We start from the raw sequence: 72,089 nt of genomic DNA, 5'->3' as shown, positions 1-72,089 counted from the left end.
TTGTCTTGATACATAATGTTTGGCACTTCAGTGGAAGGAAGTACTATTGCTACTTCCCGAGTGTCAAAATACTTCCTGCCATTCAAAAATGTCTTTCTCTCTCTCTCTCTCTCTCTGTTCGTCCCCTCCCCCCATCCCCCCCCCCCACCACTTTGCAGTGGGAGAAGCTTGACATGTCAGTGGCCGAGAAACGGAAGATCATCTGCTCCGTGTCTTTTCACATCATCGCCGTCACGTGTGTGATCTGGGCCCTCTACGTGCTGATAGACCGCACCTCCACGGAGATCCACCAGGACGGCATGGAGTGGCCATTCTGGACCAAGCTGGTCGTCGTAGCCGTTGGCTTCACAGGTGGGGCATGGCAAGCTTAGAAATGGCAGAATGTAATGTGTTGAGAATTACTGAACTAAAAGTTGTTTTCTTGCCATTCCAATCAATGTGCTGCTGCAGATATGATGGTCTTGAGTTTGCATCTATCCAGTCTGTCAAGATCATTGGTATTGAGTGTATGGATAGAATATGACGGGACAAACGGACCAATCAGAAATCTTGACTTGATATATAATGTTTGGATCTTGGGGTCAGACGGCAATATTAATGTTGTGTCACTGTTTGCACATGTACACTCCAATATTCTATTAATTAATAATCAGCCTGCATTATACAGTTGAATTGCAACATTGTGCATGATGGTATTTTAACAATGTCTGCTAGGTTTCATCATTTTCCAAATATTCTTTACAGCTTCTCTGTTTTGCTTACATTTGTGTCATACAGTGGAAAAAAACTTAGTGTGTACCACAAGTGGCAAGAAGTATCATACATTTAGATAGTCCTCAACTATAGATCATGATTTTTGCCTAGATTTTGACAAGGGTTTCATTTTTGGTCCAAGATATAAGAGTACTTTGTAAAACATAAAAATATGATTATCATGCAGGGAGAGCATATTCTGCAAAAAGAGGTGATTGAACTGCAAAAAACAATTGTTGAAGAGCACATCCCTTTACATTCTTGCACAATATGTACATATTAGAAGTAATCTACAGTTAAACTCGCCTAAGTCGACATCGCATATGTCGAATAATCGCGCAAGTCGATAATTTTAAAAAGTCCCGATTTTTCCCCATTGACTTACGTGTATTAATTCCCTCATAAGTCGAATTTTTTAAGTCGAATACTCGCTTAAGTCGATGAAATTCCAAGAGCACTTTCACGGAAAAACCATTGAATTCACTGTGCCTAAGTCGAATAAGATTTTATTGTGTAATAAATCACTGTCAAAATCACGAGACGCCAGTTTTTGTTTACATACAGTATATACCAAAAGAAACTGCGTAAATAAACATTAACGTTTCGTTAACGCAAGCGGTTTCACCTGAATCGTTAGTAACGCAAACTAACGATCGGGAAAATTAACGTTTGTAGCAACGATGAGTAACGATCCCTAGCGCAAATTAACGATGTTTCGTTAACATTAACGATAGGTAACGCAAGAACTCACGCGAGATTTTGGTTTTGTAACGAGACCTGGTGAAAGGACGACGTAGCCCCTGCCGAGTGTAGCGATGTATGCCTTATATTTAGCGGAGTCTTTTCGCGAATCGAATCACGATTTCGCGAATGGTTAATTTGCGACCGGGGTTACCAAAAACGCACGCCGGGCCACCAAAAAAGCCGAATGTTTGCCTTCAGTTTTGGAAATGAAGCGGTAACAATCGGCTCCATAAGATGCTGAATAAAATAATGTCAGATGTTTGCTCTTATAATTTTGGAAATGAATAACGGTAATATTCGATTCCGTATAATACAAAAGAAATGTCGGATGTTTGCTTATACTTTTGGAAATGAATAATGGTGAGATTCAGTTCCGTACGGTGCTGAAATTGATGTCAGAGATTTGATTTTGCGTTCGGAAATGAATAAGGATAAAAAAAGTATCCGGAAGATGCTGAAATAAATGTCGAATATTTGCTTTGACGTTCGGATATGAAAAATAATGATATTCAACTCCATACGATGATAAAATAAATGCCGGATGTTTACTTTTACGTTCGAAAGTAAATAACATTAACATTCAGCTCCGGAAGATGCTTAAGTAAATGTCGAATTATCCCTTTGACGTTCGGAAATGAATAACAATAATAATCAACTTCGTACGACGATGAGATAAATGTCGGGTGTTTGCTTTTACTTTCGAAAGTAAATAGCAATAACATTCGGCTTCAGAAGATGCTAAAATAAATGTCAGATGATTGTTTTTACGTTCGGAAGTGAATAGCAGTAATATTCTTCTCCATACGATGCTAAATAACTGTCGGATGTTTGCTTTTAAATTTCAAAATGAATAACAGTAACATTTAGCTGCATTTGATGGTAAAGTTAATGTTTGATATTTGCTTTAACGTTCGGAAATGAATAACAATAGTATTCAACTCCGTCCGATGATAAAATGAATGTCTTATGTTTGCTTTTATGTTCGAAAGTAAATAGCAATAACATTCAGCTCTGGAAGATGCTAAAATGAATGTTGAATGTTTGCTTTGGCGTTCGGAAATGAATTACAATAGTATTCAACTCCGTACGATGATGAAATAAATGCCGAATGTTCGCTTTTACGTTCGAAAGTAAATAGCATGTAACCTTCGACTCCTGATGATGCCAAAATAAATGTCAGATGATTCATTTCACTTTCAGAAGTGGACAGCAGTAATATTCGGCTCCTTACCATCATAAAATAAATGTCGGGTGTTTGCTTTTGAATTTGGAGATCGAATAACGGTAATATTCTGCTCCGTACGATGCTAAAATAAGTAACAGATTGTTTCTTTTACTCTCTAAAAAAGATCGAGTGAAAATATTCACTCTTGACGGAGTGAATAACAGAAAAGAGTGAATTTAGAGTGAAATTGGAGTGAATTCTGAGTGAAAATTTTCATTTTCACTCGTTTTCGAGTGACCTCAGGGATCACTCCAAAATCTTCGATTGATCCCTGAGGTCACTCCAAAATGAGTGAAAATGAACATTTCCACTCAAAATTCACTCCAATTTCACTCTAAATTCACTCTTTTTTGTACTCACTCTTTCAAGAGTGAATATTTTCACTCGATCTTTTTTAGAGAGTACATTTGGAAATGATTAACGGTATCAATCGGCTCATTTAGATGATGAAACAAAAATGCGGATGTTTGCTTTCACGTTCGGAAATGAATAAGGATGATATTCAGCTCCGTAAGATCCTAGAATGAATGTCGGTTGCTTGTTTTTACATTTGAAAATGATTAACGGCAACATTCGGCTCCGGAAGGTTTTAAAATACTTGTAAATGGTGGATGATTGCTTTTACAATCAGAAATAAATAACGGTAACTTTCGGACCGAACGTAGGACCGATTTAGTTTTGCTTGTTGTTTTTGTTTGTTTTTGTTTTTTTTTCGGGCCACCAAAAAATAAAAATCAATCATTTTGGGGCCACCAAAATAAAAGTTAGTGTGGAGCTCTGGCCTGCATCAATGTGGATAAGGTGTCTTGCTGAAGGGAAAATATCGGGCACACCGCTCCAGCTCTCGGCTCCAGAGTAGACAACAATACGTCATGTACATTATATATATGTACGTGTGGTGTAACTTTAAGTCGATTTTTTTCGACTTACGTACAAGTCGAAACTCGCCTAAGTCGATGCGTTTTGCTCAGTCCCGAGAAGATCGACTTATGCGAGTTTAACTGTATTCACTTTTTCCCAAAATCAGTTTTTTTTTTTTTTTTTCACAGCAGTATTGCAGCGATCCAAAAATATATTATATTTTTCTCTGTAGAATGCTAAAAAAAGAAAAAAATTAAGTAGAGCCTATTACAAGCCTATTACATCAATTTTATTATTTTTGGCCAAAGTAGGATTGTAATGACGTTCTTAGCTCGTTGTGTGCCATGGTGCAAAACCAATGTGTAACACATTATTCTGAGACAGCAGCATAGTCATGCTTTAGGAAAACATTTTGTTTTTCTAATGTATGTAGCACTTACAGATTTTTGTAACTATCGACATGTAATGAACAAAGTTGCAAAGAAACTGCCAAGCTTTGCGTAGATGGAAATTGGGTGAAAAATCTGTGATTGTTTGTCTTTTAAATATCCAGTAGCTACATTATTGTAGAGCCATGACATTTGCTCACAAAACAGTGACAGAAACATAGAATTTACTGGCAAATCCACCAGGGAATACTGCTTCATGCTGTATAAGTGGATATTTTCGCGCAACTAATTTTTCATGCTCGGTCAGGTAAGAAAAGTTTCACATGTTATTAATTCCGTGAAATCAAGACATCAACTACTTATTTTTCGCGCTAGTTTCTACTTGCATGAAATGCCTGAAAATTTCAACACTGCAAAAATTTCCACTTTAAAAAAATAGTCAATGACCACATAAAATGCAAGCTACATGTTACAGGATTAGAATCGCGAGAAGCACTTTCAGTTTACTGTGGCATTTGGCGATTTATCAATCGGTTTGGGCCGATTGTGCGTTTGAGCAAAATATGCAAATTTGGCACGCCGTCGACTGAGTCGGGCATGCGAATGGGGCACATAAAGAGTTAAGGAGCAGAAACATATGAGAATACTATTCTGTCAACTGAACTTTTAGTATCAAAGTGTCACTTTGAAGTTAAAATTGTGCATGACTGCTAAACCGAATGGATCGTGAATGTTGTGTACTAACAAACTGGTTGGCTGACATACTCTAGTGTTACGTATGCCTTTTTGCATAGGTTTTGCTGTCATAAACACAAGGTTACTCTTAGTTTGGTTGCATAGCTTTAAAAAAGTAATAATGATCCAGAATGATATGTTGATAGCATATCAGCTAGTGAAAAATGATAAACAAACTTGGATTTAAGCATTGAAATCGGGTATGACAGGTAAAGTTTGATTGAAAGCTCATGAATAGGTTCTGAGAAGCAAAGCTGCTTTAATTCCGAACATGATTTGTATTCAGAATGGTATAATGAATACAATAACAGACGTGACATAATGTTTCTCTCTTCCATTGTCAAACATGTCAATCCTGCAGGTGGCTTGGTCTTCATGTACGTCCAGTGCAAGGTGTATGTCCAGCTATGGCGGAGGCTCAAGGCCTACAATAGGGTCATCTACGTCCAGAACTGTCCTCCTGAGATGAGAACCAAGGCCAAGGAGCAGAACAGCCTTCAGGAGCCTCCCAAGCCTCAGATGGACATTATCAATTGATTGAGGCTATCTCTTGGGCCCTACTGAGAATGGTAATGGGTCTAATTCGCAGGAGGAATTCTAGACCTCAATTAATTATGTCTAATGGGACTCAGATAATTCAACTCACATCTGAATGGTGCATTGATATGTTAATTCTCTGTTCAGTTTTTCATAAAGTACTTTGATAGATATGGAGTAATAGACCGAACTTCTGACATTCCGAGGCTGATGGGTAATTATCTTGGAGGTAGCCACAATTCCTCTCATCATGGCTAGCACATATTTTTTTTTTTTTATTCATTCTGAGGGAAGAACAAGAGGTTTCTTCATCTATTTTTTTAAATCTGTTTCTTGCCTCCATTTTTTTTATTTCCTCCATGTTTTAAGATTTGCATGCATGCAAGTTATGTTTTGCTGTCCATGATGCTCATGACTTTACAAAGACATGCCATTTCATGCAGTATTGCTTTGTGAGGATTGACATTTACATTTAAGCTTGAAGTATAATGATAACAATGATGATGATGATAATGATGATGATAATAATAATAATGATGATGATAATGATAATAATAATAATAATAATAATAATAATAATGATGATAATAATAATTATAATAATAATAATAATAATAATAATAATAATAATAATAATAATAATGATAATAATAATAATAATAATAATAATAATAGTAATAATAATAATAATAATAATAATGATAATGATAATAATAATAATAATAATAATAATAATAATAATAATAATAATAATAATAATAATAATAATAATGATAGAAATTATGTGCATGGTAACATGTCCTATGTTCTTTAGTTTGTAATCTTATCCTTCAAAGTGAATGTGATGTGTCAGACATATTAACTTTGTTACAGTATTGCTTTCGCATATTCTTTGCCCCTAGTTTCTACTCAAAGATTTCTCATAATGTTTTCTCTGCAAAATACACATTGTATGCCTTTCATAATTAGTTTGCCGACAGACAGGCGTAGTGCTCCATAAGTTCAATAGTGTGGCATGCAACTTAACCAGTTTATTTCAATATATTGGCTGACTCAGAACAAACAGAGGAAGGAAAGCAGTGTAAATCATTGGACATGGAACATGCTCACCTCACTACAGTCATCCCTTATCTCATGTATGAACAAATATAGTAAGCAATCACTTTTATTTTTATTAATGGATTAGTTTTATAATGCAATTGCGATGTATTTCAACTGAAAAAAAAAAAATTATGGCGGGGGGAGGAGTGTGTGTTTTCCTGGTCATTCACAAAGTCCAGGACGTGGAATCTGGATTATCAACTCTGCTGCCCCACTATTAACCTTCTGTATCTACCCCATTTCCTATCTATCTCTCTCTCCCTTGACCCCTATAAGTGCAGTGCTTACCACTCAATTCAAACTCGGTAGTCCTACCAGCCATGATATTTATAACACCTTGTGAAACCAACCTCTTCATGAGGTCGTATCTAAATCATGGCAATTATTCTGTGAGACATTCATTAATGAAATATTTTTGAAAAGATTATTTTATGTTCTTTTTCATAAATAAAGTGTATGGTGACAAAGAGGCAATGATATAGGCACCTTAGCCAAAGTAGATTTTGACCACCCTGAATGAGATATGAAATAGAGATTTTGAGAACATCATAGTTTTGTGATTATTACAGGATGTATTAAATGGTCTAAAGAAATACTGGTTGGTGATCGGTCAAAATGCAGTCATGTGACTAAAGCAGTGAAGATCAAATTTGTTATATCATGAGTGATGATGTCACATCAGGCAATATAATTTCAGAACTTGACTGGCTGCTGAAGGAGTTTGAATGGAATGATTTTCATTCATGTAGACCATATGATATTTTAAACACATATTGCCTTGTCTTATCATTGCATTATAACACTTGATAGTACCTTGGAGGTTATAGTTTCCCCTTGAGAGCATGTTTCTCCTAAGCGCTACGTGCTGCAGAGAAAACACAACTCCCGTGGGGCTGTCAAGCGTTAATGGAAAACAAGGAATATTCGTGTGCATTTTAATTTTGCGAATTTCGCGAGAGCAAAGATTCGCGAAATTAAAATGCATGCGAAAGTTCTCGTCCACACTATGTGCATTGAATGTTAGAGGCAACTCACGAAAATTTAATGCCGTGAAAAGGGCCGTCAGCTCCAACTTGTGAAACTTTAATTTTTACACCTCTAAAAAGGCAATATCTGTATTGTATTACTTGCATCAAATCTCTCCATTATGATACATTTTGTATGCTCCCTTTAGCTTCCCTTTAAAAACATCCCACCAGTTGCTCAACCCCAGGGTTACAACAGGATATGGGAAAAGCTCAGGATACAGGTTGATAAGTGGGATCGGAACATTCGTTTTCGTGCTTCTTGTAGAGTAGTTGTTGATATTAGTTGCAGACTCATCTCAAACTGCAAATCAATGTCCGTACTAAGTTTTGAATAGAAGTCTTTTCTACTTTGGACATCACATAGGAGGTTTTCCTTCATCAAACATACTTACACCTCTTGTATCTCTGCCATCAATCTTGGACATAGAGATATCAACAGCTCCGGTAAAAATTCTTGCCTGCGTTATAAACTACGACAGGTTGTCGTTGTACCATCTACATCAATGTGGTACCTAGTATTTATTCACATCTTTCATTAGGGTTGAAAACCCATCAAGTCACCGTGGAATTCCATCACATTTTCATCGTTAAACTGGCCTCCCTTTGATGGAAGAGGATTTTAGCGGTCCTGAGATATCAGTCATTACAAGATGAAGCCTGTACCAGAAACTAATCAGTCTTAATGGATTTGATTTTGCCAAATATGGCATTGGTAATGCCGACTGATATGGAAATACCACTGCTAAATCTAAAATAGATTTCTCATCCTCTAAGGACCGTGATTGTGAATTTATGTGTAAAAATAAGGTAAATGTGTGTTATTTAAAAGTCCTTTCAAGGATCACATGCACATGGTGTTACCGCAAACTTCTCTTTCTCCTATATAAAGGTAAATGTACGGTGAGAATATTTCCTCCGTATTATCAAATTCTTAATTGAGCAAAATGTAAATTGTGGGTACACTTAAGTGCAAAATGTGTGTGTGGATGGTCCAGACAATTTTTGTTCCATTCTGTCATTTACTCCATCAGTCCGCCCATTAAAAAGGAATCGAGTTCAGATTGTTTCATCAGTCCCCAATAGATCTTATTCATGCAGATAAAGTGTCCTTTATTTTATCTTCTTTTTTTTTTTTCATTCGACAGGCTGTAAATGGTCTGGTAACCAGATCTGCAATCTTACCTGTACCCAGCAGCATATGTTTGTTGGAAAATCACACCACAAACCCATCACACTCTTTAATTGTGCTGAAATCCCAGACTGCTGGATTGATTGAGCGCATGCCAAATTGTGAGCCGTGTGCAGCAGCGCTGCCGGCTTACATTGGCCATGACATTCTTACCTGCTTTCCTGCTTGAAAAAGTTGAGTCAGGAAAGTTTGTCGGAGTGATATCCCATGTTTATGGTGAGAAAACCTAAATCATAGATATTAATACATGTAGTATTTCAGTCTTTCTCTTCACACTGAAACTTTCACATAAAAATTCACGGTGGTTAAAATCTGCAGCCTCCCCCCCCCCCCCCCATGCATAGGCTGGTAAATCTTTTATCCTATCGAGGGTATATTTTGTGAAAAGATAGTTACAGTGATACACTTTGCAGACATATAAGGATTGGTGGTTTGTCTGACATGGAAATTTGTTTCTATGGTCATCCACAGGAACTATGAGGAAGAAATTCAAGGGAGAAATCTATACCTGCTTTAGGGTTCCATTAACATGAAAGGGAAGCTTAGGTTTGCTTCCGATGTGTCGTCTTCTGAGCAGTCTGCTAGCAATTCATCTCCTTTGAATCCCTTCTGGAGGCTATATTGGCGAAGACATTTGAGATCTTGCCTTTGCCTTTCTCAAAACCTGATATGTGAGTCAGTGCTCCATGGGTCTGTTTCATGAAAGTCTTATATATGAGAGATTCTTTGCTTATAAGACACACTTATGAGAGACTTCGTGAAATGGATTTTACTCTTCTTTGTAAGTGTCACATAGCTACATATAAGCGACCTTGGCATTTTGATATTTATGAGAAAAAAAACTTTTATGTGATGACTTTCTTGAAATGGACCCAGGTATGATTGCACTACCAGGAATTACTCGTGTAGTCCCTTACTTCAAATCCATCCACCATATGAGTACTTCGATCAGAATACGAGTCATCTTGTGGGTGTTTCAATATTTTGAATACAAATCTCTCTAAAAAACGTAAGAATGAAGACATGATAGGTTATGTTACAAACTATACTAGTAATAGGTGACTTACAAGTCAAAACACAAAGAGTCACAAATCTCAAATGATGCACAAGTAAAATTCATGATGGTGGCTTAAAAGAGAGTGATTTTTCATGGGGAGAGGGTGATGGGCATGGGGGGGGGGGAGGGGAGATGTTTATGTAAAGACTTCAAAATGAAAAACATATTTGTTGAGTCAATTTACAATTATTATTTCACATTTGTTTATTGTTTGTTTGTTTTCAATCACAAGAAAATAGTGAGCTCTATTCTCTCAAGAATTTTTCACTTTGGGTGTGGTCATGGTGTAGGTGTGGAGGAGCAAAAGCAGGGTAATTTTCTGCCAGGGAATTTAATATCTCTAAATTATTTTTTTCTCCTCTTTTTTTCACCTTTCATTTGTGTTTTTTATTTGTTTTTGCTGGAAGAAGAGAGGTAGAGAGAGAGGATGAACAATTTTAATGTAACATTAGACTAAGATCACAATGACATAACAGCAGCTGGTGAAAATGCACTGCATGCATTTGACTATTTGAATATATATAATACACTATAAATACAAGATGAATTACTGAAAGAATAATTTAACTCATATTACAATATGACAGAGTCGTTATTTGCAACTGAACCTTTCTAAATTGTAATCACTGCCAATGTGCTTTGTTGAGGTGGAGTTTATGGCAAATTTTTAAGTGCAATAGAAAAATGAATCGCATCTTAAAGCTTATTCAGTGAATGGAAAAGAATTTTTTTTGGACATCTCCTGAATAGCAGATCAGTATGTTTTTATGTGGTTCTAAACAGTCACTCTAGAATAATGTATGTGGCTCTGTAAAGTAGAATTTATGTTGCTATGTATGCAACTCAGATTTTCTTGCCATAATTATTTTGATTATTAGATATTGAGTTATATTGGAATGTTTGCTGTTAATGCATCAATATTTATCATGATCTTAAGGATTATCATGATCTTAAGGATTATCATGATCTTAAGGATTATCATATGCATCGAACTGCCAGATAAAAGTTATAGCTTATAAATGAATTTATGATGAGAAATACTATTACATTTAGTGTTCTTGTATGATATCAATGCTTACCTACTTTGTGGAAGACCTGATATTAATGTAGAATGATTCTTTTACTTAAATAATGGGATTTCTATGTACAATTTTTTTGAGACTTCTATGCAAATGACAACTTCAAAAGAGAAAGATTTTGAACATCATGGCATGAAGTATAAACCTCACCCTGTTTCTTTTTTTTTTTTTTTTTGGAAAATGTTGTTTAGAGAAAGTCCATGCCGTAAAGGGACTGTACAGTACTGGTTGAGGTGGGGATTCATGTTTTGAACATTCCTAAGTGAGATAATGAAAAGCCTCTTATGAAATATGAAAGAGCATGTAATTTTAAGATGGATTCAATGTTTATTTGATGAAAATTGGTTTTCAAATGGCTGAGATATCAAAAAAAGTGCTAATAATAAAAGGCGACATGCCACAACTTTATTAGGATCTCTTTGTTTCAACTTGTTTTTGGATATCTCAGCCATTTCAAAACCGATTTTCATCGAATAAACTTTTTGATACCCCTTAGAACTGCATGCTCTTTGACATCTCATAGAGTGGTTTCTAAATATCTCGCAAAACGTTAAAAGCTAAATCCTCACCTCGACCACAACTGTACACACCCTTTCATGCAATTTACAGCATTCACAATTGCTCTGACAAACCCCAAATTCGGCCAAAAATGCAGAGCACTTCTGGTGACATTGGAATCATCAGTGAAGTGCTCATGATGCTAGACAGATACTCCCTGCTCTTTCATGCTCCAATTTGAGATTGACATGCTACGTCTTGAAATCTTTTCACTGATCGTACATGTGACCAGGGAGATGGGAAGAAACAAGAGTTAAAATGATGCTTTCTGACCTCAACAAACAATGTACTTCCTGTCTATTTCATGACTTTGTATTATTATAATTTTTTTTTTTTTTTTTTTTGCTCAGATGGTTTCTTTGATTTTTCTTAACACTTGGACAAAAAAAATCATGAACGTCGATAAATTTCATTTACAGAATTTTCCAATTGAAAATATATTTGTACGTCATTTCCTCTAGACAGAGAAACTGCAGTAAAAAGCAACAACAACAAAATGCTAGTGTTTCTAAAGAGACTTCATTAAATGATTTAATAACAGTTGCAAAGAATGCTATATTTCTGTGGTAAATTTTGCAGCAACACCCACCTTTTTTTTTGGGGGGGGGGGCACATTTCATAATGTTGCTATGGCTACACTTTATTGTACGTCAAACTGTTCATGGATTTTGCAGTGACGTGCTTTGTTTTTTTCGTATTTCATAATTTGTATGTTTTTGCTTTTGTGTGCATTAAAGATGGACTTTTTTTCCTATTATATTGCCAATTATTGTCAAATTCAAAGTAATGTTGACAGGTTGTGTGTGTTTTAGTATGTCTGTATACTCTTCCTGTAGTCTGTTTATGCTTGCTAGTTGCATGGGTGACTATAATCACATACTCCCAAAGTGAACTGAAGACAACTCGATTGAAATCCAAATGACATTTGAATAGATGTACATATGTTTGTTGATGATGTAAAGGTGCAAAGATTTAGGTCAAGGGTCATGAGATTAGTGGTCAAGGGTCCAGGTGCCTGCTGATATTTCACAGCCAAGTAACATTTGATTGAAGACACATGTCATTAAATGTAATCACAGGTGGAGTTAAAATACACTACGGTGTTTTTGAGGAAAGCGTAGTCTGCAGGTGTATTATCAATGTTTGTTCAGAATACAGTCTATCCTCAGATATCCTGCCATGTTGGACTGGCAGCCATCTAGATGAGCTATACAGCCAGATAAGTGAGCTTTGTCCAGGCATGACACTTTTTTTTTAATAGTTTGATTTTTTAAATAGTTACAACAAATAACATAGATTTCAAGACATGCATATTAACGAGATGATTATAATAAATGAATATCCAAAGGGCTTATGGCTTAGTCATGGATACCACATATAGCAAATTGGTTTGATCTACAGGTATATGAAGGCCATTGTCAATTAACTTTTTTCACAATTACTCACTTGATATTTGCATGTTTCATAATACACACAATTTAGAGATGGAATGAAAAGTCAAGGAGGCAACCCTGTATCCCCTACCTCCCTTATCAGATCAATTGACGAGCAGCTATATGCTCTTCCTTAGTAACAGCTTTATTGGAGCTATAGATGTATGCTACATAGCTATAGTTATTTATGGCCCAACTTTTTATTGTCTCATATTTGCAATAGAAATTTTGTTTTCTGTTAGGTTATACTTAAATTTTGTTTAAAAAAAAGGCAAAAGCAATGACATGCCATCACATGTCTGGATATTAGAGAGATCTGGAAAAAAATAATGACTGGATAACTGAGGTTGAACTTTACATTAGTTTGATAGCAGGATACAAATGTGAGAGAAGGTTAAAGGTCACGGTCAAGTTTTAAAGTCGAACCATTTTTGGTTTGACAGGAGATACGACAGATGGAACACATTAAAAATTCATGTGGAGTAAAAGTTGGCATGGCAATTTACCGGTGGGATTTGGCAACAGATCTGGAAAAGATGTGTGAGGTTGAAGGCCATGTTCAAGGTTTGATTTTTTTTTTTAGACAATGAAAAAAAAGAATGAAAAAACAAACAAACAATCAACAGTCATGGAGATGATCTTGGGGCTGGTTCATGTGAGGTCGGTATTTCTTGACTACAGGGTAGCATGGAAATGGAAGAAATATGAGGTTGAAGAGTATTGAATTTAAGAAATGCGTGTAAGTTTGATATCTGTGGTATGTCATCTTGAATTTCAGAAATGAAAGGTCAAAATGTTGCACGTGCAAGAACCGCTCTGGCTAACCATGAAGAGTAGGGAAATCAGATATATCTCGTATACAACATGAACACTTTGAAAGATAGAGGTGCAGCTTTGGTATATCTGTTTGCATCATAATATGTCTTTTCACCTCATACTGCATTTCTAGTATATATTATGCTTGTGTGTGTTTTTAATCCTTCCCCTCCCCCCCTCCCCCTGTCTGTATTTTTTTTTTTATATTTTAATCGTTTCACATGTATTATTTGCATTGTACCCCCATCTATTTTTTTTTTTTCATATCCAGTCTGACTGTGCCCAAGGAAATGAGTATATCAAAATGCAAGTAATGTTATGAAATGATGTTGTGTTTTTTCTTGATTACAGTGAAAGTGTATCCATGTTGATGGGGAATGTGGTTGTTTTTTCTTATTTCTTTTGGAGACATAGAAACTCGTGACATTTTCATGAGCTCTCTTGTATGTTTATAAAGCCTTTTTTTATGATACTTGATGGTTTTCATTAATTCATATTCAACTCAAATGTGTACCTGGTACACCATCTTATCTGTACATTGTGCCATATCTCTCATAATTATACATACCTGTATTATCTCTCAGTGTGTGCTATTTTTTTTTTCCTGTTTACATATTATTTGTTGTGTGATTTTCATTTCTTGCAGTGTAGTTTGAAGTGATGATATCACATGGTATTTTAATAGTAAATGTCTGTAGCTTTGGAAATGACTGTACACTTCTTATGTAGTATTTTGATAGTAATATTCCATATACTTTCGCTCATCTGGAATGGAAAAGGCATTTCTCAGTGTTTGTATTTGTTTTTGCCTATAATCTTAAGAAAATGCAGGGGGGGGGTGGGGATCATTGTGTATGTAATGTGTCAGCATGTTGAATGTATAGAGAGTTCACTCCTACCCTTGAATGTAGTCTCCATCCTGGCAGCACAGACTTTTTGAATGTGCTGTATCTCTCTTGGTACTCTTCCCAAGTACAGCTTAAACAATGAGATATTGGTTCTCCATCTATCAAGAAGCAAGCACATTGAAAAGATTAAAGCACCATGGAAAGTCTCATAACAGGGCACATAGATGAAAGAGTCTGAAAGTGAAGTTGTACATACTGCCAGGATTCAAACTCTCCATACAAGATTGATGGTGGGTCATGACATGGCCGATATTGATTTTGCGCACCTGTTACAGCCAGGCAGGTGTGAATACACAATGGCAATATAATGAAACCTACAGCTCGGTGAATGTTCAACTCCATTGACATTGTGACTCTTTGCTCAAGGCACATGAGAATGTTCTCCTAGCAGCCAAGGGGTAAAATTGTTGGATACACTCATAAAGAAGGAGGCATTGTTTAGAAGCAACACAAAAGCCTTCTGTCAATATGAAATTTGCGTTTGAGTCTGGTACAATAGGCTTGTCAATATTTACTTTCTAAGCTCCTGCATTCTGCAAGAAGTAAAACCTCTCGCCAGGCGCGTAATTGCATGGGAGATGACATATGTCAATTCAAGCAGCCAAATATTAGAAGCGATGTTCGGCCAGGCACAATACTGATGAGAAAACAGAGCAATTCATGAAAAAAATGTCATATTATTAGTTTACTCCTAGCTGTAATACAAAACTGTTTGTCAGGGAATGATACAGACTGGTACTAGGTATCGGTACATTATATATTTTAAGGATAGACCTGGCTTTCATGAGCTCATTCGATTTGCTTCCACTGTCTACAATATGTTGATGTCAATCTACATTTATCTTACTTTTAACTAATCACTGCCACTACCAGTCTTTGGACATTCATCACTCTTCGCATGATAAGTAGATGAGTTGGGACAAAGACATAAATGAGATGGGCATTGCTAAGACATCCAAAGTAGTCACATTATCCCAAGACATTATGATTCTCTCTTTCAAAAGCAAGCTAACAAACTGAATACGGAATACAGGTATTGACATACTGATAAGTTTTTGTGTGTCAATGGGAATGCCAACACATTTATTTGTTTGTTTCTTTGTGTGGGTATTTTTTTTTTTTTTGGGGGGGGGGGGGGGATGACAAAATATGTGACGTTTTGTCCGAGGCCAGGAGCATTTCAGATCACTTTCATCCCATATCCAATCTTTTGTTTGATAGTAATGTCAGGCAGGTGATATGGAACAAGTGTCATCAACATTGAAAATATGATAAGCATGAAAGTTCTTGGATATAGAGATTCACTTGATTTTAAAGAACGGTGATATGTGCAGATTTGCAACCATATTGTATGTCAAACAAATGGTGAACTTACTGTGATGTGGTGACCTCACTGTCAGTCATTGACCTTTACCCAAAATTTCACCTCATTTCCTTTTTGACAATATACTGGAAAGGAACAACATTGTGCTCTTCACATCAAATTATTGTTTCGCAATGATGCAGAAATGATATGTATACAGTCAGACCTGTCCATAGCGGCCACCCAAGGGAGGCAAAAAAGTGGTTGTTATAGACAGATGGCCGCTATAGACAGGGTCTCTAACATGGCTTTTCTGAGGGGGGAGGGGGATTTATTAGTTGCCGTATATGGCAGATGGCTGCTGAAGACAGCTAGGTGGCCCCTAAAGGCAGGTTTGACTGTATACATATATATGTATATTATATACATGTATTGTATTTTTTTTTGGGGGGGGGCAGAGGGGGAGAAAGGGGCTCTAGCGGCAAATAGGTATATCAGCCCCAAATATTACTTTTGTAATATTTTTAGTGTACAAACCAGTGGGGAAGTTTGAAAGTAACTACTACATCTCTTTATATTTTTAATGCAATACGTGTATGATTAGGTGTGGCTGCAACTGATACCATTCCATGAAAACATGACAAAACTTCAATTCCATGTCATATGAATTGTTTGTACAGTCTTGATGAAACTCGAGTCTCCAATTTTGTGCATTTGATTTTACTCTTTTTTTATCAAAGACAAATCTAGGAGGGAGTGGCGTAGCAGTTTTAATCAGTTCTTATTTTGCTTTGCTTTTTTGTCAAATGGATATTTGAAGGATCCCTTCACATTTTTGGAAATGTGAACTACATGTTTGTGGACTACCTACGTTGGTTCTATTTAAAGTCAGTGTCACGTCTCTCGTTGCTATGGTCGTATGACGCAGCAGCCTTGGTTGTTGTATGTTGTATGTATTCTCCGTGGAACATCTCAAGTGAAACCCTCACAGAGATAAGTTGGCTTCACAAATGTTTGATAAGAATGTCTCATGGCTATATAGCCCTATGTTCCATACACACTACCACTTGATTGGAACGGCTTATTATCTGATTTCATGGTATACTGTGGTGTTCGCCATGCAGACTCTGTGTTTCCTAATCTTGCAAGTTCTTTTTGCTGCCTTTCCTGCCCATCCCCGATTAGAGCACATCTGGCCTCGAACCCTAACTGGGGTATATAGTCAGTGTATGACGTACAACGCATATGATTCCCAAGCCTGGTTGACCCTGATTAGAGTGATTGAGACTGTAGTGTACCCAATATTCAGTCTTTGTCTCATGGAGTTGGCCTAAGTAAATAAGTAAAAGTGGACATTTACGTGGTGTTGAAATATTTGCTCATTTTGCGCAACCAGAAAACAGTGCGAAAATGAAAGCACACAAATATTTTTGTTTGCTGTACAGAGTATGTTCCAGTAGTTCGTCTTGATTTCGCAGAATTAAAAACACGCGAAACTCGTTTTACCTGGCCTACCCCTAAAAATTACTTGAGCGAGAATATCCACTTTTACAGTTTTGTACACTTGTATATGTTATGTATTGTCCAGGGTTCTTATATATTTACAATTATCTTGGATCAAATGATATTTATGAAATCCGACAACTTGCCAGAATGTTGCCCCCTGTGTAACAAATGCAAATGTGTAACGTCACTATTGCTGAAAATACACCGGCTTTGCTTTTAGAAAAAAAGGTAATACATGTTTCTCATTTTGGGGCTGTGCTCTCAATCACAGATTTAAATACACGTGTACTCGCAAAATTGTCCTACACGTCCAGACTTTTTCATACAATGCAAGGAAAGTGTATGGCAATACCTAATGCTTTGAAATGGTAAACTCGGAGAAACTGTCACGAGGGTATGAAATTAAAGTGGTCAGGTACTGTATTTTGGTAATATGAACATCTGTCATGCTAACATTAAATCTACTTGCTGTTATCTAAATTGCAGCAAATCATGAATGCTTTTGAATACTGTATAGTTGGTGTGAAATTAGAGCATGCCTTGTCTTTGTCCCAAGTACTACAAAGTAAACTACAAAATGTGAATATTTATAGAAAAGGGACAATATGGGGGAAAAAAATGTGTATCAAGCATTTATGTAAGATAAAAAAAACCCAAACCAAAATATTTTGTAATGAAATATTTGATTATGTGCTAGAGTGAATAATGATACCAGACTTGATTAGTCCACACTGTAATGTTAATTCATAGTATGCTATATTGGAATATAAATTCATGTATTTACACACTGAGTGTGTTTGTTTGATACATGAATGATAGTTTTATCAAATGTATATCAATTAATACTCGCTCTATGGCTGCCTTGAGTAGTGAACGTCCACATGTATCATATTATTGTAAATATGTATTTTCCCCCGTAGAAAGAAAAGGTCCAACCTGTGTATGATACTGATATGTATATATTACATTTGTTTATTGCCATTGATACATGTAAATGTAAATATAATGTAATTCTATCTGAGAGGAAATTTTATGGATGGATGTTGATAATGCACAAGATGATTGAGGATATTAAAATATTGATGCAAGAGTATGGCATGTTGTGTCAAAGTGCCTTGATTGTGTTCATTGTAGATGAATTTCGAGTCAAAATGTAGAGTTTATACTGCCATTCTCTCTCTCTCTCGCTCTTTTTTTGTGTATTTTCGTTAAAGCAAATGGATGAAAATTTTTTCTGTACACAAATTTCCTTCACATTTTATTTCCACAGCTGCCTTTGAAATTGTAAATTTTTTCTTCGCCTTGCAGGCTTGCCAGCAGTTCTTGGTATCGCCAATGTGCAGGAGTTCCAATGCGCAGAAAACTTCTGCACACACTAAAAAGCCCTGTCACAGATGCACTGTGGGAGTCCTCGGTGTCATTGTCGCTTCTGGTTGTCTTGTGTGCGTGTTAGTGCCCATGCAATTCAATGCAATTTTCATCTACTTTTCTTTTGTATCTGATTTTTTTTTCTTTGCTTTATCAGAATTCAACTAAAAAAAAAAAAAAAGAGTGAAAAATTTTCAAAATTTTACTGATTTACAGTCACTAGAGTCATGGTTCACTACTACAAGGCTTCAATGAGCTGGTCACATAATGGGAGACGAAAAAATCTTCAACAGAAAATACCCCTGGATAAAGACGGACTGTTACCCGAGTGCATATACAGCCAAACTGGGGCAAGTTCGTCCCCTGAGCTATCCCATAATGCATCTAAAACGTTGCTCCGCGCACAGCACTTAGGTATGGGCGATACCAAGAATTAATGTGTAACATGTAGTTTGTCTGCCTGAAGCATCATTATGGGTTCCACGTGGGTGCCAAGAGCCAAATTCTGCATTTAAAAATAGGAACTGAAAAAAAAAAATTGTTTTATTTTCTCTCTAAATCTACACACTGTATCTGCAGTCATATAGGGTGGGGGATGCTTCTCATTTTATTTCATGCAACCCAAGGACTCTACAACATTTGCTTTGATGTTGCAATTCAACATAAATAAAAAAGGAGTGTGCGAAGGATGCATGCAGGGTATTATGAAAATGAGCTATTGTTTGAGGTTTGGATTGAACTGTCACCCACAGCCTTCGCACTGGTAGTACTCTAATGGTGTACTGGGAGGCCATTGGAGACCCAACTGAGTTTCATCAGACATCCCCTAGTGTTATTATCTTCATTATGTACTAATTATTTCAGCAGTCTCTTCGTATTACACACAGGCAATCAGTTAGGAAAGCCCCAAGGAACAAACACATTGGCCGAGTGTTGATGTCTGTCTGTCCTTCTGTCTGTCTGGTCCCAATGCAAGTGTGCTATTTTATGAAACTTTTTGTTTCTTTTTTTTTTCCGAGAGCATACTACAATCAGTCCGTTTTAATGGTGGATGTGAGAATGTGAGAAAGAAGGGAGGAAGAGGAGGGGAGGGAGGGAGGTGGGTTTGTTGCGTTTGTCAGTACACTAATAAAAGGTGGGGCCCACCTTTTATTTGGATTGCTTTGTTATGGATATCTCGGCCATTTTAAAACCGATTTTCATCCATCAAATAAGTTTTGAATTCCTCTCAGAATTATATGCTCTTTCATATTTCATGAGGTTTTTTTTTCATTATCTAAAAATGATCATAAAAAAAGTTTGAAACCTGATCCCCTACTTCAACTGAAACTGTAGTATCCCTTTAAAGTGATATTTAGTTTCTCTAGGAGTCTTCTGAAGAATTAGGGTGACTTACAAGATAGTGGATTTGTCAAGTGAAGAATCAGGGTGACTTAGTAGATTTGTCAAGTGTACATTAGAATTATATAGTATGTCCCCAAAAAAATTAGAACGGGACCCTCCGCAATGATATCTTTAAAGATAGTGAATCAATCTAAATACAAATTCAGGGTATGAAACTATAACTCATTGCCCACATCTTACAGAAAATCCCATTCGATTTGCTTCAGTAGTCAAGGAGAAATGAGGAATTTTGTAGAGGATGTCGGGAATCTCTTCCCTCCAAGTTCTGTCTATTATTCACACACAAGAGCATTGAATTACTAACATTGGAAGAATCAGACTCATGACATGCTTTACAACAATCTACATTTCTCTGTGACCGCTTAACCAATTTTGATGGGGTTTTCTGCAAAATAGAGCTAAGATGTTATATTTTAAGACCTTGAAGTACCACTTAGACAGGTCAATCATATTGTGTGTTATCAATTCGAAAATCTGATTGTAATTTTTGGGGGACATACTGCAGTATGTCCCCCCCCCAAAAAAAAAAGAAATACAATCAGATTTTTGCATTGATAACAACCAATAAGATTTTTTTTTTTTTTATGCTACTTCAGGGTCTTAAAATATAACATTTTAGCTCTATTTTACAGAAAACCCCATTCAATTTGGTTAAGCGGTCACAGAGAAATGTGGGTTGTTGTAAAGCTTGTCATGAGTCTGATTCTTCCAAGTTTAGCACTTCGATGATCTTGTGTTAATAATAGACCGAACTTGGAGGGAAGAGATTCCCGACATCCTCTACAAAATTCTGTATTTCTCTTTAACCACTGAAGCAATCGAATGGGGTTTTCTGTAAGATGTGGGCAATGAGTTATAGTTTCATACTGTAAAAGTGGTTTCTTTCGCGGTGGTTTTATTTTTGCGCTTTTCGCGCTTTGAGGTTGAACCGCAAATTTAACATCACGCGAAATTGTTTTGAACTCGTCGCTTGTACAACGCTATCATTACCGACCGCGAATTTAAACACACGCGAAAAAGTCCGCACCGATGGAAACTGCGAAAGTTTCTGTACGCGAAAGAAACCACTTTTACAGTACCCTGAATTTGTATTTTAAATTGATGCAATATTTTCAAAGATATCATTGCGGAGGGCCCCGTTGTAATTTTTTTGGGGACATATGGTATATGTGAGAGAACTGCAAGGAATTCAACACACAGATGAATATCAAAGGAAGACGATCAACCAGCCAAGTTTAAACGTGTCTGGCTGGAAACATATAATGGGTTTTTATGGCCGATATCACCGCTCCGTCCACAAGAACTAATCCACTCACTGGCCCGTTAGGAATCATGGTCCGACAAAAGAATCCCTTTAGGAAGAGCTGGGATGGTGGAAATGTTTTTCCCTTTCCTGAATATTGCGACATTTTACTTTGTGGCCTACCTTTGCATCATATATTCTAAATCCACTCACCTTACCTTACCCCCCCCCCCCCCCTCCTACCAAGAGAGTCTTGTTTCTTTTCTCATATCTTATTCTTACACCTTGGGTTTCACTCCTCTGCATATGCAAGTGAACATTTTGCCTCGATGTGCACACTTGCATTTTGTGTTTTGTTGTTTTTGGATACATGGTGCACTCCCATTATAACGAAATTTGGGTTACAACTAAAGATTCAGACCGCAACATTATCCGCGACATGTATTTTTATTGTTTATTTGTTCGGTTATAACAAAATTTCGATATAATGAAAGAAAATTGCCGGTCCCGAGGACTTTGTTGTAACAGTAATCCACTGTACTAAATATGTACATAGGCCTGCCTAGTTCTTATGTTTTCCTTTAAAAAGGTAACACAAAACAACACAATTACCGGTACCTTGAAAATAATTTTGTTTTTCTTTTATTAGAAACAGAGAGCCTTCTCAAATTACATGTTTGCGTTTGAAAGAGCAGTAATGTAGTTTTTCCATTCCCCCCCCCCCCTTTTGTGTGTGTGTGTGTGTGTGTGTGTTTTCAAGTTTCATCACTAGAAGCAGGGCATGAATGCAAATTTAAAGGGTGTGTACAGTTCTGGTCGAGGTGAGGATTTAGCTTTTAACGTTTTGCAAGATATTCAGAAACCACTCTATGAGATGTCAAACAGCATGCAGTTCTAAGGGGTATCAAAAGTTTATTCGATGAAAATCGGTTTTTAAATGGCTGAGATATCCAAAAACAAAGTGAAACAAAGAGATCCTAATAAAGTTGTGGCATGTCGCCTTTTATTAGCACTTTCTTGGATATCTCAGCCATTCGAAAACCAATTTTCATTAAATAAACGTTGAATCCTTCTTAAAATTACATGCTCTTTCATATTTCATCAGAGGCTTTTCATTATCTCACTTAGGAATGTTCAAAACATGAATCCCCATCTCAACCAGTACTGTACAGTCCCTTTAAATTTGAAAATATGGCACAAAAATCACACAGACACATATCATCGCCGGGGTGACAAGACCTTATTATCTCAAATTTTGGTGAAAATGACTTAGTTTTTTGGATAGGTCAGATAATCAGCTAAGTGATGTTTTGTTCAAATCCTAGTTGTCTTACTCAGAAAATGAAGCCACCACTGTGGGTCCAGAGGAAAAGCTCTCCCATTTGATATACAATTGTAGTCATTTGGCTGCAATGTTATTTTTGCTCATCTGAATATTTTATATTTTTTAGATATGAGGACTTGTCGCCCCAGTGACGATATACGCAGACACACATTTGCACAACTACAGCTGTACATGCTACGTGTGTCCATACCCACCTATTGTACCTGTATTCATATGTTCACATGCACACATACACACACATACGCACACTTGCTAGATAACAAATGGATATTTACAATGTACTGTCACCATGGTACCTGCTCTTGTCATTATGTAGACACTCCTTTCTCTAAAAAGTCAAATATGATGAGCACTTGACAGTTTTTTTTTTTCATTCTGTTCTTCCTCGATCACAATGCTATCTCAGTCATCATTATAGCTACATCTGTTTTGCTTATTTGGCAAGCCAACAATGACGGAAAAACACTATCTTAAAGGGTGTGTCCAGTTCTGGTTGACGTGAGGATTTAGCTTTTAATGTTTTGCGAGATATTCAGAAACCACTCTATGAGATGTCAAAGAGCATGCCATTCTAAGGGGTATCAAATGTTTATTTGATGAAAATCGGTTTTTAAATGTCTGAGGTATCCAAAAACAAAGAGATCCTAATAAAGGTGGGGCATGTTGCCTTTTATTATTATCACTTTTGGGGATATCTCAGCCATTTGAAAACCAATTTTCATCAAATAAACGTTGAATCCTTCTTAAAATCACACGCTCTTTCATATTTCATAAGAGGTTTCTCATTATCTCACTTAGGAATATCCAAAACATGATTCCCCACCTCAACCACTACTGTACAGTCCCTTTAAATCAGAGTGCTTCCCTGGTCCTGGTGAGTTCATTACAACAGAGTCTGGTTAACAAAAGAGGGAGGGGTGACAAAACAATACCTGAACATGAACTCTGATGCCCATGAGACGGCTTTTCTATTTTAATAGACATTTGTTTTAATCTCTGCAGGCTAGTGTAAGGAGGAGTTATACATGGTACAGTGCACTGTCGTTATAACAAACACGGTTATAACAACATTCCGCTTACAACGAAAGAAAAATCCAGGTCGAAAAATTATCGGCTTTATGTTCTTTATTGTATATTTGTTAGGTTATAGCAAATTTCGATAAAACGAAAGAAAGCTGTTGGTCCTGGGAACTTTGTTACAACGGGAGTCCACTGTAGTTAGGGTAAGTGATTAGTTTCATGGACAATGAAGCATGCAAGAAGCCACCCTAGCATTTGGAAAATGTAGTGTTCAAGTGAGAGGTTGTGGTTAGCAAGGATTATATTTATTGCAAAATATTCAGCAGCTCTGGTTTGACACAATACTTCATTCAAAAATTGTAAAAAAAAAATGCTGGAAGATCTTTTCAGGAGTAGTTGAGTACAATAAAGAGACTGTTAATATGTCGCTGTATTGTTCTATTCTATTTTGCTTATTTGCTTTTCCTAACAGAAACACATGCATGTGCATTGCATCTATAAAATGAAGCGTGGTAATCAATGGTGTTATAATTCTGGGGCATGCTGTACTCCAGTGCAATACAGTGTGTATCATGCACATGATTACTAATCAGTGCATTGGTTGGGATGGATATGTTTGAAATATCAAAATGGTGACCAGCAGAGAACAGAATATGATCAACAAAGAAGGAAACATGTTTGAAATGCTGCTAGTATGGTATTTTTTAAAAAGCACATTATAAGTATAACATGTACAACTTCTCATTGAGGATGCATTTATTTTCTTTCATATCACAAAATTATATCATGCACTCCACAAAAACTGATGAGAGCACCTGTTGATGCACATCCCACCAAGAGATGGCAGTATTGCATTTATCAATCAGAGAGAAGATTGAACTATACCATGTAACTTGGTCAAACTTGCAGTCCACACACTTTACCACCTTTTTAGCCTCTGCATTTCATTTGCTGTCACAATAATGCCACTTAGTGCATGTTTATTAACAAAACAGTCAGCCGTGGATGCAGGTGAGAGATTGTTTCCCAACCACATCGGACTTCTTCAGCCCGCTAGAATTTCATGACAGTAGCTATGACAGGACATCTACTGCTTTTAATGACTGATTAACGTCACACACACACATCATTAGAAAAATATGTCTCATTCACATCTACATGATGAGCTACAATTTGTTCGAAGAAAGCTTATAATATGCTTTCTAATATTCATGCACTGAAATACTGACTTAACAAAATACATGTACATGTATTGCAGATATACATGATTTTGGATTGTTTCAGAGAAAGAACACAAAGGAAGACTAAACAGGACAAGTTCACCTTCATTAACATAAGGATTGAGAGAATGCAGCAATATCAGTAGAACACATCAGTGAAAGTTTGAGGAAAATTGGACAATCGATGCAAAAGTTATGAATTTTTAAAACTTTTGTGTTGGAACCGCTGGATGAGGAGACTACTAAGGCTCGTGATGTCATATGAGTACAACAGTATAAAGAAAATGTAAAGAAAATTCAACATATTTTCACTTTTTTCGCATAATAAAAGAGCACTTGACTTGCCTCTTTCTAAAGGCAATGGGAATAATATTACCCATAACATATGTCAGTAACGAGTCAAGGGAATGTGTACTTTTTTCAAAAGATTAAATTTTGTGAAATTCTCTTTATATTTTCCTTATTATTGTTGTACGCATGTGACATCATACACTGCAGTAGTCTTCTCATCCAGCGGTGACTGCACAAAAACTTCAAAAATTCATAACTTTTGAATGGATTGTCTGATTTTCCTCAAACTTTCAATGATGTGTTCTACTAATATTGCTACATTCTCTCAATCCTTATGTTAATGAAGATGAACTTGTCCTTTAAGTCCGCTGATTTATCACCTTAATACTTGTACATAACAGCTCTTTTCAATTCAACCTTGTTTGACTAGCACACATAACTGAAGTCTGAATAACTTGTGAATATTCAGCCCAATGCCTAACATCACAGGCAAAAACTTTGCAGTCCTGTTTTTACTATTTTTGTACTTCTAAGGAATATTGCACAGTATTTTTATACAGATATTAAGATACAATGTACAATGTATATATTTGTATCCCATCATGGTTTCCAAAAGTTTGTCTCAGATAAACCTTGGCATCATAATATATTTTGTTAGAATGATAGTGATCTGCATAGTATTCATTTGTTTGTAAAGTGTAAAAACACACACAAAAGTTTTGGTTGAAATTAAACAAAATTGTCCAAAAACTGTATGATACACACTTTTTTACAAAGTAAAATAACTATTTTTGATTAATGGTTTCAGTCAGAAAACAAACAGTTTTTAACTTTCTTATCATTCATACAAAATCTGCACTTTCTGTAACCTTCATTCAAGCAGAATACCACTAAACTGTATTTCAGGAGTTTTCAATGATTAGTATCTTTAAAAGATTAGTGTACAACCTTCTAAAATCCAAATTTTAATAAGAAAAAAAAAGCATATTTGACTCCACTGTCATTAAGAAAATAATCGTCAACATATTTTTTATGACACTAATATCACTGTCTACGATATGAAATGTAACTCTTACTAATTGAACAGGTTTTGTTATGTAATACTATGATCACTAAATACATTACAAAAAAGTGTTAAAAACAAAACTCAATTGCTTTCAATCAGTTTCATAATTACTGGGAGCTCTCTAATAGAGTGGGTGAGAATCGGGGGGCATTTCATGAAGAATTTTGTTAGATATATATTTTCTGACAAACTGTTATAAGCTGCAGAAATCAAATTATTCAAATTCAAATTAAAATTTATTTCACATGCTAAAAGAAAACATGTTCGTCACGTTCGCAATACAAAAACAACAAGGAAAAGTAGAAATTACGCGGTGCGTAGTATATGTCCCCGCCGGAAGTAGCATTTAGTAGCAAAATGTACAATATAGGTAAAAAGATCAAGGTCAAAGAAGTCAAAGGTCAAAATTCTATGTGGAAGTTTTGAAGCCCTCACCTAGTGCAATCACATAAAGCAAACGGAATCGAAATCGGGTTAGAAATGGCGAAGGAGTAGCATTTTGTAGCCAATGTACAATATAGGTAAAAAATCAAGGTCAAAGGTCAAAGAGGTCAAAGGTCAAAATTCTGTGTAGAAGTTTTGAAGCCCTCACCTAGTGCCATCACATAAAGCAAACGGAATCGAAATCGGGTTAGAAATGGCGAAGGAGTAGCATTTGGTAGCAAAATGTACAATACAGGTCAAAAATCAAGGTCAGAGGTCAAAGAAGTCAAAGGTCAAAATTCTGTGTAGAAGTTTTGAAGCCCTCACCTAGTGCCATCACTTAAAGCAAACGGAATTGAAATCGGGTTACAAATGGCGAAGGAGTAGCATTTTGTAGCAGAATGTACAATATAGGTAAAAAATCAAGGTCAAAGGTCAAAGAAGTCAAAGGTCAAAATTCTGTGTAGAAGTTTTGAAGCCCTCACCTAGTGCCATCACATAAAGCAAACGGAATCGAATTCGGGTTAGAAATGGCGAAGGAGTAGCATTTTGTAGGCAATGTACAATATAGGTCAAAAATCAAGGTCAAAGGTCAAAGAAGTCAAAGGTCAAAATTCTGTGTAGAAGTTTTGAAGCCCTCACCTAGTACCATCATATAAAGCAAACGGAATCAAAATCGGGTTAGAAATGGCGAAGGAGTAGCATTTTGAAGCAAAATGTACAATATAGGTCAAAGGTCAAGGTCAAAGGTCACAACTGAAATTCTGTATAGAAGTTTCAAAGCTCCCATGTAGTGCTATCATATAAAGCAAACAGAATCAAAATCGGTTTAGAAATGGCGAAGGAGTAGCATTTTGAATATTTTGATCACACACGGACGCACGGACAGACGGACACACGGACACACACACGTACGGAGCCCGTTTCATAGTCCCCTGCTCGAACTCGTTCGGCGGGGACAAAAACAAAAACAAAACAAAACAAAAAACAGAGAAAAAGAAAAAAAAAATCTAACAAAACACTTCATGAAATGCCCCCTGGACTTGGGTCTGGATGGGGAATCTCCCGGGTTCAGATTTCACCATATGCAACAGCCTTGGACAAGATGTGCAATGGCTGACTGTCCAATTTGACCACAGAGTTCAAATTAGATCATGGCAACACTTATATTGGAAAGGCAGTGCAAAAAAAAAAAAGAATGAATTTAGCTCTTCTCAGATCTGGTGCATAATTGTAATTTTCTTAAAAATTGATGTTAATGAAATAGAAGTTTAAAAAATAGGACTTCTCTACATTATATACATGCTCAGAATAAATCATTGTGTCATTGTAAAATGTGTTCATGTGCAATTTATGTTCAGTTTCTCATGAAAACAGATCTGCAGTGGCACAAGTAGCTCCTTAAGATTTACATTCATGATATATAAGCACATACAGCATCCTCCGCATCATACAGTGAGTCTTCAAGATTGTGAGGTTCAGACAGCTACAGCATATTCAAGTATGTAACCCATAAAAGTCCTATGGGGAATTAAGCTGCATTTATGAATTATCATATTGTTTTAATCTATAAAATTGGCACTTCTAACTTTCACTGCATATACATCTCATATCTAATATTGAAAAAAAAATCAATGGAATGTAAAAAAAAAAAACAAAGAAACAACAAAGCCTGTCAAATTGAGAAAAAACAGAGAAACATCCTCTAAAATGAATTGTCATTTTAAGAATCAGCTTTAAATTCAGCAATTTATAAGAGGCTTACACTGTATAAAAAGTCTGCAATAAAAAAAAAAAAAATGATATGAATTGCAAGGAGTCAAAAGAAAGAGAATATTATACATAATGAATAGTAAGAATCAAATCAGAAAGATACATGACCAGACCAAAGAAATGCAGTTTCTGGGACTAAATAGGTTAATAAAGGGGCTTGAGGGACAGATCATCGAAGATGTTGTGCAGTCATATGAAATTAGCATTCCATTCACTGTTTTTGTTTAATTTTTCTCATGTTCACAGTCTAGTCGATTTGTCAATCACCTCTCGAAAAGGATCATTTCACTCAAGATTTGTCATTACTCATCATAATGTATTTGACAAGCACTAGTGCATTAATTACCAATTAACGTCACAGGTCAAGTGACTTTACTGAATTGAGATACCGCTAATTTGCAGAGATATGTAAGCGGCGTGACATTACGTGAATTTCCATCTTCACGATAGGCCACTGCCGACTATGGCACAAACTGACAAAAACAAAGAGATGATTTAAGATCACCAATAATCAAAGCATGTTTGGAAGGTATCACTGCACCATACACAGGTACATTTTTGGCTAATATAAAATAACTGATTGTTCATAAGTACACTTACACCGTATATCTTTAAAGTTCAGGAAGCTCTTCCAATATTGATGCTCTGTCTTGATCCACACCACTGTCAATTACTACATACTCTTCTGATGGCAACAACCCTGTGGGGTTTTTAGGCAGTCCCTTGGTTTTCGTTGTGAATTCGTTCGATGACATCAAAGAGTTTGGAAGAGTCTGTAGCCCCCTCAGCTATCATCCTATCCAAGGCGACAGCTTGCAGTCTCATCCCCCAATAATCTGACACCCAGGAATGAATACTGTGGAAAAGACACATATAAAAATATATATGTTTCTAGCATTTTAAAAATTAACGACTCTTAACAAAGTGCAATGAAATATCACATTCAAGGTGGTTTTACAAAAAAACAAACAAAAAAGCAAAATCACATCAACAGGATGGTGAAGGTTTTAATGGCACCTACATTGTATCTAGATGTGATAAGAGAAAGTGGAAGAGTTTCACAAAACAGAGATACATGTATTAGTTGCATATATACATGCAAATTGGACAACATGAAGCTGTATTCAATCACCTCATCAAAAGTGTACACCAATGTAAGTCTGCCATTGACAATCATTTAAATTTTTACTAAATTTTTGTGTAGGTATAATATCAATATGAGTTGAATACTTTGCACTGAATTATTGCAGTCTTGTTATAAGCAAGCAACCATACCCTTTAGGTGGAAAGAAGTTGTAGTTGATAGATTTTCTACATTTTATGCAAGTATACATCACCTCTTCTAATGTGTACATGTGTGGTTGCAACCAAAATATGCTACCAAACAAGCAGTGGACAAAAGCTCAAGGTCAAAATATTTAGGATACAAACAAATAAAGTTTGCGCTATTGCTTCAGCGATAAATAATTCAATAGTATGCAATTGTCCAGGTACGGACCCCAAATTGCTGTCATGAGCAAACTCGTAGTGTACAGTGTATGTACATGGCATTTCAGTGTTTTTACAATGTTTCTTTGCAACGTTTTTGAGTTGACTACGTACAGTACATGTAACTTTACAAAATCAACAACCTGAGAAAAAGAAAAATTGCCTCCTACATGCAGTATACAATACAAACGCGCTGTTAAGGTGGCAAATCAATAACTTTTCTACTGAAAAGGAATGCATGTTCCGGTAACTTGGTACTTTTTTATCTCCTTTTACTGCAAACGTCGATATTTTCATGTGAGTAATCTTTCGCAATGAGTGACTAAAAACATATTTGCGGGTTCTTGTGCAATTGTCAATCCATTCAAAATGTGCAGATGACAATTTGAAGATATTTTGTGGGTTTTAGAATTCACGCAGGCCAAAAGTAGCAAGCAAAACATTAATGAACCGCAAAAATTTCGGCTTTTACATACTGTACAGTGCTAACAAAAGTATATGGTGCATACAGTATGATACTGTGATACAGAGTCATTACTTTTTACTATTTACATTATTTCATTACTTTTTTTTTTACTGTGCACATTATTTCACCTCACATGTACACATTGCCTTTCATGAGAAACTTCTACTGAATTGGTTTTAAAAAGTTAGTGTACACTTGCACCAAATGTTCATGTCATCCAGTGCTGCAAGCAAACCAGAGAAGATCAGGGCAACAACAATTTTCAACCCTCAAATAATTCTGTACACATATGTGTTCATGACAAGCTGCAGTTTAATGACAAGTTCTCATATTGTATAGTGAAGCAGGGGTGTGCAGATCTTATCTTTCAGCAAGGAGCTTCTTGCTTTGAGCAACAGTGCCAAGTATCAATGGCAAGGAATTGCAACTTGTAGAATCCCAGCTCACAGGAAGTTATTTTTGGCTTAAATTTGGAGCATCCTGTTACTTTTGTTTCCTTACAGAGATGCACAAATACACTGAAACCAGGACAACCCATCATTAGTTTGCCATTTTCTAAAGTGATACAGTGTAATTCAGCAACTTCCTGCCAAGTAATGCCTTCCTGTTATGGGCACAAAAACAAGGCCTCTAAATAAAACTATCAAATAGAATGCCATTCATAGTTTACACAAGACACAGTTACCATAGCAGCCACTAATATTACTATGACAGACAATATTGTACTAACATCACTGGACTGCAAATCTATTATTATTATTATTTTTTTTTTTTTTATTTATTTATTTTTTTAAAGGAACACACTGGTGGCAGGTCCTTTCAAGAAATGGAGAATGACATTATAGGGGGCTGGTAGGACTACTGATTTGGCTTCTTTCTACAGTATCTGGTGAAAAAAAAAAACACATAAAAAATGCAGTTTGCACATTACATTTATAATACAATTGTGGCATACACCAGGTTATAAGATGATCAAACAAACTGCTACAAGATGTACGTGTACAAATACATCATGTATAACACATGTTGTACACTCTGTAGTGACTTGGAGATACATTGTACAGTTTGTAGGGTATCATTTTCCTACAATATAATGAAGAAACTGTAAATTTAAGTATCAATCATACAACAATGTAAATTATGCATCACAGCAACATTGTAAAGGAGAGTAAAAACTTTACTTGATGGGGGGGGGGGGGGGCACCTTGAGGCAAATTTGCTACTACAAAGGTATACCATCTGCATCCAAACACCTAAGAAATTGTCCGTAAATGGTATATTACAAATGTATGGTACATAAAATCTGTACCCTAAATGGCTTCACACTTGTATAACATACATGTACACTGTTCTGGCATCACCAGGAATGTCACCTAAATGACATGTGACATATGGGCATTTCCTTGCATCAGTAGAAGGGTACATTTTAGGGATGCTCCTTTATTTTCTGTTTCCAAAGTGCATAACCCCAATAATGTACTGGTCATGTTTTAGAACACTTTAATGAGAGATATATAGCGAATTTGCCCCAAATTTGCTTCGAAGAAGCAATCTATTTTAATTTTTACCAAAATGAAAAATGGGGGTCTACAATTTTTGTATTTTATTGGACAGACGTTTGTATGTACTACCATATGAACGCCAAATAATGAATGCTCCCTGAAACTGTTGTTCTTCATCTGAATTGGCTAATATTGATTATAAAAGACAGTCAGCTCTATTATATTGAACAGTGTATTTTATATAGCATTTCTAGACATAGTGTGTATGGACAGAAAAAGTAAAAGCTGATGTTCACAAATGGTTTATATTTCTACAGCACGCATTATTGTGTATGCAACATGTCTTCATGTTGACACACTTTATCAGGTCCCAGGTGTATCAACTGAAGCAAGCCTACATTTGTATTGCCACAAATCCCCAAAATTCACTTGCAGAAGAATGAAACTGGGACCTCAGGATCAATTTACAGTCTATCTGTATGCATCTTATTAACTTTATCTACAGCTCTATAGTCACAAACAGCTCCTCAATGTAGAGCAGATTTTCATTCTATTTGTTTTGTTAATACTATGCATACTGTACATGTATGTACAGTGTAATTAGAATACACACAATAAGCAACCACTTCAGCCTCCTTTACAGTACGAGTGTAGCTTTGTACACAGCCTTTTAAGTATCAGATGTGCTGAATGGAATATCAATGGGAGAACCAACATAACTTTACAATTTAGTGTACAAAAATGTACTTGGAACATGCTGTATGGTATGTGAGTATCAGGTGTTTTTTTTTTTTTCATCGCTACATTCAGAGACACCTCCCTGCTACATCCAAGCTCCATACTTTTTCCTTTTTTTGAACATATTTTATTCATAATTTTTGTTTTCTCTATAGTCAGTACAGATTAGGATGGTTTAAATCTGCCATATATTGCACTCTAAGATTGCAAAGTATTTTTCCATGAAATGGGTGACAAACTGTTATGGATTTTGAATGAGAGTTTCTTGTTCGTGATTATGCAACAATTAATGCATGCAAATAATATGATTTTTTTTTCTCATTAACATAGCTTTGTTTTAATCTCCACTGTTTTATGTTTTTATTGTACATGACTGTGTAATGAATGTTGTTCTAAAAAAAAAAAGTTATTCTTGAATAGTTACTTAGTGAAACTTGTATTATCCTCATTGTCACTACATAACACAAGTTGACATGGAAGGGAAATAGCCATTGGGATCATTATCACCATGCCGATTGATGCTGGTGCTAATGATGAGAAATTAGTCGCCATGACAACATTGCACAACTGGATGATAATGGACACGAGATGGCGTCACACAACGCTGTACTCGGGGTTACGATGGTATTCAAGGGTACATGTACAGCATGCCAAATCAAATATTAAAAAAAAAAAGAGGAAAAATTCTAAAAGTCAAAAAAACTTTACCTTTCACTTTCAGGAACATCTTCCAGCTTCCCAACTGAGGGTCCTGGAGATGGGCATCCCATCTGGATGCCCCGCCCGATCTTTCTCTCTAGCAGTGGATGCGTAGGAGGGACATCCCCCTGCTCAGCTTGGTACCTCTCTGAGATCTTCTCGCATACGTAGCATTCAAATCCAGAAATGAAGCTGTGTTTATTCCACTCATTTACTGCATACTTCCTGTTCTGCATGTGCTCGACTAGATGCTCATTTGTGACCCCATTTTCCTTGTATGTCAGGTAGTTAAAATACACATCATCATGTTCATCCAGCAGTTTGATAAAGTATGCTAACTGTTCTGGAGTGTCGAAGGAATCAACATTAATGAAGGACTTTATGCTTGGAGCCCAGTCCTGAGCGGATGAAGAGCCACGGTATATGGGAACGGAACCAACATGAAATGGTCGAAAGAATTTTTCTGTGATGTAGTCATCGCAGATGGCATTTTCAAAAGCCAGGTGAAACTTGTACTTTGCGATGAAGTCATAGAAATCTTCTGCTTCCATCGACTCCACCGGATCGTTCATTTGTTCGGGCATCTTCTTGTTGTTCACACATTTACCATAAGAATCTACCCTGATGTGCTTCATGAGCTCCTTAACATAACGGTCCCTATCTGCAGCAACATCACAGTGTGACTGCACATAAAGTATCGGGGCCAACTTGCTCGTCTTCCTCAGTTTGTTCTTCTCCTCAATGGGAACAGGCTTTCTTTGTGTGAGGTAGTCCAGATTCGGTAGGGCGTGTGTTGTTGTTGGGTAGTTTGATTCCCTCTTGAAGGTAGCAGAATGATTGAATTGCTTCATGGCATGGATTAGCACGTAATTATTCATGGGCGACTCTTCGTGAAGCAAGGCCCACTCATGCCAGGGTTTTCTAGGTAGGGGGGCTTCGTAAGCCCGAAAGTCAGTCCCATAGAAGAGTATGCCACGGGTGAGTGGGTCAGCTAGGATCCTTTTATCGCTGGTTGACAAGCATTTATGCTCACCACAGGTGATCTCAGAAATATGTCCTCTGTGAGAATGTGGATACAAGGCATCAGTCCACCATAAAATTGTTGGCATCGTTAAAGTTGGCTTTGGAGGCTGCCCCTTCTCACTCTTCCGCTTGGGCAAATCCTGGTGAAGGGGCTCAATGCCTCTTGCTCTGCCTTGATCCTCAGAAAGCATGGACTGTGAAAAATCCTCATCAATCTGCCCCATTTGATGATGTCTGTCATCACCCCCTTGCCATTTCCAAAGTCTTATACCATCAAGGTATGTTGGAAAGATGCCCGTGATCCCGGAAGACAACAGACTGATTGTGAAACCAGTGATAAACACTATCACAAAGATGAGAAGGGCACATCTCCAGTCCACACCACCAGCAGGACTCGCATCCCTTTCATTGGTTAAATTACTGCCTGCACTTTTGCTGCCAGTGGTGTCTGATCTCACTTGTGTCTTCTTCCGGTGATGAAGCTCCTTTGAATCCATGTTCCTCAGTTCAGGCTCTGCACTCGATCTGCTGTACAAACACAGATGTTTATTTACAACTTGTAGTTACATTGTATGAACATGCAGATGCAGATTGCAGATGCAGTGAACTGGTGAACCACATGCCACACCACAGTTTTTTGTTGTTGTTGTTGTCGTTGTTGTTGTTTTTTGTTTTTTGTTTTTGTTTTTTTAGTTTTTAGACTGGAGACCCCTCTCAAAACATCTGGCTAGGTTTAAAAGATGTAAGTTTAAAGCCAACAGAGCTGAGCAGAGGCCGGCCAGACCAGAGAGCTGGCTGGAGTATAAATTAATTTAGGCCTACTATTAAAAGCTATTCTTCTCTTTCTTCTTTTACATAAACTATAAAAGAGCTGTAACATTTAATACAACATTAAATTTATATACAACCTACAATCTATCCTATTTGGGCCTTGGCTATGCAATGTAGAGAGTGCAATATTTTCAGTTCAATGACAAAGTAACGTAAGAGCCTCTGCCTCTGGCTCCGTGTCTAGAACCTACATGTAGATCAATCATCTAGAGCCTAGAGGAAATGGTAGGGGACCATTCAACCAAGGGCTATGCCTATAGCCACTCACCTCCTGCTCTGCTCTGCTCTGCTCAGCTCAGCTAGAGCTAGCTAGCTCCGCTCTAATGTTCTGCGTGTTAATTGTCGGGGCTCTCCGGATAATTTTGCCGATTTATAGAAGCAACGTGTACCCTGTGTGCTGTGTATTCTGGTAAAGCAGAGAAATTATGTTTACGGAAATGAATCACACTACCCGCGGAACTAATAGTGGAGGTATGGATGATTGGGTAATTTGTGATCAAATATGAGACAAAGAAAATATATTATATATTTTTGATATCTAAAAAAATCAATAAAGGTATTTTTTATTTTCAAATTTGTATTAATAGATGAAAAATCAGATATAAAACTTTTATTCTTCATTTCAATCATTAATAACCGGTAGATACTGTTAATGCATTCAAGATGGCAGCTTCCATTGGTGTACTCACGAAAATATGCCAAGCTTCTGTAAGAATCAAGTTTACCTCTTGTGCTGTATTTTACAGTTATGGTGACATAAAGAATTATTGTTGTTCAGAATAAGCATTTCTGAAATTTTCTGTTGTTGCTTTTCTACTATTTTCATAGTGTGTGTTATTGTTTTTGGAATTGCAACTGGTGTCCATGTCTCGCACATTCTTGCACATGGAGTGTAGCATTGTAGTCCCAGTTATTCTAATCTATGTATGTAGACATCTAGGCATGTTCGCGATGAAAAATAGATATAGAATATATGATCATCATTGCATTGGTAGTGATGTTAGTAGACATGTAATTAGACGTAGGTCTACACTATAACAGGCTTTTACGGACCATTGGTTTATGACGAAATTTCGCTCTAGGTCACAATAATGCCTTTTGTCTAATCATAAATGGACAGATGAGACCAATCTGGTGAGTGGTGGGTTAACAAGAATTTGTTTGTCTGCATTGCCAAAATAAAATAAATTTAGAGCAAGTGGCCCTTGATTCGACATCTTAAGTTGCGGAATCAAAATAGTGTGCATGATCCATACACTTGCGCTGCAACCATCGTTCGAAGGCCTGTGACCATTGTTCGGCACCGGGCCCGGGTGACCGTGGTTCGACATTCACGACGTACAGCGCCGTGCGCTCGCCCTGCCTAAGCTATGTGACTGTATTAGCGCACGTGCCACGTGCGAGCGAAACTGTATACATAGTACATCGCACGGTATCACACTACGAGAGTGCAGTACTCCATATACTCCACTCGCTGTGCGAGAGATTCAACGCATACACAACACGTTGACGAACCATGGTGATACCGCAAATTCTGGCACGGGTACAGTGGAATGCAAAATATAAATATCACGTAAACGCTCAAGTTATCTCAGAAATGGCTGCCGTTATGGCTGTAGGTATACACGCTGTACAGATTCAATGCAGATAAACGGACTAGTAACTTCGAAACTTGGAATGAAACGAGTTTATATGTGTTGCTGTGCAACTTTACTTACCCGTTAAACTTGTACCCGTTGAACTGCTTATGCAAGTTGACCCGGGAGGGTCGCGACAATGATTTCGGGGGTCCGGCGACGTGGCCCACTGTTGTGCTCTTCGGAACACATGTGGAGGTAGTTGCATAGTTTGAATTTTGCACTTGATATGCGCCATTTTTATGCCTCTGCCATGAAGTGGTGCCGGAGGCATTATGTTTTGGGGTTGTCCGTCCGTCCGTCCGTAATGAATTTTGTGGACAAGGTAACTATCAAAACCCGTTGAGGTATCCTAATGAAACTTGGCATGTATGTGTATTAGGGGGTAAAGTTGTGCCTATCAACTTTTGGGTGCACATGCTCAACGTCAAAGGTCAAAAGGTCAAGATCAAATACATAAAATTTCACTATTTCCACCATATCTATTGAATGCCTGAAGATATTTTCTTGAAACTTAGTGTATACATGTATTACCCAATTAAGATTCTCTGGTGAAAGTTTGGGTCATGAGGTCAAAGGTCAAAGGTCAAAAGGTCAGGGTCAAATACATAAAATTTCACTATTTCCACCATATCTATTGAATGCCTGAAGATATTTTCTTGAAACTAAGTGTATACATGTATTACCCAATTAAGATTCTGTGGTGAAAGTTTGGGTCATGAGGTCAAAGGTCTAAGGTCAAAAGGTCAAGTAAAAATATTAAAACTTTTTTTTTTTCTCCATACCTTGGAAAATTGCTCAAGGTATCTTCATGGAACATAGTATATACATATACTGACTGGAAGTGATTATCTAGAGAATGTAGGGTTCATGGGGTCAAAGGTCAAGTGCAACACTTCAAAATTTTACTATTTCCCTCCTATCATGCAATGCCAGCAGGGTTATTTTTTTTTTACACTTGGTGTATGCATACATGTGTAACCTAATAGAAATTCTCTGGAAAGTTTTTTTCTTCTTCTTTTTTTCCCTCAAAGATCAAAAGGTCAAAGATCAAGTGAAAGTGCTGAACTAACTTTTTCCTCCATATCTCGGAAGTGGCTCAAGTTATCTTGAAACTTACTTACATATTATGCATGTTCTACCTGAAAGTGATTATCTTATGAATTTTAGGGTCAAGGGCCAGATGAAAATGGTAACAATAATTTACTATTCAATTCAGAAATTGCACTTTTTCTCCACACCTGTACCTTGAAAATTACTCAATGCCTAAATGTATGAATGGGTCAAAGTCGAGTTAAAGTCCTTAAATCCCTAGATACATGCTCTCCTATTCATCCAATTAAACCTAGGTCAAGGAAGGTGAACATTCAACACATTTGTGACAAACTTGTCATTTCAATATTTTGCCAATTTTGTGAAAATGTAATCACACATTGTCCACATGTACTATCTAGACCTATTGGGAAAATCATGCATTATGGCGGAGGCATACCAGTCGCCGAAGCGACATTTCTAGTTTATTCATGAATTTCAATGAATTTTTATTTGTAAGAGTGGTCTAATCATAGAACCCTGTCAAATCAAGGGCCACTTGCTTTAATGCATTTGATTTCACCATTGCATAATTAGTGAAGATTGCAGAAGATTCCGATCAATACCTACCCAAACTTGAAAAGCTAAACCAAAACTACTGTAAATGTCATTTTTTTGTGTGATTGATTTTTCATGCTGGGTGGCTCAAAATCATGGTCGCACTTAACTGCACCAGCCTAGTTAAAGCGCCCCGTGCCGGGGTTAGGTCGCACTGTGCAATGGTCAACCTACATTGTATTTAAAACAGGCAGATACAATTGTGAAGAAAAAGATATTTTCACTGGTTTTAGAATTTGTGCTCGCCAATAGTAGTGTGGAAACATGCGAAAAATTAATATAAAGTTACCACGAAAATTTCTGCATTTACTGTACTGTGGAGGCAAGTCAAATGAATGTACACTTGTACAGCATGTGTACTTGTCTGTTGATAGGGGTACTGGTAGCTCTAGTTAGAAGTAAGTGCAAGGCCCTTGCCCAAATATTCAATCAGCATGTGGGGGAAAAGTAATTTGTAATGCCCTGCTTTTCTAACTCTTCTTTATACATTCATGTAGGGCTTGATTCAGAGAGCAACATGTACCATGAGCATACTGCCGTGCCGGAAGCTGCAGACGTCAGCAGCTTGCCACAAGACTGTAGCAGGGAGGGTACGGGTCAGCAAGGGAGAGAAGCCAGTGACGTATGAAGAAGTGCATCCACCTCACTACATTGGCGTCAGGAAGAGCTGGAACTCAAAGCATACAGGTAACTATATATCCAAAAATATTGTTGAGTAAAAAGGAAAAGTCCTAGATTCAGTTAAGTATAATTTCCTTGCAGGTAAGTATAAACTTCCTTGTAGGATTATTTTTTTTTTAGTATTTCCATGTCTGAAATTGAAGTGTTGTTTCTTGTTAGAATTCAGGTGGGGAGGAACATTGCACCATCAGGAAATTCATACACTTGTACTTGTGAGTTGTGTAATTCACCTATTAATGATCAATCAGTGATATTCAGTTCATGATAAATCACACTGAAACAAATATCAAGCAAATTAATTCATTTCCTGTAAAGAATTCCGCATTGCTTGTGCCATAAAAAATGTGTTTGATTTGAGCAATGACATATTACTGCCAGGAACAGTATTGCAGCGCTTGAAATACCCACCAGTGCCAGCCATCAGCAATTTGCTGCCATGCCCCTTCCACTGGCTGGAATGCCCCTTTTAAAATCAGACCGTTCTCAGCCACAGCACTTTATTACTCACTGGTGCCCCTTTCTGTGGATTTGTGCTCCCTCAAAAAAGTGGCCGTGACCCAAATGTGATGAAATTTGAGGCCTGATATTATGATCAGTTGTATGGTTTTCATAATTGCAGATGGTATCAATTATAATACAGTTGTGCTTGCAAGAATTAACAACACTATGATGATGTCACTCATGGTCTTTACAAGTTTGTGTTTTTGTGTTTTGTATTTTGTGCAGCAAACCTTGAAAGAGAAGTTGGTGCTGCAGAGAGAACTTTGGAGGATCTGTTTATCAAAAAGTTTATCTACGGGACGTTTCACAATTGCTTGGCAACAGAACTTATCATCAAGCGGAGGGCAAACAAGATCACCCTTTCAGCCATCATGCGACGCACCCAGTCTCCCCAGAAATATTACTTCTTGATTGGCTACACTGAAGAACTGCTCTCCCACTGGTTTAAGTGCCCAGTGAGAATGGAAGTACAGATTGTAGACGACAAGCCTGTTTATAAATGGATCTGACAAGCCAAGCAATTTGCAAGGGAAATAAACTTTATTTCATCCATCACATTCTATATATGTGATTTGGAGGACTCTTGCCATGGTTGGACAGGGGAATGCGCAGGATTTGTCCGTTATTTCACTGAAAGCATGGGTGTCAGAGGGACACATGTGAGACAAATAAACTGTTTCAAGCAGACTTTTTAATCGACACAGTTTATACCAGTGCTTCGTTTCGATGCATCTGTAGCGCTGTATATGTACAGTTAAACTCGCATAAGTCGATCTTCTCGGGACTGAGCAAAACACATCGACTTAGGCGAGTTTCGACTTGTACGTAAGTCGAAAAAATCGACTTAAAGTTACACCACACGTACATATGTATAATGTACATGTATGTTGTCTACTCTGGAGCCGAGAGCTGGAGCGGTGTGCCCGATATTTGCCCTTCACCAAGACACTTTATCCACATTGATGCAGGCCAGGGCTCCACACTAACTTTTATTTTGGTGGCCCCAAAATGATTGATTTTTATTTTTTGGTGGCCCGAACAAAACAAAAAAACAAAAAAAAACAAAAAAAAACCCCAAGCAAAACTAAATCGGTCCTACGTTCGGTCCGAAAGTTAACGTTATTTATTTCTGATTGTAAAAGCAATCATCCACCATTTACAAGTATTTTAACACCTTCCGGAGCCGAATGTTGCCGTTAATCATTTTCAAATGTAAAAACAAGCAACCGACATTCATTCTAGGATCTTACGGAGCTGAATATCATCCTTATTCATTTCCGAACGTGAAAGCAAACATCCGCTTTTTATTTCATCATCTAAATGAGCCGATTGATACCATTAATCATTTCCAAATGTAAAAGAAACAATCTGTTACTTATTTTTGCATCGTACGGAGCAGAATATTACCGTTATTCGATCTCCAAATTCAAAAGCAAACACCCGACATTTATTCTATGATCGTAAGGAGCCGAATGTTACTGCTGTCCACTTCCGAAAGTATAATGAATCATCTGACATTTATTTTGGCATCTTCAAGAGTCGAATGTTACATGTTATTTACTTTCGAACGTAAAAGCGAACTTTCGGCAATTATTTCATCATCGTACTGAGTTGAATACCATATTATTCATTTCCGAACGCCAAAACAAACATTCAACATTTATTTTAGCATCTTCCGGAGCTGAATGTTATTGCTATTTACTTTCGAACATAAAAGCAAACATAAGACATTCATTTTATCATCGGACGGAGTTGAATACTATTGTTATTCATTTCCGAACGTTAAAGCAAATATCAAACATTAACTTAACCATCAAACGCAGCTAAATGTTACTGTTATTCATTTCGAGATTTAAAAGCAAATATCCGACAGTTATTTAGCATCGTATGGAGAAGAATATTACTGCTATTCACTTCCGAACGTAAAAACAATCATCTGACATTTATTTTAGCATCTTCTGGAGCCGAATGTTATTGCTATTTACTTTCGAAAGTAAAAGTAAACATCCGACATTTATTTCATCATCGTACGAAGTTGATTATTATTGTTATTCATTTCCGAACGTCAAAGGGATAATTCGACATTTACTTTAGCATCTTCCGGAGCTGAATGTAATTGTTATTTACTTTCAAACGTAAAAGTAAACATCCGGCATTTATTTTATCATCGTATGGAGTTGAATATCATTATTTTTCATATCCGAACGTCAAAGCAAACATTCGACATTTATTTCAGCATCTTCCGGATACTTTTTTTTTATCCTTATTCATTTCCGAACGCAAAATCAAATCTCTGACATTCCAAAAGTATAAGCAAACATCCGACATTTATTTTAGTATTATACGGAATCAAATATTACCGTTATTCATTTCCAAAATTAAAAGAGCAAACATCTGACATTTATTCAGCATCATATGGAACCGATTGTTACCGCTTCATTTCCAAACCTGAAGGCAAACATTCGGCTTTTTTGGTGGCCCGGCGTGCGTTTTTGGTGACCCCGGTCGCAAATTAACCATTCGCGAAATCGTGATTCGATTCGCGAAAAGACTCCGCTAAATATAAGGCATACATCGCTACACTCGGCAGGGGCTACGTCGTCCTTTCACCAGGTCTCGTTACAAAACCAAAATCTCGCGTGAGTTCTTGCGTTACCTATCGTTAATGTTAACGAAACATCGTTAATTTGCGCTAGGGATCGTTACTCATCGTTGCTACAAACGTTAATTTTCCCGATCGTTAGTTTGCGTTACTAACGATTCAGGTGAAACCGCTTGCGTTAATGAAACGTTAATGTTTATTTACGCAGTTTCTTTTGGTATATACTGTATGTAAACAAAAACTGGCGTCTCGTGATTTTGACAGTGATTTATTACACAATAAAATCTTATTCGACTTAGGCACAGTGAATTCAATGGTTTTTCCGTGAAAGTGTTCTTGGAATTTCATCGACTTAAGCGAGTATTCGACTTAAAAAATTCGACTTATGAGTGAATTAATACACGTAAGTCAATGGGGAAAAATCGGGACTTTTTAAAATTATCGACTTAAGCGATTATTCGACATATGCGATGTCGACTTAGGCGAGTTTAACTGTATTAACTTCTTTCACTAGGTGTGTATAAAGTTCATGTATCTCCCACTCTTAAATTGTAATCATGCTAAGACTGATCGAGTATTTGAAACATTGACAAGTTCAGTCAGTATATTGAAGGCCTTACAAATATCAAATTTCTTTTAAAAGAAAACACACAATAATGAAGAAGGTCAAAATAAAAACCTGTTATTTAGATATTCCATTCTAAAACTACTCGGGACTGGTGCATGTAGTGCCCCAACCCCATATCATCACCTCCACTTATTTGCAAACAAGGTTGCAATCAATGTCACTGTTTATTGGAAACATGTGGATTTTGAAATATCCTCACTTTTAATATTATAAATCCAAGTAAATGAAACTCCATTCTGTTTGTCTGATTTTGTGATCATGATGTGAATTTGTACTTTAGTCATTATGACTTTTTATACACACACACACACACACACAAATATGAGACACTATTTGTCCTGCAGATTTAAACTGATAGTATCAGCTGGCAATGGAAGGGATTACCCTGATCCTGCTCATGGTAATGGTTTTTGCAAGATTGCATTAATTACATTGCAATTGTACCTGTAAGTTGGTGTATTCAATCCAGATCAGAAAAAAGGTGAATTCTTGAATAGAAGGAATGGTATTGTAACTTGTTAACACGCCTTCATCTTAGACCTACTATTTACTTGTAATTCATGTCGGCCATAATTTGGGGAGCTTCCAAAACAGTAGAAGGGATGACTCAAATGGGTAATATACAAGGCATTCACTAATGATGCATTTAAAGGTGTTAGAAAGGTGCATACCTGTGCTGAGACCGCAAACTACATTGTAACTGGCTGCAAATCAGACAAGTGTACAGTCACATTCCCAATATAGGAACATATATGTATAGTGTCTGGTAGTGAGGCAATCTCCATTCTGAACCCTCCACAGAAAAAAAAAAAAAAAAAAAGGAGAGAAAAAGAGAAGAATTGTGAGAAGTTGTTTTATGATTTCACTGTAAGGAGTTGAATTGCTTTGTCAATGTCATGGAATAAAACACTGTTGTGATTTATTTTGACTACTGTCCAAAGAAAGCTAAAGCACTGGAATTATGAGATCTGAATATTAAAACTGTTGTATTGTCATGATTTCAATTCTGATGAGTACATGTAGATATGGTGCAGTGGGATTAATTCCTGGTCTTCAGAAGAGCTGACTGTTATGAAAAGATTGTATGATTTCAGTATGACTACCTCAGTGTGTGTGGGTGTGTTGATTTATCCTAGTATGAGCCAGCTGTTTAGTTCCCTTCTTACCATTTTCTTACAGCAGGTTTATGGGAATTTGAAATGATATATACAAATATATATGTGACTGCATCACAAATCCAACAAAAAGTCGCACCATTTGATTTTATGTGAGGACTCAAAATAAGGTGAAATGGGTCAACCAAGTCAGTCTTGTAAGTTTTGCATATTTCCTGAAAGAGCTATTCTTCTTGTACAGTGAATATCATTCTGAAGTTTTGGATCATTAAATGAATGGGAAAGTGTGTTTTCAGGAGTTTTTCCTACAACCTTTCTTTTTGTAGAATACAATGTAGTTTGATTTACAACGTAAGTGTAGTACATTTATGTCTCGGAGGCCCCTTTCTGTTTCGTAAAAATCCTTCACAGACTTTTTTTTTTCAACTCTAATATCTTTTAAAAGCATAATGCTACTGCTTTGAAAGTTGGCATTAATCATGGACAGAATATGTCAATAGAGCATGCTAAATTTCAGCTTAATCTGATAATCCCTTCAATGTTACTGATATGGTGGTTTACATCCTGTTTTTTAGTCTCATTCATCACAAAGCTAGTACGGCTTGGTAAAGATTACGTGCTCGAATTGACACTGTACTTACTTCAGAGCCCCTTTTCTCAGTTTACACTTCAGAGTGTGTGCTTTCTTTCCAGTATTAAGATAGGTCAGGATAGCCCATTTTGATTGTGTCATACATCATATTAAAGCTTAGAGTCTGCTCTTTCAGAATCTGTCCTTAACTAAAAATCCATGTCTGGCGACAGGTTTGTGATTCAGGTTCACATATATATTTTTGATATAAATCCCAGCATGCCTCTTTCATACTAGAGTCTCACAAGCTAGTTTTGATACAGCAAAAAACAAAAACAAAAACAAAAACAAAACAAAAGAAAAAACCCACAGCAAATAGACACTGTGTGTAAGAATGAGAAATTTTGTTTTTGTTATCGGGTAGCTTTTTTTTTAATCACTTGATCCTTAAGAAAAAATACATGTATATGAAAACTGAATGCGTGGACCCCAGATATAAATAATTCTAAATTGAATATCTCTCTATGATTTGAACTAGGTCATTGCACATCATGCATGATAATGAATTTCTCTGGACATTCCAGGGGCATCTTTTCTCAACATGAATTTACACATGAAAAAAAAAAGAGAGAGAAAGAAAGATTGGGGGGTGGGAGAGGACCTAAGAGCCTTGTGTTTGTGCATACACTTGTACATACAATATACAACTGTACATATACATACGTGCATATAAACATACTGCCAGGTGTATACTGTAAACATATGCCATACACTTGTATTTAAGATACATACAACCTGTATGTACTCATCTATACAGATATATATTTCTAGTGTGTGTGCATGTCTATGTGTGTTTGTAGTGCCAGTAAGTTTTTACATTTCATTTTCAAGAACAGATAATGTTGTTGTTACAGCCTCTTCTGAGCAGCTGAATTGAATTGTTATGATCATGGCCAGGTTTCATCAGCTTTGCATTTTGTGGTTGGAGAAAGATGCAGAGTGCCAACAGCTGCCTGACATGAATAAAAGATTACCGGTACTAGTAGGGGCCTACTAGTATCCCATATCTTTTGGGGGCAACCATCTGTTCATCGCGCATTGCATGCAGTGGACCAGTAATCTAAGTTAAACTTTGATATTCCTTGTCATCTTTCTCACCTTTATCCTCTATTCTTATCTTTTGTTGTTCTTTTTGGACAATTAATCACATTAGTCTGGAGAAGGTCGATACACTGTTGAAGTCCTCACACTCCTTTTTTAAAATTTATTTATTGTTTTTAATTTCTTTTTCCCTTTCTTCCTCACCTTTCGGTTTGGGGGAGGAGTAGGGTAGGGATCAACCGCGCGCAGTCAGATGGGGTCAACACACTTTCTGAAATGACGTGCTCTAGCTGATGATAAACTTTATTCAGAAGTTCCATGCAGAGTGTAGTAGTAGTCGCATGGAAAGGAGGGCAAGCAATAAATGTGAAACAATCGCACTCGGCACTCTTTGCCAGACATTCGATTTTCGTCCACGCAAGCAGCATTGATTTATGTACTTTGATCATACGGATCCACCCACTCTTAGCTCCTCTCTGTGAACTGCAACTTGCAAGGTTCTCGAAAGCATCCAGGCCAACCCGGGCCTGCCCTGCCACGAGCATCCCACAGGTGCAGATCAGCGGAGCAGCATTGGCGCAGCCTCACATCACACTCGTCGCGGATCGATCTGCTAGACGTGGAGTGCGCCGCTATTAATCCCCGCATACCCGCAGTCAGTGTACGTAGCTAGGCCGGCCGCCGCCTGTGCAGGGCCAGAGGTCTTTGTGTTTATGGTAGGACAGGAAGAGACGGAAGTGATCCCTAGCTTGGTTCAGGTGAGAAATTCAGTTCCAGAACTTGTAAGAAAGCAAGACTCGGTGCAGGAAAGAAGTCCGAAATGATAACTCATTGTCCATGATCATTGATGTCATCCAGTTTGGGCTTTTGCTGAGTTTGAGCTTAGCTTTACCAAAGTTCTCCCCAGAAGTTACCGGTACGGTACAGTCTGCGTCTGGGAGTGGGATACTGAGTAGGCCCACTGAGTATACACACTGCACACTACACTACAGTACTGTAGAACAGACAGACCAGTCTACAGAACGTGCACCGGTACTGAGCAGTTGACACAGATTGCAGTTGTTATTGATACTCTATTGCTGCCCTGACTATTAATGTTACATTACATGTAAATTGTGTATAGCAAGCAATGTAGCTGTAGACGAGGCCAAGGACTATACTGGCTATTATAGACCTATGTTTGACCAGGGAGGTGGTGGTGGGTTCTTCATTCTCTGACCAACCTCTCAGTCTCAGCTCATCTCAGGTGCGGGTGCTGGCATCCACACGACAAACTGTGAGTGTGATTCTGTTTAACCCCGGGCACTCCTTCACACAGTTATACTGTTCGGGCTGGTCACAGTTACTGTACCTGTGACTAAGTGAAATGTTGGTATAGACTATAAGTATGATGGCTTCTATTATAATGTTCCTGAAATTCTGAACTGTGGGATGACTGAAGGCAGCAATTAATATACCTCTTGAGTCTTGTCTCATGGATGTTGCTGTTTTGTTAATTCTCTCTCTCTTTCTCTCTCTCATCTCTCTGAGGGAAACAAAGAATTTAAAGCAAAACTAATTTAGATTAGGTCTGGCATCGTAATGAGGTGAATATTGCATGGTCCCTATCCCTATTCATCAACTATGATACTCATTTTGTTGAAATGGATGTGGCTTTGTTATAATATTGATAATGTCTGCTACCCTGTGAAACCAATTTATCAATCCATGCATTGCAACATCAAAATCTTCTTTTCATTTTTTTTTTCTCAGTTATGGTACCTAAAATCAAGAGTTGAAGCCTATTAGTGAAGCTGATTGATTCAGGTGGATTGCGCATCGCAAACTTTACAGCTTTTTTGTTTTGTTTTGTTTTTGTCATTCACTCAAGGACCCCATCAGCAGCCATGATCAACTTGCGAGATATGACGCTAAATACAATCAACTTCTCAGATGACCACAGCAAGCCACTGCCCTTGTATTCCTATGCTGAAATTCCACATTTTATGCAGGGAAACCCGTACATCACCCATGGCTACAGAGCTTTTCTGTCCAGTGGGCAGTGTGTGAAGAGGTAATCACTGTATGAACATGTACTTTAATGGACACCACAATAGAGCCAGTTCATAGTTCCACCTTGCAAGGTCATAAGCAGAAAAAAAAAAAAATCATTTGTACCAACAAGCATTACATGGTTTTAAATGGGCTTGGAATCATTACATTACATTTGTGATGAAATGATTATTCATATTATTCACAGTCATATTATTTGCTTATAAATGGTGCTTGCCAGCACATCTACCTCACAGCAACATTTTCATCAAAGCCTGGAATTTTGCAATATTGATAGGAAATGCAAAATAATGAAGTAAATGCTTCTCAAAGTGAAAATTGATTGATCATTTTGGTCATCCAGTCTACAAAAGTTCATTGTTTGTCTGAACGTGAAGTCCATGAATTGTTCTGCCAGATTGCCAGGCAAGCTCATACATTATGTTTTTCTGAAAATGAGTGAGGTGCCTATCTTAACTGACAAAGTAGAAAGTAAGTTGTTCTTGCGTGTAAATAGACCGAAAAAACTAGCTTTGTATCGGTATTAAGATGTTCTGAGATTGGAGTAATACATACATGTAGTGAGAAGATAAATTTGTCACCTTATTCTATTTTTCATGGTCTGAAGGCTTAATCAGAACAAAATGCCCATCACTGAAGTTATACAAAAATGTTTGTGCTTGAAATAAAATTTTTGGATTATCAAGAGTGAATTCAGAAAAAAGCAGAATGGCTTTGTTTATTTGTTTTGTTTTGTTTTTTCATCATTGTCTGAAATAGTGTGTGTATCAAATTGCACCTAATGTACATATGATATCCTATCATGACTGTATGACAATATGACACACACTGGGCAAAATGCAAATGAGAAAACATTTTTAGGCTCTGTATAATCATTCATTACAATTCACATCATTCATATGTGCACATTTTGTCTATCACATTTTATATTGTAATTTGGTGTTCACTCTTCAAATGGAAAATCTTGTGAAGGAAGTATGACATGAATTCATGTCCCTGAGTTTCGAGAAATAAAACATTTTTCTCTTGCAATACTTATTCATTAAATTAATTGGATGCTTGTCCCTCTAACCATTCAAAACAGAAAAGAAGGTGTGGGAGAGAGAATGAGGGAATATCTAGTGTTTGTTCTGTTTGCAAGATACTGGACATGATGAGGAGTCATATTGTCGCTGGGGAGACAAGACCTTGTATCTGCAATTTTGGTGAAAATGACTTTTTTACATTTATGGTCAAATAATCAGTTAAGTGATGTCCTGTCCAAATCCTAGTTGTCTTTCCCAAAAAATGAAGCCACCATGACACGTCAAAGGAACGGCTGTCCCATTCGGTATAGTGCTTTGGCCGCCATGTTTTTTGGCTCTCCTGAACATTTGACATTTTGTAGATACGAGGTCTTGTCGCCCCAGCGATGATATGTAGCTGTATCAATCACAATCATGCAATGCTTTATCAATGATAATTTCCAGTATCCTATGACCCATCATCACAAAGTTTAGATTAGTTAGATACCCAGTTTATTTTGTCACCTCTTTTATTTTGTTTCTATAATATGTTCATTCTGAATAAAGCTTGTGTTGCAGCTAGTCTAATTTTGTTGCAAGTGAAGTTGAAACTGTTTGTAAGTATTACATAACAATGCTTTCTCTTTTGTATCCATCTGTGTGGCTCCAGTTTGTGTCGCTGGTCCAATGAGACGCTCAATGTGTGGACCCACATCTTTGGATTCTTCCTCTTTCTTGGGCTTACCATCTACGACAACACCGTCGTGATTCCATACTACCAGGGTTCAACATTCGATCATGTCATCTACACAGGCTTCTTAGCCTGCTATCAGGTTAGAAATTTGTTTTTTTTTTTGTGGTTTTTTGTTTTTTTTTTTTTTTTTTTTTAAGATTGATGCAGCAGTATTCATACCTGTCCCCCTAATGCTGCCATATACAGAGCTGCCAGCTGTGCTGTATCTACTAGGAGGCGCTGGGAAAGCACTGACATACTGTATACGCTGTTATTTTCGCGAGCTTCGGGCTGATCGCGAAACTAAAGACACGCGAAATTATTACCCCGTCATACCTTATGTACAAATTGATGACAAAATGCATCCAACGTTGGCCGGACCAGAACGCGGCTGTTACACCCGCCAGTACGTACACATACTACTGCTACTAGTACGCTAATTAATCCACTAAGGTCAAAGGATTGTTGCGACATTTGGTAGGTACTTGTGAATGCCGTGTGTGAGTGTCTCACTGCAAGTTCCCGTAATTATTGTTTCATTTTATAAATCTTCTACTGTGTCTTTTCTATTGTCATGTTTGGAAAGTCACAATGCAAATGGAAAAACGTTACGAGTATGTTGACAAGTGTTTGAACGTGTTGGCAGTAAACCCTACTACTACTAGTATCAATCGCAAATTTAACAACACGCGAAAATGCCACTGATACCTTGATTCGCGAAAATATCTGTACGCGAAAATATTGGCATATACAGTATATGATATTCTGACTTTGCAATCAAAAATAAAATTCTGCTGCTCTGTTTTCTCTGTTTTATGTGAAGCTAAGTGGATGTGTGATGCCTTGACTACTAGCTTATTGTGTAGATGAAATGTCTTAGGTGTATCATTCAAGATCTCACTTGAGGGTTTTGTGTACAGAACACTATGCTAGAAATTCTGTCATTTTAGTGGACTCTGCAAATTTTTAGCTTCTCCCATAGTTAACATGTTTTTAATATAAGGGGAAAGAGAACAAATTAAAAACAAAATTGATTATCTTTACTGTGTTTATATAAAAAGATTCCATTTACTCAGTACTTATTTTTCATTCTTACATTTATGTATATTTATTAGTGGAAAATTGAGCAAAGAAGATGGGATTCCATCGGGATTCGAACCCGAGACCTCCGGATTGCTTGCCCGGTGCTCTACCAACTGAGCTATAGAAAGCCTTAGTTCAGTGTTCATCCCAGATTTATGTATATTGTGTGTATACTGTGTAGGTAATATGTTCTTTCGTGAAATTAATGTTCTTCCTTGTACGTGTTTTTTCAACTCCATTCTGTTAATCAGTTAACTTCTCTGTAAATGATTAGCTCTGTATTCTATTTTCCCTAAGTTTATGTTTGTTTTGTGTTGTATTTTCAAACATTTGGAACCCACAGTTTGCCATGTTTGCATCTGCTGGCTACCACCTTTTTTCCGGTGCCAACGAGGATGTGTACAAACGCTGGTTCAGCATCGATCTCGCAGGGATATCCGTTGGAATCCTTGGGTGCTATATTCCAGGAATCTACTATGCATACTGTTGCTTCACGGTAAGTATTCTTGTTCATTTGATTGTGTTTACTTTTTATAGGATCCATGTCTTCAACATAAGTAACTATTCAATAAATATGTTTACCATAAATAGAACCAGATGGGCATGAACTGCATGCAGAGTCATATATAGCACATTGTGTATATTGATACTGTAGGTCTGTTTAAAATAATGTGCAACTCACTCACGGAGTTTTATGTGTAAGGCTAGTTATCAATTAACTCAAGTTTTGCTTCTCAGTTATAATCAATTCAATATAGATTGAATACAGTTTACACATAAGCCTACGTGTGACTGTTGAGTTAAACAAATATGCATGCATGCATGATGAATTTTGTACACTAAGACAGAATATACAACTAAAGATGGAAGGAACTCTTGTCAGATATTCATGACCTAGGTACATACTGTTGATAGACTCACTGTTTTTTTGTTTTGTTGTATCGTTTTCCTTTTAAACAAGCATTGATATAATATGCTTTGTAGCTTGTAAATATCTGAATATATATGAGTATTTGAAAGTAGCCCTCATATGAAATGACATTAATGCTGATATGAATATCATTCTCTGTCCAACATATGGGCATCCTTTATGTTCATCATCTCTATGCCTATTCATATCCACCATGGATGCTATGTTTTTGCTGGCATTGATGTGTCTGTTTGTCTGTTTATTTGCTTGCATAATAACTGAAAAAAAAGTGAACAGATTTGGATTGAATTTTCTTGAAAAGTTGATACTGGCACATCTGGATCATAGTCTTGATCCAGAATTTTTGGTAAATTTTCTGAAGGATTCTTGATCATAGGAAAAGAGGGCCATTTTTTGATAGCTATTAAGCTAACAAATGCCAAGGGTATGTTTTGATGGTCAAGGAATCTGATAATACATATTATGTGAATGTAGGACACAGGGTGGAAATCACAATATAGGTGGAAATAAGCTGCTTGGTGGAGATCTGCACTCTCTGAATGCTTATCTCGTTCATTACCAAATTTGTTTCCATGCTCTGTGCTGTGCTGGCAAGGTTACCATTCTGTCACATCCCACATTTTCTTCTGCGTGAAAAATGGCAATTAGGATTGAATATCACGTTCCGAAAATCTCCAACCGCTTCCTCTTATGCAGTTTTGGAGGGACATCTACTTGGCGATCGCAACAGCCCTCATCCTGGTCACGTTTGTCGTTCAGATGCACCCGCGCTTCCTGACGGCGCACTGGTATACACGCCGCCTCATGCTCTTCACAGCCATGGTGGGGTTCGGCCTAGCTCCCACTATTCACTGGGTCTACCTGTATGGGGGACTGAACACTCCCATTGTGAAGGTAATAAAATGGCTAGGAAAGGCATACATTTGGCAAGGATTTTGTTCAGTGCATCTTCCTTCTTCAGCTTGAAAGACAAATTCAGGTGGAGATATTTATACAATCAAGATATTTGATAAGTGGTATTTCATGTCCATTACCTATAAATGGCAAAAGCAAAAGTTATGCTTGTTGTTGATGATCAAATATAATTTTCTCATGTTTATGATAATGATATGGACATGCTGGGACAGAATTTGTTTATTGCTAAGCAATATTTGCCTTTTATTCAAAAGTGAATTTCTCATGTAAATGATTTTATTCCCTGCAATATTTAGTAGTATGTTTAGTAAAATGTTTGAAAGATAAATGATACCAAATAACTCTTTTCCAAAAGAAACTTTGTAGGCAAGTTCCGTCTTGCTCCTTGTATGAGATGTAGAAGTTAGAATATTTCTAGTCATTTTTGACAAAGTGTATAGCTATGAAATTATTGTCAATGGAAACTTTATAGTAAACTTTTGATAGGATACTGCAGCATAGCAGAAAGTTAATATTGACAAAGTTGCTTTTCACCTATTGGAACATTTGGCAGGTCATCAGGTCACAAAGTGTACATCCGAAACATTCCATGATTTCTTGCAAAGCAGTATTTATGTTTCTGTTCTTGTGTTTTTAGATGATGCTACCTCGAGTTGTTGTGCTGTATTTACTGGGATTTACAGCCCTTGTTTTCTTTGCCACAAAATTTCCTGAAATCTGCTTTCCAGGTAGGTGAGATGGTGAGGTGTACTCCTATAAGATGATTTTCACTTCTGTCAGACATCCTTAGAGTAGTGGAAGTAGTAATTTAGTGGATTATTAATGACTTTTTGCACACATTGGATCGCATGGGTGGAAAGGGACATGCATTTTCTGCGATTAGACCACAGTGGTTTCATGCCTACACTTTAGACAATCATATGATATCCTAACTATAAAGATAGGGTCAGGAAATGTTGAAGGAGAAATGATAGAGTAACAAGAAGAAGATGTGAACGTGAAAATCAAACATGCATGATAACTAGAATTTCCAAATACGGCTGGTACTATGAAAATGTAGTTATATGTAGTTATATTTATGTCTAATAAGTAAACTATTGATTAAATCTTGATGTGCCATGGTGTAAACCCCGTGCCACATTATTCTGAGACAGTAACTTAGTCAAGCTGTGGGAAAACATTCTGTTGTTCAAGTCAATGTAACTTTTATAGATTTTTGTCACCCTTGACATGGTATGACAAAAGTTGTAGAGAAAATGCACAGCTTTGCTTTGTTGTAAATTGTATGACAAATCTGTTTGTTTTTCTTTCAAATGACCAGTAGCTACATTATTGTAGAGGCATGACTTTTACACACAAAACAGTGACAGAAACTCTTAAAATTTACTTGCAGATCCAGTAGAGAACACGGCTTGATAGTCAGTCGCCACACAAAATGCAAGTTACCTGTGACAGGAATGGAATCGTGAGAAATGCTTATATTGTACTTTGGCATTTGGCGATTTATTGATTAGTTTGGGCGGGTTTGTGCGTTTGAGTGGAATATGCGAACTTGGCATGCCGTCGACTGAGTCAGGCGTGCGAATGTGGTACATGAAGAGTTAAGTATTGTTATGCATGTGTACCTAACTTGACATACCTTGACTTTCCCCCTAATGGTTGTTTTGTGGGCACATCAACCGTGCTGTACTTATTTTGAATGAGTAAACTCTAAAGAGTTGTCATGCACGTGTACCCGTTTTGATTTTTCTGGCTGTGCAGGTAAACTGGATTACATAGGGAGCAGCCATCAGTTGTGGCATATCCTGGTTGTCATAGCGTTTCTATGGTGGCATCAGACTGGGGTCGTCATGATGGAATACACGCACAACTTTGACGTATGCAGCGGGCTAGGCACATAGCCACGTTTCAACATCAACTCAATGCCAAAAATCCAAGATTTGGACCATTTTGTCGCACACCCTTATGCAATAAAGGATCTTAATGAGTTCCATTTATGACTCCTTGATATAAAGTGGCCACTCTAACTCCTTTTGTTTAATTCAAATCAACCATTTCATTTGTATGCAAGCAATATGATGTGCTTTTAATCTTCACTGGGCATACAATGATGTACTGTCCATGGAAGTGATTTGGACCATTTTGTCTCGCACCCATATGCAATATAGGATGTTTAATGAGCTCCATTTATGACTCCTCGATTTAAAGTGGGCACTCTAACTCTTTTTGTTCAATTCACATCAATCATTTTATTTGTAATCAACCAATATGATGTGCTGTTAATTTTCACTGGGCATACAATGATGTACTGTCCATGGAAGTGGACATACAGTGAAGTCCAAGACCAATTCAGTCAGTCTTAGTTTCACCTCTCCCAGGCCTAAAGGGATCCTGCAGGAGTTGTTTTCTGTCATGAAACCATTCTTAGATATATGAGGATGTATAACAGTCTTACTTGCAATCGATCAATAGTTAAGTATAGTTTAGTGTAGTCCAATTAAGTGTAGTGTAGTGTAGTGTCGTGTAGTGTAATGAATATGAAGTGTGATGTAGTGAATTATAGTATAAGGGCAGAGTGTTAATTGAAGCTGTAGGACATTGCAGGATGTACTATCTGTCTTGTAGCTTATCTTCTTGGGTGTGATATGTTTAACCTTGAATGCTTAGTTATTGTCTTGATGAAAAGCAGCTGAGATGTGAAAAATATTAACCCATTGAGGATGAGTCTCAAGTATACTCGGGCAAGTGTCTATGGGAAATGTGTGTTGTAGTAAAATCAGCCTGTCCTCAATGGGTTAAGAATATTGACCTGTTGACCTGCAGTGTTTTCATCATCACATCTGCAGGCAACAAAGTGTCGAGTACTTGTAAACTTCTGACTAAATCTCAAGCAGTGAAGCATTCCACCTACCCTTTATAACGTCCAATTGATATTGAACTACAATTACTGGCACCAGAAAAGTTGTCTTGGAATAAATATAACTACACTGATGTATGTTGTATGTAAGGGATGACTAGATTTTTTTTTCTAGTAATTAATCCACCCTATTTTTCATGTCATGCAATTTGTTGTCGTTGATGTTTAGTGAATATGGTGCTAAGACTCGAGGGTTTTAAACTGGCTTAAAAAAAAAGGAAATGGCTCATAATCTCACCTATAAATACAATATTTATTATAAATATTGTGCACAGTATATTGTACCATAATAACACCTCATCACCTCCTGTTGTAATCCAAAAGCCCGTGAATGAGACATTGATATTCAATTTATGAGCTGATTCCTGTCATACTCTAATGTCCTTCGATATCAAAGTTGGCCAGGTGTAAGCATTTAGGATAAGTTGTCGTTTTGCAAAATCTTTTGTTTTCTGATTTTGCAGGAGTAAGGCGACATGTTTGTGGAATATGCACAAAAGCAATGCTTCCGTCTTAATTACCTCTTTCATGTATTACATAGCTTGAGCAAATTTGTTTGATATTTTCATGTTACAGGGAAACCTTGTAGTAAGGAGGTCGTTGGGACAGCTGATTCTATATCGTTATAACTGGTACTTTCTTGTAAATGTGCTAAAGACAGAGACCAGCTAAATATGGATATGTGAAATTCAGAACCACCAAATTTACCTCGTCAAAAGTGGTATCATAGTGTTAATGCGAGCTCATTTCAGCAAGGTATCCCTGCATTTTGTGTTGCTTCCTTTTGCTTTTACTGATTTTCCCAGACAGCTTTCAAATGTTCTGTGTTTCTTTTATATTCATATATTGGTCAGTGTAGTTTTACAACTCGATCATTCATCACTGCTTCTCATACTATTAGTGTTCTTCCAAATCTTGATCACATAATGGCAGACCTCAATGTAGCCTCCTTGTGAGAGATTTTGCACATAAATCATAGGTTAAATAGCCTAATTACAGCCAAAACTAATACCTCACTGAGCCCAAAGAGACCTCATCCTTAGCCTGAATGACCACATTGTAGCCCAATGTGACATTTCTGCAGCCCCAAAATGACTTCATTTTAGTCTTTGGAAGATAAAAAGTGTGCATTATAGTGTAGTACCTAGTACTGTGTAGTACCAAGTACTCTCATGGATTTTGAGGTTGACACTTTTAAGAAACTAATTTATACTTCACTGTTGGTTATGCATCAAATCATCTCTTTTACTCAGGACACATGATCTACTGCAGGAAGATTGTAATCAGCTATGTTCAGATTGTCATGAATTATTTCCTTCTTTTCTCCAGTAGTATTGGGAAAGTAGTATTAGTATTAGTAGTAGTAGTAGTAGTAGTAGTAGTAGCAGTAGTAGTAGTAGTAGTAGTAGTAGTAGTAGTAGTAGTAGTAGTAGTATCAGCAGTAGTAGTAGTAGTATCAGTAGTAGTAGTAGTAGTAGTAGTAGTAGTAGTAGTAGTAGTAGTATCAGCAGTAGTAGTAGTAGTATCAGTAGTAGTAGTAGTAGTAGTATCAGTAGTAGTAGTAGTAGTAGTAGTAGTAGTAGTAGTAGTAGTAGTAGTAGTAGTATCAGCAGTAGTAGTAGTAGTATCAGTAGTAGTAGTAGTAGTAGTATCAGCAGTAGTAGTAGTAGTATCAGTAGTAGTAGTAGTAGTAGTAGTAGTAGTGGTAGCAGTAGTAGTGGTAGTAGTAGTAATAGTAGTAGTAGTAGTAGCAGTAGTAGTAGTAGTAGGTGTAAATGGTAGTATTGTTATCATCATTATAATCCAAACCATTTGAAACTGTTTCACACCTTTGTATACCTCTTTTGCATAGCTATTGGATGTGTTGGCTCAGTAAGTAGAGCGGCTGCCTCACAATCGGGAGGTCGTGGGTTCGAACCCCGGCCGCGTCATACCAAAAGACGTTAAAAGATGGGAGTTGCTGCTACCTTGTTTGCCGTTCAACAGTTGAAAAGGTTAGAGCAACGTCGATCTGGCGCTGCTCAGTGGCTGCCGGGCCCACGATCAATTGGGCAAAAAGAATTTCCATTTTCGGACAATAAAATTTGGAGTTTATATCCAAAACAATTATTATTATTATTATATGTTCGTGGGAGGCCTGTACATCAGGTTCTTCATTGGTACATGGATGCACTATATGAAAGGCTATCCGGCTATTGACTATATGTAAACCGCTTTCAGATAAACTTCAGTTACACACCAGTGCTCATGGCTTATAAACCTTAACCTGTTTGATATCGTAAGCTTTGCGTAAATTGGAATTTCCTCCATATCCGAGGTGATCTTGATGTGTTTGATCAAATAATTACAGATTCTACAGTCAAAGAACTTCAGCCACTAAACTATGCAAATCTGTTGCAACTTGCACATATTGCTATATATGTGCCCAAGTGCTCCTGAATGTACAATGCATGTATGCACATTATATCAAGTTGGAGAAGCTTCTCCAAGGTTTGAGGTTGAGATAATTATAAGTTTGTCTGTGTCCATCTATTTATGTATGCAGCTCTCTTGTATCCATCTGAACAGTACTTTGAAAAGGGAAACAACAGATTAAAAGAAATCATTGTTCCAGTCAAGAGTTCTGAAATTTTTCACTTATGTGAAAAAAGAGAACATACTCTAAAGCAAGATGTTTTCACAGCATGAAATTTTTCACGAATTGGAGCCGATGACCTTATTTGCCGCATGACATTTTTGCTAATTGCCACGAGCATTCAATACATTTAGTGTAGACAAGAACTGTCACACGCATTTTAATTTGCGAATCTCGGCTCTTGCGAAATTCATGAAATTAAAACGCACACAAAAATTTTTTTATATTTCTGGTTTTACAGTACTCCAGTAGCAGTAAAGCCCGGTAGTCAAATTGCTTCTTCATGGTACATGGTACATATGACTGGATATGCACACACAAACATGCAATGTATGTGCATGACATTGTACTTCATGCAAATTTTATGATACAGTGTAATTTTGCAGGTTTAAAGAAGAAATATATAGAGTATGATGGTTCATTTATGATGCCTCTGACTCTAAAATAGGTCATAGATACAAGTTTGTTTTGCCTTCAAGCAGTTAGAACTTTGGTGCATGTCAGTGTTTTCTTTTCTGTTGCCCACTTGGAATTCCCTCACTGTTTACTCATTATTTATGGTTTGTTTTTGATCATGATATGATACCATATAACATTTGATAAGTGCTTAATATCATATTTCTAAGCGCTGATCAACCAAGATGTCAATAATGATCTAGGCATCTGAATATAATTTGCTCTATGCCCTATACTTTTAGTATGGTTCTATAATTAATGTAGAAGAGTCTGCCTCCATGCTGCAGTGGATTAACACTGTTTGTGCTTTGAATAGACAAAGATGTTATCAAAATGCAACTCAGAATGTGTGTGTGTGAAAGTCAAACTTTGTAATATATTCAACATTTCAGGCGTATCATACTTATGATAGCTTTTGATATAAACAAGTAATTTATGCATTTGTCAAAGGATGGGTACATGCTACTGTTCCAAGACTATGCTGTTTTTGTTGTTCAATGATGGATGTGGTCATTGTATTTCATTATGTGTTTAGTGAACAAAAGAAGTCTTCACAATGAAAATAAAATAAAGAACTCAGATAAACTGTCAACCAAGAGCTGTTTGTCAGATGTGGGTTGATTTTTAGTTTCATTTGCATATCTTTTTTGTTTGTTAGTGGACTGTCATTTTAGTAAACACATCGATTACAATCTGTTACAGCATTAAAGCTGCTTCTTTTGACCTGAACTTCACTTTCACTATTGTTTTTCTTTTCTGCTTGTCCATAAAAATTACATCGGGTTAGTTAAACAGATTATGACAGAGTACAGGTACTGCCTAGATAGAGTTTCTCCTCCTCTGAACAACCTTCACACATAGATCACTCTCTAAGACAATACAATCAGTAGCACCTATAACACATAATGAGACATTTTTTTTTAATCTATAATGTATGGTACATGTATTACATGAACATTGTACATGGTATGTGCATGCATGCAGAGAGATGCATTACATGCGTTATAGCTAACACAATCAAGGACAATTGTATATTAGTTATGAACTACGCAGGCGCTATGGAGTGCAAGACATTTGAAAGATCAGTTCTTACTGTGATATGAAGGCAATCACATTTTGGTTAAAATGGGCTTTTTCAGACCTCCAAATGAGCTCATTTGTAAATGTGTGTAAAAACTTGAGATTTTAACTCTGGCCGGGGCTCATTTAGGGAGATTACCTCAAAGTGACCGGGATTGATTTTCACACACATACTACATGCTCTTAAGTTATGTCCATGGTGTCGGCAAGTACATGTAGGTGTGGAGTCTTGATGCATGTTAAGGGTGAAATTGCATGCTTTTATCAACAGACCATGAAATAATTATGTGACTCAGCTGTTTAGTGATTTATGGTGTCATTCACACAGGTTTTTTTTTTTTTTCTTTTTTTTTCTTTTTTGGAGGGGGGTTAATACTGAAGACTTGCTAGAGATTCTATTAAAAGTCAGCTTTAACAAAGAAAAATGATAAATATCGCATTTGATGATGAAAAGTAATTACAAACACTTCTTCTTTTTTTTCTGTCTGAGAACATGCATGGTTTTAATTTGGTTGATAACAATTAGTCTGGAAATTGTGATTCTGTTTCACACAGTTTTGCATAGATTTGACCAGAATGATACCGACATTTTCCATCTGTTCCCAGGGAGCTAGTGTACGGTAGTATATCAATAATGATTCTATTCATTTTGACAGAAGATTGTAAAGAGTAAACTTTCCATAATTTTGAGTTTTCTAAACCATATGCTTTTTCACAGATAGCACACTACCTTATTTTGGAGAGGAAATCACCCTAACAAAATGTGCAAATACTTACACTGTACGCAACACAGCATGTATGATGTATTATGATAACGTTTGCCTTTGAATGTTTCTACAACAGATATATGGCACTGCAAAATAATGCTGTGGATCATCATCGTCAACAACAATGTGAATAGGTTTGTCTTATTCTGACAAGTTTTTCTCTTTATTACCAAGTTTAATGATCAATGTTTAAAAAAAAAAATTATGGAAAAAAACAAATAAATGCCATTTTCAAAGTTTTTTTTCTTTTTTAGGTGTGGTCGTCATCAAATTGAGGAAAATCAAATCTTTTCAGTTACTGCACTTGTTACATAACAAGAAATATGTTTGAAAATATTATGAAAATTATCACATACTAGTATATTTTAACAAATTTCTTTGTTTTCCAGCAGCTTCAATCTCAAATATATCAAGTAGATTGATATGGATATGTTGGTTTTTGCACTAAAACTCTTCACATTCGCTTCAGAAAAGTGACAAAACTATTACTAGACTCGGAATTTGTCAAGACTGACAAATTAGGTGATCCGATTTTTTTTTTTAATCAATGATTCGAGTCCTGATCGCAATAGGCATGACCATATAGGTTTCATCCTTGTTTAGAGACATTGGCCGTGTGATATTTGGATTCTCATTTAGAAAAGAGAGTCAGGTCTGCCATCTTTGGTACCAAATACGGTATACACTATAACGAAGGTACAGAATGAAGTATATTTGACCATTGACCCAACTTTGCACAGCCAAGATGGCATCTGAGCAAAAAGTGGTTATTTTGTGAAATGATTCTTGTAACATGGTCTTTGCATGTGCAAAATATGGGAAAGATAGGACATGTATTTACCAAGATACAGGTTGAAACATTTATGACCTTTGACCCTAATTTACATACCCAAGATGGTGTCTGATTAGGTAGTTGTTATTTTATGAAATAATGTACGTGACATGAACTAAACATGGGTAAAATATGGTGGTGATAGGGTATGTTTTTCTTGAGTTATTGCAAAGAAAAATGCAGAAAGGAAGAAATATTTCAATACATCGAAGATAAGCTTTAATTTCAACCAAGTTTTTGGACGTGATGCCGACTCCGTGTGAAAAAACGAAGGGCACACTTACGATAGCCCAAAGTTTCAGCTGCAACATACTAAAATATGGGAGAAATTCACCGAAGCATAAGTGAGCTAGTGCTCGATAAAGATAGTCATGTCAGTTTTCATTTCCAGAAAAACTGCAGTTTGATTTCAACCAAGTTTTTTGACGTGATCTCGGCGTCGTATGAAAAATTGGAGAAAACATTGCAATAGCCCAAATTCTCAGCTACAACATATTAAAATCTGGGAGAAATTCACCGAAGAGTAAGTGAACTAGTGCTCAATAAAGACCGTCATGTCAATTTTCATTTCCAGAAAAATAAACTATTATAATACCGGTATATCAAGATCTACCGCACTGATCTCTACGAAGAACGATCAGTGATCTAGACCCATGATTGGATGCCTTGTACACAACCAGTCAAGTGAGGGAGACATTTCTTGTCCTCGGGATCTCCCTTTCGACCGTCATCCTCCCAACATCTTCAAAGACGGAAGTGAAAGAGCTCGCTTGAATCACTGAATTAGCTGTCTACCGAAATTGTGAGGTAAGTTTAGGTCGTGGTAATATTTGGTATCTTGATTGGTGAGAGAATGTAGGAGGAAAATGATTGTGTCGGCTGATGATATGAATTCATGACACACACAGGTGCTGCGGATTCCCTAATGCCTATATATATGAATGCGTTGTAGTGTAGAACGATCGGTAATCGAATGCTAATGACCCCGCAGTCTGCCCGTCCCACCCACTGTTAATTACCGATGGTTTTGGAAGTCGCTCGGTAACCACGGCCCTGCTACTCTGCTCCTTCTGAGCCGTCCATCCAGTGCAGTGATGTAGCCAAGTAACAAGAGCAATGAGGCCTCGCAAAATCTTTTGGAAATGTCAGGTTAAGGTAGCAATTTCGCATGATCAATATTTATGTAATACTCTTTATTCTTAGTTAATGTTTGGGGCCTAAAAACATGAAAAAAGCCCTAAAAATATTTTCTCACAATTGACGGAAAGGGCTGATTAATTCAACTCGTCATGCCTGCTCAACTAACGTTAGACCACCTACTGCACTGTAGTTCCTCCAGATCAACAAAGATATAATCAGACTCAAATCACAACCAAAATCATTTCATTCACCAGTATCATTTGTGTCGCCTGTACAAAGATAGGACGGTATGGTTCATCTTTGAGCTTGGGTATCTTAACATGTCACATGCTGCAGCACAGATCAGTGTTTGAGTTAAACACATAAATTTACATTCGCTCTTATTGAGTAATTGCAGACTACAGCAATCCAGGGATTCAGGGGCTACAAACAGTTTAGGCCTTGAAATGACTCTAATTGATATTTTGGGTTACATATGTTCATATTTTCACATGTCATGACTTTTCTACAATGTCATTTCGATGCAGATTTGTCCATAGATAAGGAAATCAATAATGCATGCACAAATAATGAATACCACGTACCAGTTCAAGACTTGCATGTTCTGTTGAAAGTAGCCAGCAAATGTGATGACTTGTCACTGTTGGGGTATATATGCTGGCTTCTGTAATGACTATTAAATGCTTAATGTGGGTGGGCAGGGCGTGGCCCCGTTGCTATAAACTTGATTTGCACTGGAACTTCACATCAGACACAAGTAAGTACTAGTAGGCCTATCACCAAAAACTTTGCATTCAGTCAGAATCAGCTCACCAGTCCAGAATCGTTGGGTGCCAGTGGGTGCTTTCCATCAATTGATTGATTGATAATGGTTTATTGGAGCAAACATGCAAAGTAGTAGCCCGAAGGCTAAATTATAATGCATCACATAAAAAACGTATAAATTACATCAAACAACAGACATTATATAAACATTTCAACAATAACAAATACACCACATTTCCCTATGATTCATTCAATGCAATGTAAAAATTAAATAAATATATTATACATATCATCTGTTTAAAAAAAAAAAAACCTCATTAACCATTAACACTTTGATACTCAAATAACTGTGTTTACATTCGTTTTTAACTGAACTTAACGTCAATTCCCCAAATCCAATTACTCATATCAGTTATTACAGAAAACACAAAACAAAGAATACTTTACAATACAAATACACAAACTAATAAATTATTTCCTATTGCACGAGCACCGTATGATATAAATTCATGAGGGTGAGTATACTACTCGTAGGATACCTGTACATTTAATGACAAATGCGATCTCTATCTTGCATTATAGAGGGTGATCACTGGTGAGTAACAAAAATGGGAAATCAGTAGGACTAATAATGCACCAGTATGTTGTGTGGGCGTAATGGTGTGTATGAAAAAAAAAAACATAACAGAAAAAGCAAGTGAAAATGCCAAAAAAAGAAAGAGGGGGAGGGAGTGCAAGTGAGGTATTGAAAGAGAGAGTGTGAATACCTAACTCTGATCACCTGTGTTTTTGTTATGATGTAATGTTTACAGCATACCCAATCTGTAAATCTACATAATATTATCATACCATCAAAACCTCATCTCACAATAAATATATTTCACCTATTTCCCCCATTATAAACACCTATTTCATAATCCCTACCATCTCCTCCACAATACAACTCCATGTACAATCCAATCCCATAACTGCGAACACATTATATCTCAACATAATACCACCATCTAATTCACATAAAACATCAAACAGTAAAGGCATAAATTCATAAAATGAGCATTAACGTGAACATGTACAGGCAATAAGATGTAACATGATTGATAAGAACTAAACAAATGAAGACATCAGAAAGGTACTCAATGTATACCTAGTGACTGGCTACTGAAGTATGTAAAGAAACAGAAGCTGAGATATTTTGGGCATATTATGAGACACAGTGGGATGAAAAAGAGAGTCCTTGTGGCCCAATTCCCTGGAAAGCGCAGTAGAGGGAGACCCAGATATAGATGGGACAGAACGGTGAGGGAGACATTTGGTTCTATGGAGAAAGCAACTAGAATGGCTCAAAACAGACGTTTGTATCATGCTGCCGTGAGGGAAGCTACGCTCTGACAAGAGTATGCTGCGACGACGACGACGACGAACAAACAACATGATAATTACATCATAAACAACAAATTATTCAATTATACACCGTGCATATTCAACAATCTCGTGAGGTATGGGACACAACTGTTTCGATAGCGGTCAGTTTTACACTTTGGTTCAAAACACAGTCGATTGTTTCTTAGACTCCTCGATAGATTTGCAGGCAAAAACCATTGATTTGACATATTTGATTTGAAAACCTTCCGGGCAAACTCTAGACACAAGTACTGACGTCTTTCCTCAAGTGACTGAAGTCCTGCGAGTTCTAATGGTTGGGAATAAGAGAGATAATTGTACGACAGAATTATTCGGAGTGAACGTTTTTGTACTTTCTCTATTTTATTTCGTTGAGACTGAGTTAAAGCACTGTGTCAGACGGGCAGGCATATTCAAGCAAAGGTCAAACAAAAATTGCATAAACAGTTAACAAATCTTTCCTGGCAACATTAAAGGTCTTGAGAGTTCGCAACATAAACAAACGTTGATTGGCTCGGGAAACCATAGAGGCTACTTGAGAATCCCATTTTAAGTCATTCTGGACAACAACACCAAGAATTTTTATGTGTTTCACATTACTGAGTTTTTGGCCACACAAAGAAACATTTGGTTCGGGAACATGTACTTTTGAGAAAGAAATTTGGAGTACAGAACATTTCTTTGGATTCAATTTGACATAATTGTCATCACACCAATTTTCGAGGATTTGTAGAGAATCCAGCAAATCCCTACTAATTTCGGTCGGAGCCTTGTGGCTGTCGGCAACTGACATATCATCTACATATTTCCATCGCATAACAGGTTGGTCGCGGAGGGCGTCATCAACAAGTGATAAAAAATTCAAAGTGGCTGGCTAACTTCAGCAGATGATGTGCATACGGTAGGCTTACGCGCATTCGTATCAGGAGTAGCGAGTGAGAAGCAAATCCATAACTGTGTTATTTCTGTTGGCATCAGACAATATTTATGGCAGTATTTTCACAATTGATTGTCGAATTTGGTTCGCAGTGGCATCGTTGAGAAGCTGAAACATGTCGGAATACAATTAAATTAAAGTCAAATTAAAGTCAAAGTCAAGTCAAAACAATACATGGCGTCTAAACCCCTGGATTCATTACCCATACCACTTTGACATGGTAGAATCTGCACTTCCATCTTGAACCTTGAACCCTGAACTTTGAAGAATTAATCCCTCTTGCAGCTCATTCTGGAAGCTAATCTTGGATGGGGTGCATACAGTGCAGTCAATGGCTGACAGTGACATTTTGGCATACATTTGCAGCAAAAGATGGAAGGTGCAATTAAAAATATGGCTGTGTCTGATGGGGGTTGAGTAAAAATGGGATGAGGTATTTTTAGGGGGAATATTATAAAAATATTAACCCAAACCCAAACTCTAACCCTCTGCCAAGTGGCTCATTCCCACTCAAAGACACCTGCTGAAAATGGCCCTTATTTCCCAATTATGAAGAAGCCTAAGTTATGTTGTGTCTCAGAGTCTACCTCATCAGCAGCTTACTGCATGCTGTACCTTGAGGACAAGGCTCAGTGCGTGCATGCACACCTCAAATACACACAGTTTGAACTCCCTCGTTTGTCGGCCCAATTTACCAGTGATAATCCTTGAAAAAAAAAATCCTGGATCCAGTATGGTTGCGGCAGATCTGGATCACTACCAAAATGTAATCATTTGTTCCTTGTGTCGTTATCAACTTTTCCTGTAAGTTCCACATTGATCAGTTCCATATTCGTGTGCAAATGAGTCTTACCTGTAAGAATCAGCTGCACTTTCAATGAAAGGCAGATCCATTTATACGAAAGTTTATGAAATTGGAGGAAAATTCAAGAAAAGTTTATCTTTGATTGTCAGTAATTCAGCCAAAAAGGGGGCTAGTCTCCTAAAAAAAAGGGGGTTTTTAAAAATAGTTATGACTGCAGTTTTCTCAGTTGTTTAAATGCAAAAAAAAAAAAAAGAAGGAGATCTATATATGCAATTCTTAATTTCATATTTTTGATGTCATATTGAATAAGATATTGACTATCTTCTTTGTTGAAAGCATAAACTGACATGAGATTCAGTTAAATTCATCTTTAAAAAAGTCACTGAGAAAGATGATTTTATCATGGCCTTTAAGAGTCATGAAATTACTCACAACTCTTAAAAGACAAGTCCACCATCATTTACATGTGGATTGAGTGAATGTAGCAATATTAGTACAACACATCAGTGAAACTTTGGTCGAAATTGGACAATCTGTTCAAAAATTATGAATTTTTAAAGTATCTGCACAGTCACTGTTGGATGAGAAGACTACTACAGTGTGTGATGTCACATGCGTACAGCTGGTTCGCTATAAGGAAAATATAAAGAGAATTTCACAAAATTTTACTTTTTGAAAAAAGTGCACATTTCTTTGACTCATCACTGACGTATGTTTACTGTTATTCTGTCTTACCTTCTGAAAGAGGGAAGTCAAGTGTTCATTTTTTATGCAAGAAAAATGAAAATATGTTGAGTTTTCTTCATATTTTCTTTTTATTGTTGTACATATGTGACATCACAAGCTGTAGTAGTCTTCTCACCCAGCAGTGACTGAGCAGAAACTTCAAAAATTCTTAACTTTTAAACAGATTGTCCGATTTTCCTCAAACACTTGCTGATGTGTTCTATCAATATTGCTGCAGTCATCCAATCCACATGTCTATGAAGGTGAACTTGTCCCTTGAATATTAAATGCATAATATGAAAAAAGATGGCATTTTATGGTCAATAGCTGTACAATTACTTTAATACTCCTCCTTAAAGGGGAAGGCTAGTAACTGATCAGTGGGAATCAGTGGAAATGCTGGGGGATGATTGTTCCAATCCTTATGGGATTCATTCAAGAGTTCATTGTATATCTATTGTTGTGTGAAAATGATTTGCTTCAGAATGGTCTCATATTCAAGTAATGTGCAGTTTAATGCTTCCAGGTTAGCGTCCCTGGTCAGTGACGGAGCATTAATCTGCACATTACTTGAATATGAGACCGTTCTGAAGCAAATCATTTTCACACAACAATAGATATACAATGAACTCTTGAATGAATCCCATAAGGATTGGAACAATCATCCCCCAGCATTTCCACTGATTCCCACTGATCAGTTACTAGCCTTCCCCTTTAAGATCATCATTACTAGGTTACGATAAATTGGTGTGACGGATGAACATTTTTCTGATTTCATTTAAAAAAACAGAAGTAAAGATATAGTGTGAGGGCTAGTTGCAGACTTATGAGGTAATGGCGTTAATATCATCTTGTGTAATATGCATACATGTGCAGTTGCTGCCTATGTTTTAAATGAAAACATTGAAATGAAATTCATATTGTAGGTCTGATTCTGATGTAACCCCGGCATGGGGCGCTGTAACCAGTAATCAGCGCCCTGACGACTTGTATGCAATTTAGTGAAGTAATCAAGTGCGCTGCGATGCTTGCAATTCAGTAAACAACTCATCATTTAAAACGACACTTGGATTCGCAACGAAAAGTCACACGTTGTAATACCATATTGTTGAATAATATAGGCAACTATGTATCCCTCACCATTACTTCCGAAAACAAGATTAATCGTCATCATCTTTGAGACCATCTCCGTGAGATGCGAATCGCCATTTTGAACATATCACGTAAATAAAATGATCTGCGCATGCGCAAATGAATATTCATTTCAGTTCTCAGCTAGCCGTCTTTTTTTTTTTTTGTTTCCACACGCAAACATTGCGTATTATAATATGTGCTACGTTTTATCCATACCCGATCAACAGCAAGGCTGTTAGCGCATGCGCTGGGTAAGTTGTACTATGATACGAAGTGCGGAAGGACTAAAACCGCTGATAAAATCTTTCACTGGGCTCTTAAAACAGATCATATTGTAAATCGATTTCCACGGCTCTGATTGTAAGTATCTTATCTAACAGTACGGCTACGAATTTCAGTGTAAAACCCTGTATTTTGGTCTCTGGTCACCAAAATGCTAAGCCATATCGGGCGGTTCTTCGGTAGCCATAGGGCTGCCATGCGACCCCGACTCGGTACGGGTTGGGGTCGCTGGTGCCGTTAATTCTGATGGAACTTGAACTTTGATTTATTTCAATGAAACCAACTTGGACAAGCCATAGAATTTATGCTTTGAAAGTGGTCAGCATGTGGCCAACTGCTTGATTGATCAAAGCAAAACATTTTGAAGGCAACGACATCCACAGATTTAAGTAATTAAAATTATTTTTAGCGCAACGTGACAGCTCAAGGATATCGATGTGCACAACATGTTTGTGTACTATTGAACAAGGCATTGCCACGATTAACCACATTGAAAAACAAAGAAAGACTTAGCTGGCCCCACATGTTATCAGCAACTGTGTTAAAACTGTGAGGACTCTTTAGGTGTTTGTTTGCCAGGCTTTTTTTTTTTTAATTTGTCAGACCAACGATTGCCATGAAAATTGAGGGCAAGACATGTTGATCAAAGTACTTAACTCCACAGCTTTCAAGTACGGTAACTAAAATTATTTTGGCCAGGAGGTGTAGATATGTGCAAGACACATTTTCTTTGTGTGTGTGTGTGTGTGTGTGTGTGTGTGTGTGTGTGTGTGTGTGTGTCTGCATGTATATGCTTTTTTATTGGCTAAGAAGTTGCCTTTTTGATATATGTAAAAAAATTAAAAAATAAAAAAATCACCAAGGAAAGGTATATGGCAGGGGCAGTAACTTTATGTAGTGATAATATACTCTGTCTGTTTGTCCAGTACATCTAATACGATTGCAACTGTAGTAGGATATAATTTGAATATCAGTTTTTAACTTTCTTTGTGCTAATATGCAAAGGAATGATAGGATATATATCCAGTCAGCTCGATTAACACCTATATACCAAGGAGAGTGTAGCATTATTTTTTAATTTTCTAGATTATTGTTAGTATTGATGACAGAATGTAAATTTTCTCACCAGACTAGAAGAAAGCTCCCTGAAACCAAGAGGGTTGATGGTTTCTCACTTTTAGCGCATTGTTTGAGATTGATTCATTTACAGTGGTACATTGTAAAGGCGAGATGATCGGAAATCAGTGGTACATTGTAAAGGCGAGATGATCGGAAATAAAATGCATGCCTATAGTTGAAATGAAGAAGGACGCTGTTTGTGCACAAAATACAATGATCTTGTATCCAACATATCCCCCCTGTTTGTGCAGATGAAAGAAGTTTGACATTTAGATAAATGAGCAGATGACCTTCTCTGACCTTCTGTAGTTCCCACAACTGCACCTGTGACAGCTCTTGCATCGTGATAGTACATTAAATATCTTTTGTTAAAATAATTTCTCTTTAAAAAGGTGTTTGTGCAGAAAATGTGGACCATTTACCCTCCTGACAGTCACAGAGACTGCAAGGCTTCATCATAAACAATAAATTAATCGTGATGCTCTAGAATTGGAAATATGGAATCATTCTTATTGCCTCGTGACGTCAAGACCAGGCAGTATTAAATTCAGCACATTTTCTGACATCAACTGTGCAGTTTTGTAGCTGAGTGGTATTTGTAATTGTGTTCCCGCATACTCTTATTTTTTTTTTCTCTCTTTCTCTTAGCTCCTCAGATACATGTTTGTAGTCTTAGAGTCTCCAGGCATTTCTAGGAGACAAAAAGTCAGAATATTTAGCCCTTTGGGAGTACAAGTAATAAGGATGTGGAGTATAAAACATTAGAAAGAGTATTTCCAGAAAAAAAAACAACAACCTATGTTTGTTTGTTATCCTGCCATACAAGTCGTACAGTGAGTGCTGTGGTGTCTTGTAGTCTCCATGTTTGTGATGAAATAAGAATCGAGCACAAAAAGACAAAGGAACAGAGCAGGAAATGTAATACATGAAGTCCAACAAGTGATGCAGTACTTAGTACCTGGGTGTACCAACTAAAAATTTGGGTAATTTTGGTTTATTATTATGATTATGTTATTGTTATTTTTTTTTTCTAGTGCTGTACCACTGGTCACCACAAAATGGGTGAAAAAAAAAATTGTGTTTTAGGCAAGAGATTTTGTTGTGTTCGTGGTCTGTACACAGCAATGTATGAATGCTATAACCAGGCCTGCTATAATGTCAAATCATCATTAATCTGAAAACGTGAAGAGGATGTGTGCTAATGTAGGTGTACTTTCGGAACAGCATACCGTATTTCATTCTCAGATTAACAGATCTTTGGAATGACAAATTTTATTTCAGATGTAGAATAACGAACCTTTGGAACAAAGAACCTTTTTTTCATTTTCGGATCAACGAAGTTGCGGAATAATAAAGTGTAACTGAATCAAGTGATTACCACCACTACCACTGTTTAAATGCTCTACGAAGTGATAATACTAACATTTCTATGATGCCACTGGGTTGTCTATGAAAACAATCAACTTCATACGTGACATAACTATGCTTTGACCTGCCCAGAATGATAATTTTGTCACAATCTTTTAATGAAGTCAATTAAACTGTGCAAGAATTAGCGGATTTTGTCTCTGGGGATTTGTTATATGTAGTATCCTTATTTTATATCTTCACTTGAGTCATCATATTTTTTTCTCTTGCTTTCTTTGGAAAATGCAAAGTTTGTGGTATTGCTATTTGCTAAAAAAAAAGAAAAGAAAAAAAGGTAGGAATATTGAGATGAAATAATTCAGTCATAAAATGCAATAAAGACAATGTTGTGATGCCTGATAATCATCCATGGAATATGTCTAACCAACACCTGAAAAGTCATGGTACATTGTATTTGTGGTGTGGTTTGTGTTAAACTGCATTTTTTTTTTCACTGCATAAAGATCCAGTGAGGTGGGGCATTTTCCATTTATTCTGTGTCCTCAAAATCATGCAAACATCCATGACAATAAATAGCAAATGAGTTCTGGTGATTTCAACCAAAAAAATAAAAAAAATAAAAAAAAAGGTTCATTATGACCATGAAACGGTAATATAATCTGTTTATTCCATGAATCATCACTGTAATTGCCAACAAGCTGCAATGAAATGGATCTGAATATTGTAGAGTATGTCAATATTTGTAAGATGTTACCGCATAGTGCATTAACATTGCTGAGGGTACCTTCCGAAACTCCAGTTACTTTGGGATTAGGGTATTGATTGGCTAATGTCATGTTATGTAATAGGGGTCAATGAGAAGTTGCTGGTCATTGCTGTATATCTATTATTTGTCAGGTTTATAGCATAAAAACTTCTACGAAAAGTTATGTGGTTTTGAAAAAAAAAAAATGTTTTCCAAAATATTATGCGTTACTGTTTCAAAATAATGTCGGTGCACAAGGGTTTACTGACACCGTGGCACCCAAAGAGTTTGAAGCAAAACTCTAGTTCAGAATGCCAATGTATCACAGATGCTGAATTGTGATAGGTGAGAAACATGTTTGGAAGAAAGCTGATACGTGTTTGCTTTCAAACTTACCAAAATTAATCTCTTCTTAACACAAAACCCCTGTAAGACCAAGGAAAACACTACTAGGCGAAGCTTCGCCTAGTACCTCCTTGGTAAGACACTGAAACTTGATGCAGAGAAAATCGTTGTTCATGTTTTGCAGTTTAGTTTGCTTGAAGCCTGAATGTTGTCAACTTCTTGGGTCAGTAGATGTCATGTACTGTTCTGTGAACATGATATTGGTAACAAGGAAAGAGATGAATCTCTGAAAAACAGTGTGAATTTTTC

The 72,089-nt window shown here is 36.9% G+C and overlaps 4 protein-coding genes across 5 annotated transcripts in view; 3 read left to right on the top strand and 1 right to left on the bottom strand.

Moving 5' to 3' along the window:
- Positions 1 to 5,244, top strand: part of LOC140229013 (E3 ubiquitin-protein ligase MARCHF8-like) — a 49,552-nt gene extending 44,308 nt beyond the window's left edge. The window contains exons 3-4 of the mRNA XM_072309278.1: positions 159 to 351; positions 5,069 to 5,244. Of these exons, the coding sequence (XP_072165379.1) occupies positions 159 to 351; positions 5,069 to 5,244 (369 nt within the window). The remainder of the gene's footprint in view (positions 1 to 158; positions 352 to 5,068) is intronic.
- Positions 5,245 to 28,628: 23,384 nt separating this feature from the next.
- LOC140229012 (alpha-(1,3)-fucosyltransferase 11-like) lies at positions 28,629 to 35,422 on the bottom strand. Its single transcript, XM_072309277.1, has 3 exons — positions 35,391 to 35,422; positions 33,278 to 34,819; positions 28,629 to 29,231 (listed from the first exon to the last, which is right to left on the bottom strand). Exons 2-3 carry the CDS (start codon positions 34,786 to 34,788, stop codon positions 29,087 to 29,089), a joined length of 1,656 nt encoding a protein of 551 aa, XP_072165378.1. The 5' UTR covers positions 34,789 to 34,819; positions 35,391 to 35,422; the 3' UTR covers positions 28,629 to 29,086.
- A 370-nt stretch (positions 35,423 to 35,792) lies between these two features.
- On the top strand, positions 35,793 to 40,554 carry LOC140229011 (small ribosomal subunit protein uS3m-like). Its single transcript, XM_072309276.1, has 3 exons — positions 35,793 to 35,830; positions 38,907 to 39,096; positions 39,817 to 40,554. The coding sequence occupies exons 2-3, from the start codon at positions 38,934 to 38,936 to the stop codon at positions 40,098 to 40,100; spliced, it is 447 nt and encodes a 148-aa protein (XP_072165377.1). The 5' UTR covers positions 35,793 to 35,830; positions 38,907 to 38,933; the 3' UTR covers positions 40,101 to 40,554.
- A 5,750-nt stretch (positions 40,555 to 46,304) lies between these two features.
- Positions 46,305 to 55,132, top strand: LOC140229010 (progestin and adipoQ receptor family member 3-like). 2 transcript variants are annotated; one of them, XM_072309273.1, is made up of 7 exons: positions 46,305 to 46,366; positions 47,479 to 47,661; positions 49,335 to 49,497; positions 50,824 to 50,976; positions 52,108 to 52,305; positions 52,964 to 53,054; positions 54,088 to 55,132. In XM_072309273.1, the coding sequence occupies exons 2-7, from the start codon at positions 47,495 to 47,497 to the stop codon at positions 54,225 to 54,227; spliced, it is 912 nt and encodes a 303-aa protein (XP_072165374.1). In that variant the 5' UTR covers positions 46,305 to 46,366; positions 47,479 to 47,494; the 3' UTR covers positions 54,228 to 55,132. The 2 variants fall into 2 exon arrangements, with proteins under 2 accessions (XP_072165374.1, XP_072165376.1); XM_072309275.1 differs by having other exon boundaries at positions 46,349 to 46,366; positions 47,490 to 47,661.
- Positions 55,133 to 72,089: the final 16,957 nt, after the last annotated feature.

This window comes from Diadema setosum, chromosome 5, assembly GCF_964275005.1.
Source record: "Diadema setosum chromosome 5, eeDiaSeto1, whole genome shotgun sequence".
Taxonomy (NCBI): Eukaryota; Metazoa; Echinodermata; class Echinoidea; order Diadematoida; family Diadematidae; genus Diadema; species Diadema setosum.
Note: the sequence above shows the minus strand (reverse complement) of the source record. Positions and strands in the feature narration are given on the sequence as shown.

Excerpts from the sequence above, each read along its gene's own strand:
- LOC140229010 (XM_072309273.1), top strand. The coding sequence starts at position 47,495 with ATGATCAACTTGCGAGATATGACGCTAAATACAATCAACTTCTCAGAT. Across the intron at positions 52,306-52,963 it reads TGAACACTCCCATTGTGAAG|ATGATGCTACCTCGAGTTGT; the intron begins GTAATAAAATGG and ends TTGTGTTTTTAG. Across the intron at positions 53,055-54,087 it reads TCCTGAAATCTGCTTTCCAG|GTAAACTGGATTACATAGGG; the intron begins GTAGGTGAGATG and ends CTGGCTGTGCAG.
- LOC140229012 (XM_072309277.1), bottom strand. The coding sequence starts at position 34,788 with ATGGATTCAAAGGAGCTTCATCACCGGAAGAAGACACAAGTGAGATCA. Across the intron at positions 29,232-33,277 it reads GATGTTCCTGAAAGTGAAAG|TATTCATTCCTGGGTGTCAG; the intron begins GTAAAGTTTTTT and ends TCTTTTCCACAG.
- LOC140229011 (XM_072309276.1), top strand. The coding sequence starts at position 38,934 with ATGAGCATACTGCCGTGCCGGAAGCTGCAGACGTCAGCAGCTTGCCAC. Across the intron at positions 39,097-39,816 it reads CTGGAACTCAAAGCATACAG|CAAACCTTGAAAGAGAAGTT; the intron begins GTAACTATATAT and ends TATTTTGTGCAG.